The sequence below is a fragment of the Drosophila subpulchrella genome, chromosome X (genome assembly GCF_014743375.2).
Source record: "Drosophila subpulchrella strain 33 F10 #4 breed RU33 chromosome X, RU_Dsub_v1.1 Primary Assembly, whole genome shotgun sequence".
Classification (NCBI taxonomy): Eukaryota; Metazoa; Arthropoda; class Insecta; order Diptera; family Drosophilidae; genus Drosophila; species Drosophila subpulchrella.
The window spans coordinates 13,944,721-14,005,668 of NC_050613.1; the positions used below are offsets into that span (position 1 = coordinate 13,944,721).

Consider the following 60,948-nt stretch of genomic DNA (forward strand, 5'->3'; position numbering starts at 1 on the left):
AAAGCATCAAGAGACCATTTACTTGCCAAACCTTTACAAAATACATATCTGAAATATAAAGCTCAAAGTGATCCCAATTTTTCTCCGTGTTCTCAGTGGGTGGTGCTTCTGTGGGTCGTGCTGCATTTAGGTGGTGCTCAAAGTGATCCCAATTTTTCTCCGTGTTCTCAGTGGGTGGTGCTTCTGTGGGTCGTGCTGCATTTAGGTGGTGCTCCGGTAGGTGGCGCTGCGTTCCTCGAATACGCGACAATGCAGCGTCCCTTGCCATTCGCTTTTAGCCAAAAATAGCCGCATGCAATTGATTACAGCAAACGAATGAATGGCAGAGCAAACGGCAAGCCGGAAAACAGTGGGAAAGCTGGGGAAAGAGCGGAAAATGGTTGCCAATGGAAAAGGCGGGAAAGTGGTCCATCCAGTCCATGTATTCGATATTTGAATGAAGGATGCTGCGAATTAAAATCGAAATAATGCACCGCAGCTCTTTCAGCTGCGCTATAAAAGATGTCTGCCAACCAACAAGATTTTATATACACTCGGAATATTGTTTGACAGAATTTTATATGTTCATATATAATAACCCAGCCAAGGCTAGTAGAATCAAAAATTATTCCTGAATGGACCCCGATTGTTGTAATAATAATTACACAATTTTCTAAATATGTTGTGCCAATATTTGTACACATTACACACTCCTCGTCGACGATTTTGAAAAGAATTTTACATTTTTCTGAAAACTTTTCACTTTGACACATGCCAATTTAATTATACAAATTTTATTATTGTTTTATTTTCTAGTTGTATACATTTGCTGTTTTGAGCTCTTAAAAACATGCGATAATTAAAACAATTGACCCGTTCATTGGCCATTGGAATTCAGAGGGCCACTCGTAGAACTTGTGTCGCCCACCTCGATTTAATTAAATCTGTATAAAAACCAGAATAAGTGGATATAAACAAATAAAAATATTTAAAATCCAGGAAATGCCAGCCAGAATTAATCAAATTTGCCTTTTTTGCAACAAATTGTTAATAATTTGCACAGTCATAATTAAAACGCACATGTGGGTGTGCCTGTGTGCGAGTGTGTGGGTAATGGCATGTATGTGTGAATGAATACCTTTTAAAGCGATTGCAATTCAAAGCAATTCGATTTGGGGCTATAAAAAGCGCCCCAAGGCGAGGGAGACTGCATAACACTTTAATCGCCCAGCGGAAACGGAAGTCGTGCTGCGTGTGTGTGTGTCCAACGCACTTAACCCATGTCAGCCAAATGTAATTAAGATCGTATACTTCCCGAAGTCGCAACATAAATCATCAATATATATTTTATCACTATTTACACGCCATTAGAAAGTCGCCTCTTTACAAATACTCGTATTATTTCACATTTTACTGGCGCACAAGAATTAAAGAATTGAAGTTAAGTAAAATAAATTAACAAATAAAAAATAATGGTTGCATTTAACAGATTCTTATTTCGATAAAGAATATTTTAAATTTTTTATTTAAATAAATTAAAAATAACAGTTAAGTTTGCTTTTCCCCTTGAGTACAATTTTTTAATTTATTAAAAACCAATCCAGAAAATGTACACTTACATCGCATTTTGTATATTATTTTGTAATTTTCTTTCCTTGCTCATTTTAAAAAGTACATTAGATATCTTTTTTTTTGACTTAAAGTTCGTTATCTGCCTGGCAAATGAAATAGTATTTAGAGCTGGGTGGTCCATTATATAGGTACCCATTAAGTATATAAATAAAGTTCCAGTTGTTGTACTTCCTCGAAGGATATTTTTTTGCCCACCTTAAATATGGGGCGTCTTTTCCAGAGGCCAAGGATACGAACTCATTCCTATGTTTCTCATCGTTAATTCCAAGCCAGTATTTTTTATTCCTGACCAGCTTCGAGGTGATGTCAATATGTTCCTCATAATTTTTGATGGCAGCTAGATATCCACCTTTCCGATGGCAGCTAACTGCAGCCTCAGTCCACGTCTGCTCAATGCTCTGTTCGATGTAAAAAAACCTCGAATCAATTTGTTCAAAATGCGGTGGGGGTGTTTTTGGACTATTCGTTGGTGCTCGAAGGGCTTCTATTTTGTTTGAAACAAACTGAAATTGGTGCCACACTTCGAAACGAAGCGCATCGAGGTCCTTTTTCGTGACGATTGTCTGCAAAGATTCCCGGAGAGTCGACTTCTCCAGCTCCAGCTGGTTCTGAATCTCCAGAAGTTGGGCATCCAGCTTGATTTGTACGGCCAGCTGCTCGTTTTCTATACCATCCAACTTGCTCCTAAGTTCCGGGACATAGTTAAATATCGGATGAGGAATGGATCGGCAGTATTGGCCACACTGATTCTCGGGATCGATCACTCGGCATACGGGTGGGTTGCCATAGTCCTTCTGATTCACCAACGTACCCTGCGAATCCCGGATAATGTAGATAAAGCTCAAGAAAAATAATGCCAGTCTAAGCATTTTGAATTCGAACCACTCAAAGGAAACTGCAAAAGCGAACTGAAATTAATCTGCTTCATGAAGAATCTGCTTTATGCTGATATGAAAATAAAAATTACTCGGCTGTACATACATATGTTATCACAGAGGCCAATGAGTCCAAAATATAATTTTAAAAACAACAATGACGGCATCTCATTTTATAAAAAATAATTGTTTGCCTGTAAATTCCCAGTGACAATGACTCATGGAGATATCATATTTTTAATGTTTTTGAGTAATTAATCGGTTCTTTTATATATTATTTATAAAATACATATATTTTGTATTATTTATTATTTGTATGTTCACGAGAAAGATTATTCACTTAAAGCCTTAACATAAATTAAAAGTCGTGTGTGCAATACCTGAAATTAATATTCCCTTTGGCTTCGGCTTATGAGAAACAATTGGCTTGGCGGGGAAAGAATCGGGACGGGACGGGATCGATTTGGGTGGCTCCGTCTGGTTCCGTGGATGGGGCAGCCTAACGACCATCATTTGTTGCAAAATGATGTATAATTTAATACCCGCAAAGCCAACTCCCCGGTGGCTAACTCCCACTCCAGGGTGACCTCCAAAACAAGCCAGAGCCGGTCGAAGTCAACAGTGTACTTCACTTCACTTGGCTCCCATTTCATCTTCTCGCCGACTTCTACTTCCTCCGCATCCGCATCCCCATCCCCATCCCGGTCCCCATATATGTGTATCCCCATACCCATACCATCCCCATCTTCATCCACATCCACATCCGGGACCCGGCCACGGACCACTAACGCGTCCCCAATGGGCAGCCAACAAAAACCGAGCACATGTGTATATAAAAAATACAACCCCACAAATCGCGGAGTGGGAAAAGAAACTCTGAGTACTCGTGCATTTAGTGGTCACACTGGGAGAAACAAAAACCACCGGTGCCTAATAATATGATTTATCGTGGAACAACAAAAGATTATTTAAATTAAAAAGATTTTAAGAGTAATATTTTAAACATTTATATTTGTTTTCTATGTTTTCTACTTAGACAACAATGTTTAATTGCTTAATTAAATGAAGCAGACTTATGCCAATTTATATTTATAAATTAATAAACAAGTTAAAATACAACAACAAAATGTTCTATAAGTTATGAAATTTGCTAAGTAAACCTTAAAAGGTTTATGGTTATGTTAAATGTTAAGTACTATAATTAGAGATTAGAGATTTTAAAAATGTGTTATATTATTTTAGAATACTAGTACATTTATAAATTTTTTTTTTTGCGGATTGTTTATTTTTTTAAGTAAACTTTATAAGGTTTATGGTCAAGCGTCAAAAGTATTAATATTTAGAGATTTTAACAAGGTGTTTATTGTTCTAAAATACTACTAATTTTTTTATTTATTGTTTTTAACACTTGTTATACGCGATTACAGAGCGTACTGGTGTAGCTTGAATAAATGTAATGTTCTGATTCGCGGAACGCACTTAAAATCTTTTTTTGGCTTAGATTGTGAAATGAAACCGACAAGAACCGAAGTTTTTCTGCCAGTGCTGGCCGGCACTGCTTTTTGTGTTCGCCTGTCGCCGGAGGACCCAAAAGCTATAGCGGGCCTGTGGAAATGTGGAAATGCGGGGAGCCATGGAGCTATAGGTATCGGGGCTACAGGGGCCACGCCCGGCGGTTGTTTAACTCGAGTGCTGCACATAATTCATGTGTCCACTTGCAATTTTTCGTTTGCTGCGACATTGTTATGCTGGCCATGTTGTAAAAACGCCAAAAACAAAAGAGAGCCATTCGCCAAAAAAAAAAAAATGGAAAAAGGAAAACAGGGAAACCCCCGCCCACCAAAAAAAAAAAAGGAAAATGGGAAGAAAAAAGAAAGCATCCAACATACAGCATCCAAAGAGACGTGTGCGAGCGACTTTATATGCCATTATTAGTGTGTTAGAGACACAGTGGGTGGTTCAGTGGGTGGTTCAGTGGGCTGTTTAGTGGGTGGTGGTGCTGCAGAGTGGGTGGCTCGCTTCGGTGGGTGACTGGCTGACTGCGCGTGCGAGTCTCGCACACAAAATAGATTACTCAGTGTCGCGGCACTCTATCACGGCGCCAGATCGGCTGGAGGTGAAAGGGGGGTGAAAGCGGAGTGAAAGCGGGCCGAAAAGGGGGTGAATTTGATGTGACTGCCATAGGTGTCGCACGGACAATGCTGCCTTGATGTGAATGCTAAGTAAATCAATTATTTTCCAGTGGCCAGCAGATCGGTGCAAATCGAATAAGTTGAAATTCAGATGGCAGTTGATCTTATTTATTTGTGAATGAATATGACGGAATATAATCAATTGCCATTGATATAAGCAGACTTATCAAATATAAATAAGGTAGGGGCTTTAATCATATTATGCACATTTACCGCGAAACAATCTAAGTATATTTATAAAAATTGTTAGTGCTTTTAAGTAAATAATGGCATAGGAATGACATTTCTTATTCTGACCTGCCAACGTTCTGTTTCTTAGAGCAGAAAATAAGCATTACAATTTAAGCCAAAAATTGCCATTTCGTTGCAAACATCTGACTGAAATCAGAGGGTATAAATACTGTAAGAAAATAGTTTAAAATAATTAGGTAGGATTTTAAGCTTTTCCGTATAACATCGACTTAGCGTTCCCTCTTGTTTTGTATTATTATAAGCGAAATTGATATTTAAAATCTAACCCTTTCGAGAGGTAACCTGAATTAACCATATATATGGGGCAAATTATAAGTTTATCAACTATGCCAGCTATCAATTAGTTGTCCCGAGCAATTATTAAGTATTTAATTGGTTTATTGGGATTTATGTTTATTCAGTTTCAAGACAAATAACTAATTCAATGAAATGATATTTCAAATTGTCAGTTTTTATTATTTTAAGTGTAATAATTGTAGTTATTTGTAAGCTAAAGGGGGTACTCGAGTGGCGTAGAGAAATTAAACAACGATCTTAACGCGGTATGACCTCCCTCGATCTGATGTTTATTTTTTTTATAGTAGACAAAAATCTCGTAATTTGGCCAAATAAAGGCGTACAGCTAAAAGACCGACTGTTTTGAGCACCTTGCTACCTATGCTATAGATCGCCATCACATTAAGGAATATTTAATTTTAGACCAATTTTCGCATTTTTAATGGGGTTGGCATCATGTTTTTTTGTGAAAAAAGGTGAAAAATTTCCAGGTTTGAAAGCCAATGGATTGGAAATTAAGCAACGAGCTGAACAAATCCACAAATCGCAAGAATTTGTTGTAGTATTCATTTTATTAAATTTAATTGATCTAAAAGTTTATATGTGTCTTTAATAGAAAAGTGGGAGAGCAGTTTCATAATACATTTTTAATATAAATTGATTTAATTTTTGGAGAAAGTTACGTAGATCCGATTAATAAACATTGGTCTGAAAAACAAAACCAAATGTTGTGAGCTCGGTGGATTATATTATGTTATGCAATAGAAGGTAATAAGTAGAGGTAGGATTGGGGATACATCAAAAGCTCTAAGAAATATAGTTAAAAATACTTTTTCATTCCACAAATATAAAAAAAACAAATGTAAATTTAAATAACTTTGCTGAGCGATACTATCGATATATCAAAGCCATCGATGTTTTCAAAGTTCTAAGGCCATCAATAGTATCCATAGTGGTATCGATTGTACCTACGATGCTGCCACGGGAACGACCTGCAAGGGTATAGAAACTTCGGCAAGCCGAAGTAAGCTTCCTTTCTTGCTATTAATTGTCTACCCAACCAAAAATCCGATTCTTAAGATAATTAGATTAAAACTAAATTTAAACGGACTGATTAGCAAAAGCAACCCCAAAAACATCCTTGCGACGATCCCATTGGAGTCGAACACTTTTCGGATTTCTCCCACCGGTCAGCAATAATCCTTGGAGAGCCGCTGAAAACCATTCATCAAGTTGTCAAACCAGGCAGAAGATGAGTGGAGGCCAGTCAAGGGATTGCTTTAAAGAATCGTTACTGAAATGATAAGTGTGCCCGTATAAGCGAAAAGCTTATCAGCTTGCAGGAGTCTGGCAACCCTGATTCTGGCAAACCCCAATCGTGTGCGTTCATACCAAGTGTTTCTCAAAGTCGGTCAAGATATTGAATGCCAAATTTATTTTCTCAACAGGAAACTGGATTTCACTGAAAGTAAGCGCTTATAAACTTGAATTAACCCTAATTAACCTATTTGGGGTCTTGGATCAAGGTGTTAAGTGGTTTTCAGCAGCGGCAAGGAGCACCGAGACGACGTATTACAAAAATTTCATCCAGCAGAAACTTTGCACACTTGAACGACATGGCCGATATGCCCGACCTCGAGAGCCACGAGTCCATCGACGAACAAGAGGAAATCGAAGCAACCATGAACGTGGCGGTTCCAAAAAAACCCATAGCCACCGGGTCCGAGAAGCCCGGACCTGCAGCTCCCGAGACGGCGGCTACCTCCGGCAAGGGTGATAAGCCGGAGATCAAGGCGGAACCGCCTTCCAACTCCTATGTGAAGGGCCTCGAGAAGGACTCGAAAGACGGGGAGTCCCCCAAGAAACCCGACTCTGATCAGGAGGCCAATTTTACGCCTGAGCTGAAGGAACAAGCTCCGCCGGAAGCTGTTCGCCAATCCGGGGATCAGAACAAAACCCGTCAGCTGGGCGAAGACATGGGCCTGGAGGAACATGCTCCTCCGGAAGCTCTTCGTCAATCCGGGGATCAGAATAACACCCGTCAGCTGGGCGGAGACATGGGCCTGGAGGAACAAGCCCCACCGCAAGCTATTGGCCAATCCGGGGATCAGAATAACACTCGTCAGCTGGGCGGAGACTTGGGCCTGGAGGAACAAGCTCCTCCCGAAGCTCTTCGCCAAACCGAGGAGGAACAAAAACAATCTAAGGGAAATTCCTTGCCAAAGCGCAAATATCAGGGTACGGACAACGAAACCAAGAAACCAAAGCTAATGGATCCATAAGACAAGGACCAGGAGATAGTCATCGCCAAACTCCTGCTCGCCTTGCCAAAGATGTGGATCCTTTTCAACCTTAAACTATGCCTATAGGTCATCTCTACGCCACTCCAGTACCCCCTTTAGCATACAAATAACTACAATTATTACACTTAAAATAATAAAAACTGACAATTTGAAATATCATTTCATTGAATTAGTTATTTGTCTTGAAACTAAATAAACATACATCTCAATAAACCAATTAAATACCTAATAATTGCTCGGAACAACTAATTGATAGCTGGCATAGTTGATTAACTTATAATTTGCCCCATAAACAAGTATATGGTTAATTCAGGTTACCTCTCGAAACGGTTTTACTTTAAATATCAATTTCGCTTATAATAGTACAAAACGACGCGGAGCTCTTGCCTCCACCAAAATCATGTATTGTACTCAAGGCCCGACGAAAAGTTAATGCTGTGGGGTTGCACAATGAAATGATCGCTAAAAATGAAGACGACGAAGAGCTAGTTGGTGCAACGCAACTGAAAGATCCTACGCCAGTTCGTTTGGGATCAATCCCACCGTGGCCACAGGATGAGGCCGCGACTCAGGAGTGGCTTCAGGACTGTAATAAGACCATTTCCCAGCAACTGCTACTTCTAGTAATTAAGGAGAGTGCAAAGCCATCTTCCGCAGACCCAGTGTCTGTTGACCAGATGAACCATATGAAGCCCCGAAGTTCGGGAAAGTCTAAGCTACCTACTTCGCAACGGGGACTTGGAGGTGATTGTGGACCACTATACCTGGAAGTACGGGGATCCCGGAGTGTTAGCCAGACTCCATGAGTCGGGGCTGTTCAACGTGTATGCCATGTCCCCGGCTGAGGGGGATGAAATGCTGAGGCAAGTGTACCTGCTTTCGGCCAATTATCGAAGGTCCGATATCAAAAATGTTAAATAAATAATTGGTTTTAATAATTCTGCGTGGAAACAAATTCTAGCTTCATTGTTGATCAAATTCTTTTCTACTCTGGGATACAGCTCCTTTTCTACGATTTCATAATTTCGAACAAATTTTGTTTTAATCGGACGACTTTATAATAGCTATCATAGCAACCATCGGTATATTTATATACAAGTTTTCGGAACATACGGTTTCTTTAATATATGTATCATTTTAATTGCATGACCTGGTTTAAGCTACAAGGGTATATAAACTTCGGCTTGCCGAAGTTATCTTCCGTTTCTGTTTAATATCTATCATAACATCGAATAATGCAAGTCCTGTGGAATTACAAAGATTTCGCTTTGTTTAGAGGGCTGTAAATTATCAAAAGATCGGAACAATCTGCTTTAAAATTACGAAACAGGGCTTACAATAAAGATATGCAAAGCATGTTTGAATAATTTTCGTGTTTTAAAAAAGCAGAAGTTCTGACATTTCATTTCCAAGCTAAATTAAAAATAGAGTCCGTTTTACCCTTGTGGGACAGTTTTTCGACCTAATTTCGCCTTGAAATAAATGGTGATCCAATGAAGTGACGGCTCAGACCTTTTTAAGCCTTCAATTCCCAGCGAATGCCAGTTGATTCCGCCGGTCGGCCATCAAACATTCAAGTGACAGTAAAGTGCATTTTCACACATGTCACCCTTTGGCCAAAAAGCCCACTTTCCCCGCCGTTAACCCATGTTGACCACCCTTAGCCGCATAATTTATGGCCCGACATTTATGGCTTTATGGCCTGCGTTTGTCACAAGAGTGCCGCCGCCGAGCTCCATTCACCGTTTGCCAGTTTTTAAGCCAATTTTTCTCAACTCCGCTTATAGGGAATATCGTAAAAATAAAAACAGGGAGAAAAAGGGAAACACTGATTAGGCCTCCAGGATCATTAGTAACTGCTGCAGTGCGTCCTTCCTCCGCTTATCTTTCACTTTGCTGGCAATTATCTAGTCAATCAATTGATAAATGGAACTTTTACTCATTCCTGTCCCCAATGACTGACTGAACGAGTCCTGGGGAAAGCTTGGGGGAGTGAAAAGGAAAACGAAAGGACGGAAAAAAGTCCAAGGGAAATCTAGCGAAACTGTCAATGGAACTGCAAGTTACCCTATTTTATGTTTAAGTTAAAAAATGTTTAGTACTTTTTTTTTATGGAAAAATTAGAACATTTTCTTAATGGAAAGCGTCTAGAATATCAATTTTGTTTAGCATCTAAAATAATATTAATTTATGTAGGACTGTTTTACGAACTTTAGACTTTGCTTGGAGATTCAACCCCAGTTGAATATGCCCGCAAATACCCTGTAAAAAGGGTAAAAATGGGTCCCAGTTGGGGGAGTCGACTCGTCACTTGACAACGACATTAGGCGACACCCTTCAGTGCCTTTGAAGACGGTCTTCACCCTTTTTAAGTGCCAAATTATCCCTGATTCCTGGGCTGTTGCATCGTTCGCCTGATTAATTGCCGCGATATGCGGACCTATATATAATATATATTTTGCAGTCAGGGCGCTGCATAGATTTCGCAAATTAATGTTGACATGCACAATAAATTTCAATTCGAGCACTAGCATTAAATGTGATGTCACTCGATGGCTGTCAAACGTATGCGAAAATTGAAAATCCCCCCCATCGATTCCTGGCCGTCTGCCGGGCCCTTTCGCCTGTCACTTTGGCCACGGGGCTCATCGAACTGGAAAATTATTTGGTCATTATGTCAATTTAGTGAATGTAATGTGAACGGACACCACTGAAATCGCAAAACCCAAACCGGAACTCCGCCCCTGAAAAACAACAACCGAAACGCGGCAAAACATTGCCAAATGCTGTGGATATATAAATAAATGCGACCACTAGTGCATTATAAAATTAATTAAATTTTACAGCTTCGAACATTTTTCGAAAGAACAAAACTACACAATTTGATTGTCGTGCGTGTTTTTAGGTAACAAGTGAATCTTATGTTGCAAAAGGCACCCACACAACAAATTTTTAAGAATAAAAAGTTAGCAGTACAACATGTATTTTTGGTACGATGGAAATGTTTTATTTAGTAATATTTTTAAAAACAAGTAATTAATTTTTGTTATTTTACGCCTAATTCTTAATTAAGTTAACTTAACTTGTTCTGGTTGGCAAATTGAAAAGAATTTATTGTTTCCAATTTCTCTATTTTCAAAGGGTAAATAATAAATTTTGTTTCCGAAAGTATAGCTCATAATAACCTCGGTTCCCCTAATCCAGTAAGTACCATTTTTTCTTAGTTTCGCTTTTATGGCAGTAAGTTCCTCACTGTTTCTTAAGATTGCTAGATTTCCACCTTTCCTAAGACAGCTGTCTACAGCCTCTGTCAAAGTTTTCCCATCATGCTCAATGTAAAAGTACCTTGAGCCAATGCGCTCGAAGACCGGTGGGATTTTTGAGTAAATCTTGGTAAGGGTATCTGGATGCGCATCTTGGAGGGTTCGACTCTCTTGAAGTTGGCCTTCTACCAGAGTCAGTCTCTTCTCAAAGACCTCTAGCGGGATGGTGTGGCTGGAAAGCAAATTCTCCACCGCCAGAAGTTTCGATTCTAGCCTGTCCAATTTGTCCTGGGTCCCACGAATCCCATCGGTTATAGGTCTGGTGTGGCTGGAAAGCAAATTCTCCACCGCCAGAAGTTTCGATTCTAGCCTGTCCAATTTGTCCTGGGTCCCACGAATCCCATCGGTTATAGGTCTGAGTGCGGCCAAGCAAAAGTGGCTGCACTGAACTGGTGCATTCTGCAGTAAGCAGACAGATTCGCCCATATCCTTGGAGTCCGCTGGTGATACAAGGACGTACAGCACAACCAAGCCGCACAGGATAAAGGAGACCAACTTTCGCATTTCGAATAACTAAAACCGTTCGCAGAAATGTTTCAAAATGTACTGAAAATAATCCGACCATTGACAAAATAATGAAATCTAAAACATTGCTGTTACATTGCTATAGTTACTCAGCGAAGGGTACTGGAAGCACTCGGGGAGTGCTAGGGACATAGAGATATACAAGTTGCAAAGCGTCTGTCCCCAAGATTGCACACTTTGCTTATAACTTTTTAATGAATGGCCCGAATTGAACAATTTTGGCGTGTAGTTGGACATTGATGCCTGCGCAATGAGCTCAAGAACCGTCATCCCAAATGCCAAGTTTCTAGCTTTTATAGTTTCCGAGATCTCAGCGTTCATACGGACGGACAGACAGACGGACATGGCTGTGTCGATTCGGCTAGTGATCCTGATCAAGAATATATACACTTTATAGGGCCGGAAACGCTTCCTTTCACCTGTTACATACTTTACGACGAATCTTACTCTATGAGTAACAGGTATACAAAACCATTTCAATCACTTTCAGTACAGTTAATTTTTTACGTTAATTAAGTAATGTACAATTTAAGATTGTATAAATATCTTCGAATATAAGAATAACAAATAGAACTTAATATGCTAATAAAATGGAATTTAGATACATCAACTTTGCCTTATTCAAATTGTGGGTCTTTTTTTAAATTATGGATAAATATTATTTATACTTTGTAATTTTTCTAAGTGTACCTATGCCTCTTAGAAACAAAAAAATCTTCAATATTGCTGATAGGGAGCAAAAAACTGTAATTAAGTACGTATCATGACTCATATAATGATTTCATTAGGCTAATCTATTTTAAGGCTGCAAACAAGAGAATAAAAAAATAATGAAATCTCTTCTAGTTCAAGATGGAATTTGAAAACAATTTACATTCCAATAAACAATTTTAAGTATACCTATTCTGGATTTGGTTGATAAATTGACCAATGCAGATAGTTAAATTGTACTTTTCTATTAAAAATGGCTGTACATGTACTTGTTTTTGCTTTGTTTACTAATTAATATATAACATTATTATGTATTAACATTAACATATTTACGTTAACGTATTGAGTGTATTTTGTTATTGAAATAGTGATAGTAACTATCAAAAATAGTAATCCTACCGTAAAATCTTCCACACAAAAGTAAGCCACAATAACTAAAGAAATTTTCTTTAATGTGTTGTTCTGAATTCCCAACAGGGTTTATCGTCTCTTACACCTAGACTTGCAAGCCAAAATCTGAAAAGTTGGGACTTTACTTATAACATATTTTTTCTTAGGTCTTCAACGTACTTCCACACTGGCTGGAAGTCACTTTTTAAAAGTGGAATTTGGAAATTAGTTATTAGTAACCCTTACGTTTACGTGTTACGTAAGAGCAACCATTTGATGGGTAAAATTTACCATTTGACGGTTGGGGACCCAATAACTATTGTATATTAATTTTACCAATCGATTTTCTTCTGTGTAAGGTTACGTTTTTTCCTCTGAGTGCACCTAAGTACTCCATCTCTTTTGCAGACTCACAGTTGGAATTGTGCTTAAATTATGTATAATTAAATTTCAACATTATTCACATAGCAAGGGGAAAATCAACAGCTGCCAGCGCTAAAGGATTTTCCAACATGCATCCGATGGGTGTAAAATTAAAAAAGTATAAAGTAGCAGTGGGTGCTAGTGGCCGTCAAGTTCTACTGAAAAAACACTAAATCTTATATGTTTATTTTTTATTAAAATGTTATTGACTTGGCTAAAAAGAGTTTTTGATAATTATAGAAAACAAATCGTACATAAAATACCTAGTTCTTAACACTAAGTTTAGTGTTCGTATAGAGCTACTCAATACCGATTTCCCAACGTCACTTTAGGGTAATTATTTTTATCGATTTCGCATCGAGTGACGAACGCCGTGTTCCTCGATTCCGCCACCAACCGGGTGAACCGGGTATTGGGTATCGGGTACCGGGATTGGGAACTCGGGCCGGCAGAAGTCATAAAAGTAAATATGTCTGGGCATATGTTAAAATATGTTTACTGTTTCAATTTCGCTGTGTGCACAAGCACATAAAGCAAATATCAATTACAGTTCTCTTTGTTTCGTCTTTCGCTGCCTTTTATTTCCCCGGTTTTTTCAGTCGTGTTTTCAACGTTTTTTTGACTTGTTGTTTTTTGCCCGGTCCACCCTGGATGGTATTAAGCCAATTTATGGGCGTGGCATAGGCCTGGCATATCGATTATATCGCTCATCGGGATATCGAAAGAGTGGGCCTCAATTGGATCAGCGTCTCATTGAATTTTGCTTCAGAAACTCAAAACAAAAGAGATTCTCAAAACAATTTGTATTTTCAGGAAACTATAACAAAATTGTTTACATTAAAAGAACCACGACCATTACTTTAAGCACAATTAGTATTTATTTTAAATCATAGTATCAGCACATATATTTGTGTAGAAAATTAAATTAAAATCATGTTTGCCAAATGATGCACAAAATGAAAATGTAGAGCATTTTGTAATTCATAATTTGTGCTGCACATAAATCCGAATTTGTTTTTGCTCTCGCTGGCCATTATTTGTTAAATTAATTAAAATTCAATAATAAAAATGTTGAATGCAAACTCTTGGATTAAAGCTATCGGAGGGGCGGGCGCATTGGGGGCGTGGCGGATCGGAATGCAAATTGCAAAGTGGAAAATGGAAAATGTTTATTGGCATAAATAAATAATTGCTCACAAATGGTGCGCAATGGCAATTTGTTTACAAATATGATTAATAAACATTTATTAAGCGCTGTCTAAGCGAAGTCAAGCAATAATTGCATTAACATAAATGCGTGTATTTATATACATTTCTGCTGCCTCTGAATATTTGTTGATTAATTTTTTGCGAACACTTGATTTGTGGCTAATTATTCGGTAATTCGGAAATGGTATCGAATATCTTTTGTTATGAATGAGATTTGCATATTTATTGCAGTGCCTCTATAAAATTCACCCATAAATATAAAATATTAATAAAAATATAATGGGCGGAAAGTATTTGAAAATATTTGATTTAACTAACAAATCAAGCATTAATGTTCAATAGTTTGATAACACATCAAACATGTGGAGGGTATTTAATCAAATATTTAAATGGCCTAAAGATTTGAGCAAAATGTTATTGGAAATTTATTTTGGGCCGCCCCTTTGGGGCGTGGTCAACTGGTGGTGTGTGCGTGAATCTTGCTTTCGTTGTTTGTGTGCATTTGGCAAATAAACTGTAATTGTAAATAAACATAAATTTTAAAATTATTACCAATACGCTTCGCTTTATTTGCAACTTATTTATATGCGTGCTTTTGTTTTTCTGGGAATGGGAAAGAGACGAACAGATAGATACAACGCGGCATAATGGATACCGACACGCGATATAAATATTATTCGCTTTCAATATTTTTTATGCACTCTGCAAACAGAATTGACATATGAGTGCGAACTAAAGTGGGGCATAGTCGAATCCTTGGGCATTTGGCACTCACAAATGCCAGTACAATATATCTTTTGAATTAAGTATAGTTAAGTTTAATAATATTTAAGGCACTGGAAGTTGCTTTAATTTATTTTAATAATATTTACAAGGATCAGAAATATTTTTAAAATATTTCAAATATTCCAACTATTATAAATATAATTAAATAAAATGCATTATGCATGTAAATCGTAATCCTTATAAATGGTTTTATATTTTTTTTCATCGCTAGAATTATGTTAAAATTTATTTTTCATCTGAGTTAAAGCTTAGTCCTCGATGTCATTTCTTCAAGCTATGACCTATGTCTCCTTTAGCGCATTTATGATTCGCAATTATCCGATGAAATTTACGTTTCTTCTACGCCATCTACTTGTTTTTATTATTTGCTGTCAACGTGGTCCGGTGCCACGCCCATCGCCCCCATCGCCTCTCTGGTATTCAGTATTTTTGTTTCGTTTTTTTTGTCGATTTTTATTTATTTACTTTTTTCCTGCCTTTGCCACTTTTGCGGATATCATAAATTGGTTCGGCGCGCGACATTTCCCATGTGGAAAATTGAAATGTGTTTTTTTCCGAGTTGGCCTAGAAGCCGTGGCCACGCCCACCGCCACACCGCCCCGCCCCCCACGGATTGGTGGGCGGAGAATGACGGACGTACTCAAGATGGCAGCTGCGGGAAAATTCGTTTAAGTCCCCGGGGAGGCGACGCTTAAGAACTTGTTGATGCTTAAAGAGCCCTCAAATGGGTTCACTTTGCTGTAGCTAAAGACACCCCTGCAATTACTAGAATAAACACCTAGGTATGTACAAGTAAATAAATAAAATTAATTATTAAAAGGGAACTTATTGCAACCAAAATTCTGGCTTGACATCATTCATCCGTATTTAATTTCCCAATATATGAACTCATTATCAGCACAGTCTATGCCTAACATGCATAACTTTTTTACATATACATAATGCCATCATGAACTACAAAATGTTTGGATCAAATGGTAAATTTAATTCAAAACAATTATCGAATTCCAAACCTGTACAGAAAACATGACTCAATGAGCCGACCAAATGTTGGGCGAAAATGGGAGGCGAATGAAGGGCGCAGAGGACCCCCCTTTGCCACCCCCATTTTACCTGTTTGCAACCACCCCACACCCCCCCATAAGCCACCCCCTTAACCACCCCTCTGCCCACGCTTTGCGCGCATTTTCTCACACGCTCTAATTAGTTAAGCGAAGCGTGGGGGCATGGTCATGGGTGGCGGGCAAAAGGGGGCGTGGACTAAAAGGGGGGTGCGGTTGCAGCTTACCAGTGGTTGCATCTTTTGTTAGAGCGCCAACGCTTTTCCCGTTGCCACAGCAACAAAAGCCCCCAAAGGTTGCAAAGGGTTAACCCCTTGTTTCTCTTTAATTTGGATTTGTTGTTTTCTTTATAAACCCTATTGAAGTTCTAAATTTTATTAAAAACGCCCAACGACCTTGGCCTGATTAATCCGTATATCTAACTTTTGTATAGTTCATTTCAGGAAATATATAAAATCGAGGGATTTTTAGTCTCTGCTTAAAATATCTTACTTAATTTTGTTGTTTTAATATTACGTAAATTTAATTTTGGTGAAAAAAAAATATTTTTCTTAGTAATAAATGCATTTCTAAAAATATTTTTTTACAAACGCTATAGGGTTAAGAAAAGAGGGTGCTATCAAGGCAAAGTGATTTCCAGCGTTTTCAGTTCATTCTAGTGTTAATATTAGCTTTTATACTTATGAAGTCTTAACATATTGATGGAGCAATTAGTCTAAAGGTTAGTTAAGCAAATATTCTCGACCGCCGTTGAAAGAAAGATTTTCTGTATTATTAACTACGTTTACCGAAAATAACTATATTCACAGTAAAGGGTTAAGAGAAAAGGGTGCTTCAAAAAGTGGTTTTCATGGGATAGTCTGGTAGTAAAATTTTTATGCGATTTTCTTTTTATTTTCACAATAATCGCAACAGCAACAGCCAGCAAGAGGAGCACTCGATTGCAGGGACAATGGGAAGGGGATTAAGCCCGAGGGGGGGGGGGGGGGGGGGGGGGGGGGGGGGAAGGATTAAGTATCCGGCAATATGCAACTATATGCCCAAAACTATGGACGCAGAGGCGGCAGTCCATCTGGAAAACCTGGCAAATCCCACCCCCCCATTTAACCCGCCCCTGTAGCGGTAATTAAATTGCAGCTGGCTTTCATTGTTGGCGCCTTTCGAGAGGAGAGTCGAGTGCACAGATGCCTAAAAGCACGTCCTCCCCTTTTTTTCGGTCCCCAAGAACTTGAAACCCCTTTATCAGTCGTCAGACACTCATAGAAATAGTCCGGAAAATGGCCAAGTTTGCTCATTAAATTCTGGCAAACAGGGATGGCAAAATGGGGTATTCTTTGTATTAACTTAAATATATTGTAAAATACTAGATGTTACTTTTAGGCCAAAAAGTATTTATATTTATATTTATATTTTATGGTCTAGCTTAGTTCAATGAATAGCATTTGAAGTTACTCCATGATTAAACTACCATTTAACCATGTATTTTAGCCATCTTGTCAACATTTAAAAGCCCTTGTTGAGAAGGCCGAGTGCACTTAGCATTGCAGCTCGCCTAGATATTTATTTAAGCGAAGCTCGAGTTTCCCACCGTTTACATGGAAATTATTGTCCGTCCATTTGTCTGATTGTGGCAGATTTTAGATTTCACATTTTCCGGACAGAAGTCATTCAGTCGGTGGTCGGTCCAATTGCCCCTTTTCCCCACTTTTCACTCCTTGAATTAGTTGAGCACATCAGTCAGCTCGATTGCTTTTGCCTGGCACAGAGGTTCTGGGCCAGATTTTCAATGCATCATCAGCACTATAATTATCGGCATTAGTTGGCTATGGAACAGTGGGGCTTTATTCCAAAAGCGACGCCATTTAACCCCACCAACACAGATCTGAAATGGGAAATAAGGTGTTAAATAGTTTAAAAGACTTAAAAATATTTCGGAAAATTATTTTGTGCTGGTCTTAACTCCTGCATTTGTTTCTTAACCAATTTTGAAAGTATTTCCTTTTTATATAAATAAACACTATCCTATTTATATTATTGGTAAGGTTCAACTTATTATTTTAAGTATTATTAAATTTGGAATTATTAAATTTGGAAAAGCAAAAAATGTTTGTTTTAAAAAAACAATTGGGCTATCTTCATAAATACAAAAAGTATAAAAAAATATTTTAATAAAAATAAATTTAAGTGTTAATTAATACTTAGATTTTATTTTTAAATATGTAAAGAGATAATATTACTTTGTTAATTATTGAACTATATAAAGTTTAATATTATCAATATTCGTAAAAATTATCTTTTATTTTGCATATCTGTATTTAAGGCAATATAAAGTGGATGCGCCCCACTGTGCGGCTGGAACAATGGGCACGACAACAATACCATGTGCCTTGGCCAACATTTGACCAGATTCGGACAATACAATGATGTAGATTCCCGTCTCTGGACTTGGGACATTGGACCACGCAGCAAGGACTCAGGACTCAGGACTCTGAAGGTCTGAGCTCAAGAAGTGCTCCTGCGATGTGGAAAATTCATCTCGAAGGCAGTAGGTCCACCGCAGATACTTACAATGGCCACAAGCTGTCGACAGGCAGCTTATCCTGCAGGATACTCCTCGTCCTCCCAAATGCAGCTGCAGATACACAGATACACAGATACATATGTAGCCTGAGGCTGGGAATACAATTGGATACCTGTGGTACTTGCCAACCGAGTGAGTTGATAGGGTTGGGTGTTCCTCAACGAGTGTTAAGCATTTTAATTGCTGGCATTAATTTAGACATGCAGCATTTATTCACCAGCCAGCCAATTCTAATGCCAAACCCTAGCCCACACTCGTAATCAAAAGTGCCTTGCCATTATAAATATACCCATGGATTCGAATTGGTTTTAGACTTAGTGAATGACGAAATGCATACTTAGTTGTCTGCTCTGCAATTGCCATTTAATTAAAACAATTTGGCCATTCATTTTTGTTAATTTCGAATAATTTGTGGCCATGCTTAGCCAAGCTGAATCGTTTGCCATAATGCATTTGGCCATAGTTCAGGAGATTATAAGTTCAATTTAAGGTAAATTTTCCCCTGGGGAATTTCGGCCAAGTGCATCAGTTTAAGTGGAATTTATTATTTGATTATTATTTGTTATATTTTTTCTATCATTAAATAAGAAACATTTTTTTAAATATTTTTTCGAAGCAAGATGGTATTTTATGCATAAAAAAGGAACTTATCAAAAATACATCTTTGTATTATTCTTTTCAAGCAAGATGGATATTAACGGATTAGAGAGCAAACGATTGATATCAACAATCATATATATTAGCAGAAAAATATCCTTTTTTCTTATATAATTAAGCTTCCCTCTTTACATTTTAATTATTCTTTATAATGTCGTAACGTCTAATTTTCGCCCTGGTTTCATTAATTTGCCTTTGCGGAATTTTGCTGATTTGTTGCTGTCTATTACTGCAGTTGCTACTGCAGTTGCTGATGCTGCGGGCAGTAAAACTGCAGCAGTCATCACATTAAAATGCAATTATACAATTGCTTTTGTATTACCACCTGCCGCCAAACCCTCTGCAAATCGCCCATTTTTGTCGCACTCGTGCATAATTTATACCGATTTATGTGTGCCCGGTGGGTGTGTATGATTTGGCATTTCGTAATTTCAAAATGAGATGCATTAAGGCTTGAATTGCCATTCGTGTCAGAAATTTTGAAATTAATTATATTCATAAACATGGTGAAAGCCAGACATCCCGAATTCATCTCATTTGTGTAAACATTTTCCAGTTATATCAATGTTTTTAGGCAGGGAACACTGTAAAAGCCCGAATTTGCCCGTTGCTGCCGCTAGGTGGCGCCAGACACCTCCGCCGAAAAGTAGGCAATGTATTTTGGCCAACGAGCAAATGGTTAGAAGAAGACCAACGAGACTAAAGGGAAAAGCGTCGGAAGAGATTGCAGTAAGAAAGGGGAAAGGGGCGGGGAAATGCAGGGAAAGTGCACTGAAGTTGTCGGCACAAAGGCGGCGGGTCAAGGGGGCGTGGCCCAAAGGGGGCAGGGGGGCTGGATTCCCCCGGAGTTAGGACCAACTTTAGCACTTGGTCCGCCTCCTTATACTTGGCTTTCTCCCCTTTTTTTTTTGGGCATTTTAAGCGTGCAAATGTTAAGTTGGTATTTCCCCCGAACCCCCCGTGCCTTTTTATAGAGAAAAACTTGAAGTTGGCGGCGTCGTCGCCGCCCTTTTGTGCCAACTTGACAAACTAAAAATGAAAAAAGTTTCCCCGAGCGGCGCCTTTTTCAATATCCTTTTCCCCACAAAAAGAAAAGGAAGGCGGGGAGGGGCGTGGCGGGGCGCGGTGGATCGGGGTCGAAGGTGAAGTAACATGTAAGACGGCAGAAGCCATGACGACGACTCGACGTATTGATTTTGATTTGGCCCGCCACTCGAGACCTTCCTGAAATCCAAAATCCGAGGGCATCGAGATGGGGATGCCCAGCTGGATGACTTTGTGCCGCGGATCCCGAGGATTTGCCGCATTAATTGGCAATTAGAGGGGTACTTCCTTACCAACCGATCCGAGCAGTCGGAAACGTATCAATTACGGTCGCAATTAGAGTTACGCCATTTACTTCCTCACATTTCTTGCTCAGTTCGTTGACAGTTGAATTTCGAAATTATGAATATTTATTCAATCTGTCTTTAATACGTTTATATACCATTTTTAAAAGGAATAGTTGAACAAAAACTTAGAATTCGAACGAGAAGTATAAAACAAAAATGAAAGTCAAATTGGTCATCTTCTAAATTTTCGGTAACTATTTTTAATTGATTTTATTTTAGTTGATTAACATTATCATAATTTAAGTGCAAATACTGAATTTAAATTTAAAATTTAAAAATACTATAAGTCTCCATTGTCTTCATCTCACACTTTCTACAGCTTTCTTTAACCTCTTTGACCTTTTGACCTAATATAATGCTGCTTTCTTTATCTAGCTAACCAATCATCCAGCTTAAATCATTCAGCCAGCCGAAGATCTTTGCCTATTTTGACAGAGTTGATCTTGTCTGTCCTCCAAGCCAAGCCAATTAATCGGTGAAAACCGGTTCGCGTTCCCCTCAAATCTTTGTAGATCTGTAGATAAATTTCTGAGAACCTGACAGCGTCAAAAGTTCAATTCCCCTGAAGACGGCGGCTTCTCTCCGCTATTTATGCGTAATTTGCCAATTTGCACAAATTTCGGGTATTGAAAAAATAAACACAGTCGACGGGAGAAAGCGGAGAAATGAAGAAGCCACCATGCACTGAGAAAATCTTTAAGACCTGGAAACATATGAAATATACACCTATAAAAATAAAAAATTATGAAACATTTTTATTATTCTTTGATATGATATGATATGATTAAATCCTAAATATTTTTATAAGCATTTCGTTAATATCCAATAAAGGAAACTTAAAGAAGTATTTTATATTAGCTCATACTTCTTCTAAGTAGTTTATTTTCTGTACTAAATAATTTAAGTATGAAATATTTGTAAAAAATAGTATTTAATAACCATTAAGAAAACTTAAACATGTATACATATTTCTATTAATTAAAACATGTGAAGATCAATATTTGTGTTTTTATAAAGGTTAAAATATTTCTTATAAATTTTGATTTTTTTATTAAAATGTTTAAGGTAACCTTTTATTTGTTTGCCTTTTGTGCACGCGTCACAGCCCTTTGAGTCGGTTTTTGGGTCCGGCTCACGATTTTTTTCCATTGCTCATGGGCGGGGCAGATATCCTTGAACTTGCCACAGTCGGCGGCAGGATATCATGTGCCCATATTTCGTCTGGCCCCTGGTGGCCCTTTTTTTATTTATTTATATAGAATTGGCGGCAAGTCGTTGACTTGGCCTAATCCAAACCTTTTTGCCCACGCTTATCAATTGTTCTCGAGGAACTCACAAGAGGGAAAAAGGATTTTTAAAGTCACACCATTTTGTTTTACGTGCCGCGCGAAAAGTTTCAGGGTCAAAAGTCTGTACGGAATACCCGCACAAATATATACCTTTTGTTCTTGCCCAATTTGCCATAAAATATGGCAAAATGAAATTTAAAACCTCTTCAAGATATTCAATTATTTGCCATCTCTCCTTTGTTCTCGGCTGTTCACCTGAAGAGTTGAACAAAAATGTCGCTGATATTTAATTGGAAGAAAAGCACTGGAATTTAATAGCACTTCAGCGTAGTATTTATAAAAATTCGATGAAAAAGGGATATACAAGTATTCACAAAATATTTGTATGTTATATAATACTAATTGAAAAATCTGTAGAAAATATGCAAAAAATAAAATACTTTTTTTTTGCCATTAACCTAAAATTAGAAATAAATAAAAATAAAAAGACCCTGTGGATTCACTTGGTACTCACTTAATATTTTCTTTATTTAATGTGGTATTAAAGTTATGGCTTACAGTTGGAACCCACATGAATTTGCCTAGTTTGTTGCACTTAAAAAAATATGAAAAAAAAAACATATTACTATGGTATATTGGTGGATTTAGTTGGCGATTTGGAAGCGCCGCCAGATGCGCTGCAATCGGGAGTCGGAGGCGGACTGAGCAGCTTGGGTTTTTGGCTGTCCATCGTGGTGATAGGGTTCTATGAAGTTGACCGCGGACTCCGAGTTTCGCTGCTGATTGGCCGACTGTTTTTTGTTGACCTTCCGCTTCTGATGTCGCTTCTTTTTCTGAGGACGTTTGTGAACTCGGCGGTGGCTCTTCTTGACCAGGTTTCTTTTTCTACCCAATTGTACGCCTTTTAGTCGGAACTTCTTGGGCCACTGGGATACCTTCTGCTTGTGGGTATCCAGTTCCTGGGGCTCCTGCTCCTCCTGGACCTCTGGCAGACCGAGGCGATCCTCGAGAGCTCGGCCAGTCATGGTCATGGTCACTGGTATCTCCTGCCCCTCATCATCGTCATCATCGTCGTGTGGATCCGTGGGATGCATGATTTCCTGCAGAGCTCGAGCCGTACTGTTCGTAGTGGGCGTGGTTGTGGTCGTGGTAAAGGTCGTTGTGGTGGGCGAACCAGTGGTCGTCGTCGTCGTTGTCGTGGTCGAGGGCGAAGGCTGTGAGAGCACAATCACATTGTCACTGGGCGGCTGCTGGAAGAGGTCCCGCATCATCATGAACTTCTTCATCAGATCCCGACCGGATCCCACATCTTGTGGCGCAGGAATGCCGGAGGCACTGCGTCCTTGGACCCTCGGAAGGCGGTAGGCTGAATTGCAGAAATTACATACGATTACATACGATGAAAAGGATAACTAAGATGGCCATACATATATGTTTCCTTATAACCAAATATTAAAAGAACATTTTATATGTATACTTGTTCAAATCATGCCAGTTGTTTTATTTTATAAGAATATGTTTTACAATTACATACATTTCTTACAAAAATTTTTGGCAAGCTAAAACTTTATAATATAAACAAAGTTGTTGCTTAAAAATAAATTAGGCCTTTTAAATTTTATTTACATACTTATTAATTTGAATTAATTATGTGATAAACCTAATACGAAAAAAAAAATTATTTTATTTTATAAATAAATTCTTGAAGACTTATTATTATGGTTTAAGCAGATAATAAAAAATATTTAAAAAAATCTTTTTAAAAAAAGTCTAAAAACCGTATCTTAACTTAAAACCCAAATCTCAGTTTTTAGTAATGAAGGATAAATATCTTGTTTACGAGTGTATCTGAACTCACCGGTTCTACGCGACTCGCAGTGGGCCAAAATGGCCAGAAAGACGACAAGAAGTGCGGATGTGTTCCGGTGGATCTGCATGGCGTCGGGGTTCCTTAGGCAGTGTTCGGACTGGGATCGAAGACCTCCGTTCTTATAGCACCTATGTGGCAAGCGGTGCAATTAAAAATTTCACCCGCCTCAGAACAAAACAGAAAAGAGAGTGACACATCTTGCGTGATGCCCCTGATGACATGCAATTATTGGGCGGCTCAGAACGGGAAGTCGACTGTCGGCTCTTGATGGGGAAAGTATCTCTGGCTACGCCCAGACAAACCGACATCTCTCCGACCACCGGGCAGTAAATCAAATCTAATAAACTCGACAATAAACATGCGTTCGCATAAATCTGCACTGGCCAAAGGGGAAAAACTCGAGGGCAAAGATATTCCGGGCTGTATAAATAAATAAACGTACTCATGTCCGCCCGCCTCAAAACAGCACAGTACTGTGCAAAATAATAATATAATAATTTGTATTTTATTTGTAAAATGTTTGCTTTTAAAATATAAAATAAGAGGTAATATTTAAGGTATTAGTTTAATGTGTCTTTTTCGAACAAGAAAAAATATTTTAGAATTTATAGTAATTATGCCAATTTTAAAATTATCAACATTATTATTAAAAAAATGTATTATGTTAGGCAATTTATTTTTTGTTAGCCGACTACTATTTTTCCGACCTCGGTGGTACTGAATTTATTTGCCTGCACATATTTATATTACACGACCAGTATCTGTGGCATAATGTGGCTTTCTCGAAGGATAGTGTCGAGTGCGTGAGCCGCACCACCAGGCAAATAACTTTGGCATAATTCACTTAAATCTTTTTGTTTTAATCTTGAAAAGTGTTTCCCACAAAACTCTCGCCAGCACGCACACGCAGAGGTTTCTGACAGGCGAAAGATACAGACTGCAGAGCACAAGATACAAGTTACAAGACACAAGATACAGAATACAAAGCTACTTGACTACGTGTGTCGGTGCTATTTTGATATTTCCTTTGCCCTGAGCTTTACCACCCGACTGGCAAAATGTTTTTCCGTAATCATCCAGAGTGTTGTGTCAATATCTCGACGTTCCCTCCAACTTTGTATTTACTATAATCGTTATTATTTCTTTTGTAACACTTGGGGTCAAGTGGAACTTCGAGCTGGAAAATCTATGAAAGGTTCAGGGAGCTCGGAAATAAAATTGCCATGGCGAATACTTTTCACATTTCTCTTTGGACCCATTTTAGTTGGCAGCCAAAGAGACCCTTCTTTTCATGGTTTCTATTTAAATTAAAGCCACTTTTTGGCCTTAACTTTTAAAGTTGCTTCTCCTTTTTATATCGGGTTTACATATGCAATACCTATAACTTAATAAATAATATATGTGAGTGGAAAAACAACAATGAAACACTTACAACAATCAATTAACATCTCTTGAATATAAATTGCGAAGTATAAAATATGCGTTCACTAAATGAAGATGCTATTTTAATGGGGAAATTAAAAAGCCACGATTCAATCATAACTTGCATGTTTTTTCTCCATTTGTGCATGGCTGAAATTCCATTTATATTGCCTGGCCAATCAATAATTTAAATTAGTGCCTGTGTTTTTGTGTGTTTTACATACATACTCCGAACTGAAAGAATTCCATCTTCAGTTATTATTTTGCTTGCATTTCTGATTAAATATCTCCAAGTGTCTGTGGCCCTCTGAAGTGGAAGCCAGCCGATGTTTGACATAAAATTCAATTATAGAATTTTCTATTAACTTAAAAGCTTCTTATATTTATTTAATTTGTTATTGTGTCTCCGTTAGGTTTTTGCCAGTGCGAACTGTGGGAGGTGAGTCCACATCTATCTGTTATTATTATTGAGCTCCCGACAGTTGAGAGCCCAGAATGCTGCCATCAATTAGACACAAACACACAGAAATCGGGCGGAGTGGGTGGGGAAAACTCCTACTATTTGCCATTTTGCCATTTGGCATTTTCTTCATTTCCTCCGCAAACATTTGCCAGATAATTTGACAGAACTTCCATGCACACCATCCCCTGGCCCCAGAGAAGTCCATATTTTTGACTGATTGAATTGTCTTGGCAGCAAATTAAAATTGATCTAGTTAGCGCATCTATTTCATAGAGATCCTTCCTCTGAGCTATGGAAACTTTTTTCCCCAACCTCATGTAAAATGTTTATGGGTAATAAGCGAGGCTCTGCTCGCAAATTGAAAAGTTTTCTTTCCGGCCAATGGAAAAACTTATCAACTTAATATTATTGGGCCGGCGAAGAGATGAGGAGTTTCGCGAAAAGAGTGCTGCATTCATACAGATGGGTCCAAAATAATAGTTGTTTTATAAATTAAACAAATTTTAAAGGTGCAGTTTCAATGAGAATTGCAAATAATAATGTTGAGATCAACATGTTGACAAATACAGATTGTAAATTATTTTACTGTTTAAAAAAAGTGGAGAAGTATGTAGAAAACAATAAATACATAGATAAGATGAAAATATTCAAATGAATGTAGAAAATGTTAGATAAAACATTAGTCATATTAATCTTACATTTATTTTACATCATTAAAAAAGAATATCAAATTTAAATTGTTCAATTAAATATTTCCATGTTTGGATCACATATTAAATAAATGTAAGAAATGTTATTTACCTATTATTTGAGTATTGTTGTTAAAGTGGGAAAAAATACTAAAACCTTTATTTTTACTGAATAAACATATGATTAGATTCTAAAGTTAGATACACAGCTGTTATAAAGATGAGATACAGCCATTTCTGTTTGGCTCTTCGCTTAAAATCTGCTGACAACTTGGGCTAGTTGCTGTTATTGGGCTGTCAGTGCAATTGATTTCAATTAAAGTTGGTCACTCCGCAAAGATTAGAGCAAATGCAGAAGTGGTAATTTGATTTAAAACTTATTTATAACACAAAAATAGTTGATTTTTTAATGCGTTTTATTGAGTTTATGTTACAAAAAAAAAAGTGGTGGTTAAGTCTAGGTGTCAGTAAGTTCCGCTTGAGTTCCTTTCCGGCAATGGTTACCTCTTGAGGTACTGCACCCGACGAATGTTTTGGGCCAGGGACTGCAGAGGTCGCCTCCTGACCAAAGGACGTGGTCTCAGCCGCTGGCCCAAGATCCCATAGCCGGGTGAACCGGCCACCGAGTGACCCTGACCCTGACCCTGAGCCGCCTCGTCGGCCTGCTCCACATCCTCCAGCTCCATCACATCCAGTTGGGGAGCCAGGCCAAAGGCGGACATGTCGTCCTCCTCCAGCTGATCGTCCTGCTCCCTGATGGCCGGCGGAGGAGGAGCTGGACTCCTGGCCAGCTGCCGGTACATGCGGAGATTCATCGGAATATACCGCACCTCGTTGCCAATGGTGATGGGCACCAGGGGCACTCCCGCCAGCGGACTGTAGCCGCCATTGAGGCCACCCAATCCGGCATAGCCACCGCCCAAGTCGCCGCCGTAGAAGGCCGCCTCGTTCCAGCCAAAGAGATCCGGATAGGATACTGCCGGCGATAGGGCGTCATCCTGTCGCTTCCGGAAATATTGCATCGGCAGTCCGGCCGGATAGCCAATTGGAGCCCGGATGAATTCCGTGTTTCGAGTGGCCGTCGTCGACGCGGCTGCCGGAGTGGCCGTGGCATTGGTATTAATGTTATTGGTATTATTGTTGGTGATTCCACCGGAGTTCATTCCGGAAAACACAAACACCGTGGCGCCGTTCTTAAAAAAGTGTCTGCCCTGGTTCCGGAGATTTTGATCATCGGCCTGCCGCTGGACAATCTGCGTGGGACTCAGGCCACTGGTCACCAGGAGCACCTGCTGCAGCTCATCCTGCTGGCCATCCTGACCCACATCCAGGTTCACATAGAGGCCACGCGGCTCGGGAATCTCTTGGTTCTTCTCCTGCGGTTCCGGGAAATTGAAGCCCCCAAGCAGCTCCTTCAAGTCGAGTGGGATGACCTGTCGCGGTGCCATCCTGGCCAGGTTGATGGTGGCCAAAAGGATGACCAGACGGAGCAGATAGCTCTTCGGAGGATTGGGCATTTTGCTTTGACCTGGAATGCTCTGGCTAAACTGTGAGTGCTCCACGGCAATTTGCAGACTTTTATAGCTACAGAATATTTTTGGGCCAGCCCACCAGTGGTCCTAATGAGCCACCATTTATCCGCGAGCTTATCACAGATTTTTCGCGATTAAATCCATTAATCTCACTTCGTTTCGACTTGTTCTCGACTCGCGGACCATATCTTTTCTTGGCCTTCCTCGCGTTTTTTACTTGGCTTATTAGTTTGCCAAAGAGCTGATGTTAATTACACGAGCCCCGCGATAAGGCAAATTAATGGGGCAAGTGGAGTCTTTCTCTAGCAGGCAGATTATTCCATACATCTCTGGATTATTTGTGGGAATTTATATTTATCTATATATTTAAAATATTTATTTCATCTTATATATTTATATACCTATATATTTTTATTTGAGTATTAAAAAAGAGCAGCCAAAGTTTTCTATAAATACTCGCATTATTAAATATAAAGCAGCAACATTATTGTTGTGGCATTCAGATTCATTAATGAACATTTTTTAATAAAAAACATTATGATAAAAAAGGTTACAAAAGTGGTTCCACATAAAAAGAAATATGTTCGTATAATTTTTTTCATGTGTTACAATATTTAAATTACACAACTTAAAATATCTTTACTTTGATTATGAAATTGTAGCTATAGGTTACAAGCCTTGTATGCAATTAATTTTTAACTTTAAGTATCTTTACTTTTATTATGAAATTGTAACTATAGGTTACAAGGTATGTATGCAATTCATTTTTGGTATGTTTCAATCTTTAATTATATTTAAAATATTATATTTAGTTATAATAAAATAAAACTGCATTTATAGTCTGGTTGGACTTCAATTGTGCTCGTTGGTTCTCTAACCATATTAAATGCTCTTCGTTTTCCTCACTTTGGCAGCCTGATTCAAAAATAGATGGCCATAAATATAGGCAATATGCATTTTGGAGTAAATAATTCAGAAGTTATTTATGTCCACTTTCATTTAGCCTGATGCAAGACAAATAAATATTCAGTTGCACTTATTTTTCGGGCATTTTCATGCTCGCATGAACTTGGCACTTAGTCCCGTCTCTTTCGCGCCGTCGCTGGCCATCTCTTTCTAGCACTTTTCCTGTCTGTCCCTTTCCAACATTTGTGTGTTTGTGGCCGTGCGTTTGTGTTTGGCCCAATGTGTCAAAGTCAACTTGGTAAAAAGTTTGCTTTTTATTATTTTGTTGGCACTTTTTGAAGCGCTTTTCGGCTGCATCTTCTTTTATTTTTCGTCTTATTTTTCTGTTTCTTGCTTCTTCTTGGCCAGATGCTCTAGTTATTTTATGTGCAGGGCGAAAAAAAGAATCAAATACATGTATATAAAGTGAACACTGTAAACAGCGAACTATAAAAAAAAAAAAAAATTTAAAACAAAAAAATCTTTTACTTTTAAAATATTTTTAATATTTCTCATAATTTATTTGTAATACCTAGTGTTTCCTTTTAAGAGAGATCACTGTATATATTCGGTGGGCAGCTGTGGGCTAAGAATGCAAGGCCATAAGGCGATTTTAGCGATTTTACTTTTGCACAAAGGCTTTTTTCCGGCAATAAAAATTTAAGTCGATTTTATGTTGCAGGTTTTTTGGGATGCTTAAGCGGGCTTAAGGGGTTTTTTTTTTGACCCAGAACTCCTTGCAAAGTTGCAGTTGCTTTTTGTTTTTCTTCAAATTTTTTATTTGCCAAAATTACACACAAAGTTTCATTTCTCTGGCGATTTTGTTGTCTAAGGTCTGCGAGTCACACGAAAGAGATAGCGAAAGTCAGCTGGAAAGAGATGGAGATAACGGCAGAGCGAAAGAGACGGGGGAACTAAACTGCTCAGAGTTAATGGCATCGTCAAAAAATTGGAAAGGTTTATTTAAATTTCAACTTGTTTCGAAAACGTTTAAAAAGTTTTGCGCTACTAACTGACTGCTGATAACACAAAAGTCCCCTCCCCCCCTTCCTAACTCCCCTCCCCTTCACCCCTCACCCTTTTCCCAACCCCTTAACCCACTTATTTTCCGACTTCTTCGGCAGCAAAGAAAACTCCTCCGCCCCATTTTCCTGTCCCGAGGCCAAGTTAAAACAACTGACAAAAAGTTGTTGCCTCCGAATGGCAACGAATCAAAGGGGAAATTGGGAAATGGAAAAGCTGCGGGGGAAAATCAAAAGGGAGGCCGTGACAAAATTAGCACAAAATATTTTATTTCTCAGCCAGACAAGATGGCAATGAAATGGAAAGATCCAACCGAGATGGTTAATAAATGGGAAGGGAAAGTAAATAGAAAGGGAAGGGAACTAGGGCGGTCTTTTGAGTGTCCTTCACAAATATAATAAAGGGATGTTACTCTTTGAGTAATAAAACACATTAAAATAATCACTTAGCATTAAATATAAAATGGGTTATATGCTCTAAAAAATGTTTTTATAAATATTATGTCAATCATATTGAAGATAATAGCACGGTGTCCAAGGAGGAAATATTTATTTTGGTGAGAAGTTCCATAAGATGAAGAACGTTGATAAGTCACCAGATAATCTCCCATTTTGAACATTTATAACACCTCGAAGGAAATTTGAAAGTATACTGGATGTGATCTGTCTTCTTAAAAGCGCAAAATCCCAAAGAGTATGTAATAAAACAGCATACGACAACACTGATTAAAATATATTTATGGAGATGTCAACCATTTCCAGATTTCGATCCCAGTGCTTACTTAAATTACTTAGAATTTCTCTCAAAATAATTAGTGCAAAAATTGTATTAAAGAAAATGATGTTGTTAGTTCGAAGTAATTTTTTGGTAGCTGGAAATAGTTTTTATGTATTTGCAATATTTTACATATTTTTGAAAAATGTATTTGAGTTAATAATGGTGAATGGAATTTTAGAAAGTCAGACTGCCTTTTTGGTGGTTGTCTCTGTCTATTTACCCACTTCCACTTTCATTCCCTGTTTTAGGTTTACCCCTATTTTCCTCCCTCTTTTCCGCCCTGATTTTCCGCTTTTCCCACTTTTTCTGGCTCGCCAATGAATCTGTCAGTTTTTCAAATATCCCCAATGCCATTGTGCAAAGTTTCGAGTGGCAGCCACTAATATTGACAGCGCTCAAATGTAGAACAAGGGGGTGGTGGGTGGTGCTCCAAGGGGGGTGGGTGGTTGGTTTTCCAGTGGGCGGTGGGCTGTGGGCGGTGGGCGGTGGCTTGTGGGTGGTGGTGCTGTGGAAACGTGCCTGAGCACGTCTTCTACTTAACTTTGTTAAACACAAATCCTTTGGGCAAAGAGTTGCTCCGTCCTTTTCTTTTGGGCCACGCACACGCATTAGGGGGCGGTGGGTGGTGGTTAGTGCCCAGGGGGCGTGGTCCGTGGACAGACAGCAGACATAATCGCATAAAGATAAAACAGCTTAACGGTCGCAATGAACAAAAGCAACTGATGGTTTTTTTTTCTTGGCCTGGAGATGGGGGCAAGACCGTTCAATTGACCTCCCGCTGATTTCCATGGGCGGCATTCGATGGATGGAGGGGGGTGGCACTAAAATCGCTCAGACTATACAAACAATGATGGCCAACGGCGCTCGTCGCACAAAAATCTGTCAATTATTTAAATCGCCTGGCAAAAATTTTGGCCAGGTTTCCACTGCAGCAGGGAAAGCCCTCGGGGTGGTCCCGAAAATGGATATTATACTGTTGTGTTTATAATGGAATTGGCGCTGTGGAAAAAGATTTCCAACCAACTTAATATGCAACAAATGTCGTTAAATTCATGTAGCTTATACAAAAATATTAAGAATACAAAATGATCACATTTATTTATAATATAAGTAACCTGAATTTCAATACCCTAATTTATAAATTTAACATATTCTTAGAGACCCTCAGAACTCCGCCATACCATTTTTCTAAGTGTACAAGCAACTCAATACACACATTTTAGCTGTGCCAAAAATATCCTGTGTCTGCTGGCAATTAAAATTAAAATAAGCCCTGTTCCAGGCTTTTTGGCGGACAGACAACCCTGGCTTAGGGTTGTCAGGCTGTGTTTGGGTCAAAGTCGTCTTAGTGGGGAATCGAAATCGAAACTCAAAGCGCCGAAACGCGAAATGTGAACTGAGCGCAAATTATAATAATAAATCCGGCAAATTAAACTCGGAACTCGTTAAGGCCGGGGTGTCCGCGGGATGTCGGGATGTTGGGATATCCGAATGGGGGAGGGGCCTTTTGTATCTTGCTGATGGCGGCTTCTATCTTTTGACGTCGTCATTAGCAGCATTTACACGTCGCTCAGGGATAATAAGTAACCGGGCCAAGTGCGAAAATAAAGAAAGCGGAAGAGCAGACGCAGACGCAGACGCCTGCGAAGACTGACACAAATTAAACTGAAATTAGTTGCAACTCACTTTGGGCCCAAACGGATGGTGGATGGGGGTCAACCCTGGCTGCTGCCTTTTCCCCATTGTCGGGCACCGAAAAATAAGAATGAAGCGGAAGGACCCGATGACTGGGCTAATGAGAAATGTCTGACGGGGAAGACGAGCCAAAAAGTGCAACACCATGCACTCAGACATGCTGAAGGCAACCCTGGCTGCAGCGAGCATGTATCTGTATAGGGTTTTCTACGCATAGCTATTATAACCGTATTTATTTTTAGTAAGGCTTGGACAGAAGGTCAAGCCGTGTCTTATGTACGTGTTTTATTCCGATGTATAAAGGAACTAAAAAAAAACGTACCTAAAATTAAGCCGCTTTCACAACTGTTACAATTCAATGTACAAACCTTGGTAAACTGTACTTATTTATAACATTTAAACTTTAGCAGCTATTGTATTGTTTCTATTATTTCAGCTTAAATTAAATTTTGGTATTAGCAAGTTATGTAATGTGATTACTTGGGAAATACAATCTTTGTTTTAATGTTGCAGCCAACATTTTTATCATTGCATTGAAGTTTTGTCATTGTTCAATTTTGCTCCTCCCAAAATTTTCTAATGCCTTTTTGATTTTTAAAAAACAATGTGGTAAATTAATGACGTACATTACACTGGTAAACTGTATTTATTTATATCATTCAAAGATTACTGACGATTGTATTATTTCTATTATTTAAATGTAAATTTCATTTTCGTGTTAGCAAATTATGTAATGTGATTATTTTGAAAATACAATCTTTGTTTTAATGTTGCAGCCAACAATGGTATCATTCCAATGAAATTTTGTCATTGTTTTATTTTGCACCCCTCAAAATTTGGTAATGTATTTTTGATTTTTTAAAGCGTTGATGTTCGGCATGCAGTAAAAACAATGACAAATGTGGTAAATTATGGCAGGTAAAAACAAATATAAATATTTTTGGAAGCGCTGTTTTAATATTGATGACAAGTGTTTGTTTAAGCTGCTTTGATAATAAAATATGTACTTTGACAATCAATTTATATTTACCATTGCTCTTAGAACATTAAGAGCACTCTAACTGTGACTTAAAGAGATTGTCTAGCTGCCTAAAAGAGTGCTCCACATCACACTTTCTTTTACGCAACAAATTACGGAGTTTCGTCGTAAAGAAAGTCTCTTTCGCAAGTGGCTGACAACTCCTTGAGTGACCAACAGGGGGCGCCACACGCGCCCGATCAATGTTAATTGACCGAAAATTGTTTTTGCCGCTGACCACGAGACGACGCGGTTCTTAAATGCCTCCTGCAGTCGCCGTTTATGACTTGGCATTGTCCTCGGCAACCGCAAAATCCCATCCCCCTGAAATGCCGCCCCTGGCATTCTGGGGCTGTTGTTGCTGCTGCTGATGTTGCTGCTGCTGCTGCTGATGTTGCTGCTGCAGCAGCGGCAGTTGCTGCAGTTGCAGCTGCGGTTCGTTCGCTCAACTGCCACAGTCAGCGATAAAACCACAAAACAGCAACAGCCATAAGGACCCATGGGTGGCGATGGCGGGGGGTGGGCAAAGAGGCGGACCATTGGAAGGGGGGGGCGGTGAGGACAGGGGCGTGCAAGAACAATGAGGTGATAAACTTGCAGGCTCAACGCATGACAACGATACCCACCAGCAACAGCAACAACGGCGGCGACAACGTCACATTTTGATGGCTCCTTGGAGAGATGGCAACCCTCTGCTTGAAGGCGGCTGCACTCGAAGAAATTTTTGAATAGGGGGATAAAAAAAACTGAAGTTCAAAGGGTTAAAGGCGGGAAAAACCGGCCTGAGGATAAAATATTCTTGAAAAGTTCTTAAAAACTTTACTGGCTTAATTACATATAGTTATTTATTTGATCATTAAGAGCTCTTTCCTTGCTTGCTTATTAATTTACAGACTGGATTTATTTTAAAAATTCATGGCAATCTAAACATAATTAAATATTCTAAGCTAAATACCTATTTTTACTAGATATTCATGAAAATCTAGCCGGTTTCATAAGGCTATTACTAATTGAATTTCATACAAAAAAGACATGGTAACCTTGGTTTATGAATAATGGCAATGATTTAATATACTAAGCTGTACAACCTTTTTCATGGCTTTACTTTTTTTTCAATTACTTTTTTTAACATTTTCGTACTTGTAATCATTTTTTCTCCCAGTGTAAGTACGCAAGCCGGCAAGTGCAGCCATCCTTTCTCCGCTCGCTGTGTGCATGCAAACAACAAAGGAAAATCAGCAACAGCAGTTGGTTGGGGGCGATGTCATAGTCCGCTCCCTAACCGTTACCCCCCGTGCCCCCCGTTACCCCCAACCAGCCCTCCTGCTACTTGCAACCATTCTTTAACCCCCCCTCACAAAACCCCCTCGTTTTGTGTACTGGATTTTTTTGCTGTTGCTCTTTAACGTGTTTCAAAAGAAAGTTGGTTGACTTTTGAATGACTTTCTTGGCGCGCTTGGCTCGCAGCACTCTTGCCTCCATCAGCCTCACCCCCCCCCCCCCCCATTCCACGCCCCCACTTGCATCGGCACACCCCCTACGCCCCTGTGTTGTTGTTTGTTTTATGTGTTAAGTGCGCTGGGCCCAAGCGCGCAAATTTCTTCGTGTAACTGATGCTGACGTTGACATCGCAGCCCCAAGCGACCCCTTCATTTCTTGCCCCCGCCCCAAAAAACCCCCATCACATTTATATATGTATCCCCTATATATATCCGAATGCAGCGGAGTGTGTGTGTGCACAGTCGAGTCGAAAATCTAGTTACAATTAAAGTGACAAGCCGGCAACGCAGAAAACAAAGACCGCCACCGAATTCAAACAAATTGCATTCACTTTGATCGTGCTTCTGCGGGGGTGATTCCAAATAGGGATCTTTTGGGGGCTGCATTTTGGTTAAACACGGGAATTACACTGGGCTCAAATACAGCACGAAACAAAGGCTGAGGCAACCCCTAATAAATGGAGAACGAATCTATAAGAATTTTATGGTATTTATACTAAGATAAGGCATTTGATTTTCACGTATAGGTATGGGTTATGTACAATTGCCTTTGAACCTAAGAATAAATAAAATAAATGAATAATTTTTAAAGGTACCCCAAATTGAGAGTAAGCAAGTACCAAAAAAAAATCTAAGCCTCTAATCATTTTAAAGTAATTATATTAGTACACGGAGAAAATTATTCGACGTTTTAGGTGTCAATATAAATTTTAAAAAGTAAAATAAAGCATTTTAGATAGTAAATTAATGATCAGCAATGATTTATGAACATTAGATTGTAAAAAGCAATCAAGAAATGTACTGTTTAAATGATGGCATTCCGAAAACTATAGAAATTTAGTTATGCTTGGAAAATCAGACTTTACGATTTCTTAAATATTTAAGTTAAATTATCTCTAGAAAATGTAATGTAATTATAATTTGCATTGCCTTTTGTCCCGTGTCTTGGGTGTCTTGTACTATTTATTTTAATTCTGGTGAATTATCTTCTCTCCCTTTCTCTCTCCGTTAAGCTGCTACAGCCGTCTCTTTCTAACCCCCCGCTAGCCATCTCTTTCTCGCCGTGGACTGCACTTGTTTTAATTACTGCCCCGTGTTGATTCCCCAGAAAGACCAAAAAGACCAACTCAAAGTGAATTTTCCATTTGGGGCTTTCGTTTGTTTGTTTGTTTTATTTGTTTGTTGCTTTATTCGGGGGAGTTTGGGGCTCAGAGGTTATAGGTCGGGCGTCGGAGGTGGCTTTAACCCGTTTTTCCTTAACCCCTTCAGTTATTGCCGTCGCGAAGGCGACGTCGCTGTTGCTGCTGACGATTGATGTTGCTGTTGGGACGGCGACGTTGCTGCTGCCGGCGTTGCTGTTGTCGCTGGCCGTTGTTGTTGTTGTTGAGGCGTCGCCTGTTGTTGTTGTTGTTGGGGCGGCGACGTCTCTGCTGCTGGCGGTTCCTGTTGTTGTTGTTGATGTTGTTGCGGTTGCCATTGCGGCGACGTCGCAGGCTGTTGTTGCCGTTGCCGTTGCCATTGCGGCGACGTTGCTGCAACTTTTGTTGCTGCTGTCGCCGGCGCCGTTGCTGCTGCAACCTTTGCTGCTGCTGCTGCTGCTGCGGGCGACGTCGTCGTCGACGGCGGTTGTTCTGCGACTGACCCCTGGGATGATTGGGCTGCTCCTGGTCCTGCTGCTGCTCGAGGTCCTGGCTCTGATCCTCGGCCACAGCCTGCTGCTGCTCCGCCGGCTGCAACTCCTGCGATTGCTGCTCACCCTCGACGGGATTCTTCTCGGTGTGGTCCTCCAGCGGATCCTGCTTCAGCGGCTTGACCTCGCCCACCCGCACATTCCTGACCTTGTCGCAGGGCACATCGCTGTAGATCACCACGCTGCCGTAGTTGCACACAATCTGCCCCTCGTCCGCCTGGCGACCCTCGATGGAGCCAATGGCGCCCCGCTTATCCTCGATCTCGTAGATGTTGCCCGATTTTGTGATAAAACCAGTGACCTGCATGGGCTTGCTGCCATTCAGTTTGGGCGCCTCTGGGGCCATCGGCATTTGCTTCTTGGGGGGAGCATTCACGATCATGGGCTTCGTGGGCTTGACCTCCATTTTGGGCGGGGCACTCGTGGAGCTCGTCAGCGGCGCCACCGTTTGTCCTTTGACATGTCAGGGAAGAAATACACAGGAAAAAAAAAACCAAAAAAATTACTTTCAGTTTGACGCAGAACGCTGGCTAACAAATTTACCGCTCACCAGCGAGAGGTCGCTGGAAAGGGCCGTGGCCCAAAACAGGACCAGGATCATCCCGAATCCCTTGCCGCACATCATTATCTTAGCTCTTGTTCGCCTCTCGATCGACTGAATCGCCATTCCAGCCGCGATCCCGGGTTATATCAACTCTCTGGCTAACGGCACCTCGGCCAGAATCATTCCTCGCCCTCTTTCGCTTCGGGATTTTTGCATAATTAAGTCTGCGGGTTCAAAGCGTGTCAGCCGGAGAATGGGCCAGGGGCGACCCAATTGGCCAGGGAGTACACTGCCCAAAACCATGCAGAGCTACTTTGTTCAAATATTTTTAGAGTGCTAAGAAATATAGTAGAATTTTAAAATCGTTAATTTTTAACAAACTTGAATGCATATTGTTTTTTTAAATATATTTTATTGTGCCTTATAAAAGAGAACTACAGGACACCATAGGGTTTTAAGATATAAATATAAAAGTGTCTGAAAGTATGTCGTAAAAACAGAATCCATTGGAATTTGTTAGGATACTGTTGCATACTTTTAGAGACCTTTATATGTTTTCTGTATTTAATATTATTTTATATAAGGAACTTCATTTTGTAAACAGGATTTTAGCCAAGACAAATTATAGTACAGATAAATACATCATTATTTCCATCGGACTTTTTAAATATATTATTGCTTTACCTACTTTAAGACACCTTTTTAAATAGTTTTATTTTTAATATTGTGTCTCAATAAAAACAAAAAAAACTTCTTAAACATGCTTGTAACCATGACAAATTAGAAAAAAGATAAAATATATTTTTCTTTCAGTGAACTAGTGGCAGTCCCGCACTTTCCGACATCCCCTCTTCATCGAGCAGAGTTCAATGGCTCAAACTAATTAGCATTCATATTTCTTCTTCGATTTTCGCTGCTGTCCAAAAATTCACGTCTCTTTGCGCTTGGTTTTCTCATATGTTGATTATGCAAATTGCTTTCTTGGCCAGCAGCTCGCATTTTCAAATTGACCTCAAGCCACAACAGGCCCAAAGAAAAGGAGGTCCGCATATGCAGAAAAATAGAACAAGAAATTTGAAACGTGTTTCGAAGATCTATGCCAGTCCAATTGAATTTTAATTAAATTTTTTTTCGGTCAGAAAATGTTTGTTACTCAAACGACTTGCTCTTGTGAAAATGGCTGTAACTGTGTAAAACTTGTTGGGTACCAAAAACGGGTTTCAGCCTTATATTTGGTTTTGATTCTGGTTAAGCTAAGCAGAAATATTTAAGAACTAATAATAAATCATATACTTGCTTGTCAAGGTTGGTTATATAAAATAAATTGGAAGCATGATAGAACCGCTTTATGAGCAATTCGCACCAAAAAATCGACATTTGCGATAAATAATTGAAACTTAAAAGAAACTTTCTCCTAGCACAAATTGTGAATCAGAAACTTGTCCACGTTTCGAATGATTTTGTTGACGTATGTAGTGCTAATGTACAAACAAATAAAGTCAAAATCGATTACAAATCAAATGTGTTTGCACTTTCTACCATTTTTGCTTGACATGTTGGCTTTGAAAACGAAAAAATGAAAGCCCAAACAAATTGGTTAGTTTCATTCGATTTTGTGTTGCTGGTTTTTTATTATCAGGTTTGCGATCCATATTCAAAAATATAGGCCATCTTATGCGTACAAATATTAATAGGTATATATAAATAAACTCTTAAGTGAACACTAAGCAATTTAAAATTTATTTATGGTTATAAAAGCTTTAATACATTGGGTTTCTTTTTCGATTGCGACTGCTTGAGAACCATTACCCACTATCCTTTTATTATATTTTAAATGGTCAGGCTCAACTTAGACTTTTGGTTATTGTAAATATAAACTTAAGGAACTCCATTTAAAAATATGCTGACCTTCGACCGTTGTAGATGGATAAATGGAATATTTATCTTCATTCTTTTTTGAAATTACGTCTTTATATCCGAGTAAAAATTACATGCAATTTGCATAACATAGATCCCAAAAAGCTTGTATATTAAAACAGAATAACTTTTTTATTGGTTGAATTTGTAAAATAAAATACACTATAAAACAAAAAAAAAAATAAAGAAAAAAGCTAGAACATTCTTAGTTCGTATGTTTTTGGTTGTAATTTCGCAGGGCATCGGCCAATTCGGATAGTGCTGATTTCTGGGCCTGCTCCTGCTTGCGCTCCTGCTGCTTCCTTAACTGCTTGCACAGCTTCTTCAACTGCTTGCGTTCTTTCTTCGCCGATTTCTTCTCACCACTGTTGTCTTCTTCGGAAGAGGACGAACCACCGCGCTTCTTCCGGCGGCTCAACTCGGCACATTGCTGCAGCAGTTTGGTGGCTTCATCGTCATCGGGTTTTGGAGTGGTGGTGGTGGTGGTTGTGGTGGTGCTGGGAGTGGTACTGGGGGTGGTACTCGGAGTGGTGCTAGTAGTGGTGGTACTGGGAATTGTGGACTCCGACTTGGTTTTTTCCGTGGTCGTAGTGGTAGTCGTAGTGCTGGTGGTCGATTCCTCGGGTTTCGGAGTGGTGGTGCTGGTGGTTGAGGTGGTGCTGCTGCTGGGAGTGGTGCTGTCCTGCGGCCTGGCCAAAATCGAGGAGCAACTGGCCACCAACAGTAGGCCGATCAACAATGTGGATGCTCGCATTTTCGTCTGTTTGGATTTCCCTCGGCACGATAACTAAATGGAGATCACCGCTGGGTGTTTGCTTATATAGACAGCACTTAGCGGCTCTCAAGACCCCAGACAGTCTTCCCACACCCGCCCCATCCCTCCTACCTTTAGAGGAGGGCGTACACGATCCGACTGGTTTTTGGGCTTGTCTCTAGAAAATCGTCTATAAATTGTCATTATACATTGACATTTTTTTTTAGCAATTCTTTAGTTTTCGGGGACTTTTTTCGCGGCACCCTACATCACAAATTATCGGGTCCATTAATATATTATAAAATTTGTATAGTGACTTGCACTTACAAATAATCGATATATAGTGACTTACAAATTTTTTTATAATAATCAACCAAGAAGATCTTTATTTTCTTAAGTTTCAGTTTTTTTAATAAGATAAATTTTTAGTATATTTTTCTATGTACATATTTAGTACATTTTATAATCATTTTAAACTTTTTTTTTAGTATGTTTGATATTTATTTACGAATCGATCACTTGTATGCAATATATTAAAATAAAAGTATATTATTATACAATTTTTAAATGCTGTCACTAAAAGTATTTGCTTTTGAGGTTTATTTAAAACAAATATAGTGCTGATTCTTAAACTCAAGCCCTTGATTAATGTCACCAACGTCTACTTTTGTTAGGGGAACACACTAAAAGTATTTATGCCGAGATGGTGTCCAAAAATAATGTCAATTTATCAATTTGTTTTTTTCTCGTGTTGTTTGCGGTAGTCATTATCGTTTTCTGAGAATTGCCTGGTTTCATAAACAAATTAATCTCGCCTTATCAAGTATTTATATGTACTACATGGGTTTCAGATACGTTTCGTTTTTATTTGTTTATAAATTTTCCCTACCCCAACTGGGAGTATTGGTTAAAGCATCGATTGGAAACAAATTACATTTGATTACTTTAACAAAAATAATACAATAATAGTGATTTGATTTGTATATTCAGGACATATTATTTGTAAATATAATACTTTTTCCTGCAAAATGGAACTAATAAAGAGATTTGACTGTATTTTCAGAGTATAGCTCGCTGCGATGTTGTTTCCTTGGTTTTCGTCTCGATTTTCCTTTGTTTATACTTTTGCATATGTGAGTTTACCATTTTTCGCATTGCGGCTCGCTCATAATGCCGCTAATTGTTTATCAATTACACTTGTTAATTGTTTAATACGACTGTAAAGTGACGCCTGTGGGGCGGAGGGGCGAGGGGAGGGAACGGGGGTCAGAGGTCGGGGGCTGTCATACAAATTGCAACATGTATCCTGATGCACCTGATGCCCCAACGTCACCGAATACTTGCTCATTTTTTCTCACCATTTCATTTTTTGTCTGTTTGCAATTTGTACCAGTAATTGAATAAAAAACGTGCTGCAAAAAACAAGTAATTAAAAAAAGGACCCAGCGAAGGAGCGAAAGAAGGCGCCAAGTGGGTGGTGCTGGTGGGTCGGTAGGTCGGTGGGTTGGTGGGTTGGTGGGCGGCCTTGGGCGGCCTTCGGTGGGTGGGATCAGCAGCCACCGCGTAATCCATATGCAGCAATTTAAATGCAACAGAGAGAATATGTTAATTGCGTGTGAAACCGCTGCGCGGAGTCTCATCTCGTCGCCACTTGCTATATTTGCTTTTATTTATTACTTATTATAATTATAATTCATTTGCACGCGTATTTATTTTATTCAGCTCCTTTGGCCTTATTTTCGGTTATTTGCTTGTCATTGGTGGCATTTCATTTTATTGAGTCTGCTTAAGCACAGCAAATATTGTTAATATAATCATAATATTTTTCAGTTTTTAGATCATGGAAATTATAAAACTATTTAATGGGTATTTACGAATTTAAAATATAAAATAGTTTCTCTCTTCATTTTACAGGCTATCAGATACTATTACCTCAGACTGATTAGCCCAAAACCCCAATTAATAATTCGATGCCTGTAATTTTGCTCATATAGAATCTCCTAATTCGCTGCCTCTCATTAGGCAGTCTTGCCTTCTTGGATATCTGATCCGCCTACCAAAAATTCCACGAACTCAAAAGTTCCTTAACCATTCAAGCACTAGACAATTACCAAGTTTAACTTTGACTGGAGAGTCAGTCATTCCGAGAACAACTTGGCGGAGCTGCTCCTCCTTGGACTGCCAGTCCCCCTTGAACTTGTTAGGGCCCCATTGCCAGAGTCTCGGGCCCAGGGACCATGGCTTCCTGGCGGTCTGGCCCAACTATTTGCAGATGGATCCCCTTCACCGGCCAGAAATTATCATCATAAGCGCCGCAGTAATGAGCAAGACGACCCAAACGAAGCCAAGTTGCAAAAGTCTCCAAGTCAAGTGCATTTGCAACACAAACGTTTCACTTCGTCGGGACGCCCCGTTGATTTCATGCAAATCTTGCGGATATTTCGTCTTTTCGCCATATCCCAAATGCCCATGGCCATCGACCAGCCGAATATCACGCATACGCACATTGCGCATACGCCCTGTGCAACTGCTCTTGAGCGCTGCAAATCGCTGAATGCGACGAGTCCCAAAAAATCCGAATGCCTCTTGGTGGGTCACGTCCCAAAGCAGGGGATCTAAAATATATTTAGAACACCCCGAGACGAAGGGAGACCCGAATGGGTTGTTCGAAATACGAAGGACGATTTTCAGGAGAGGCGCAGGCGCCGGCAGAGGCAGCGACGTCGGCAGCGGAAAACGAGGAAAACTTAACAGCAGCCGTTAACAGAGTGGGAACAGTTTTTCCACACTGACTTTTATCCGTTTTCGCCCACGGGGCGCAAAGAAAATCAAAAGGTGCACCACCCTGTGTCTTTACTTTTATTTCGGCGATGCGTGTGGCATGTTCAACGGCCCTTGATGATGCAACAAGAAAAAAGGAAAAGAAAAACCAAACAAAAAAGGCTGCCAAATGAGGAAAACACTGCATCTTCAGGTGCAGTTTTTATTTTTTGCTCACATCCACCGACCCCCGCAAAATGCCAAATGCATTTCAATTGCTTGCAGTGCTTGTTGCACTTCATTAAACTCACTGTCGAAATTCGACAGCCAACGAAAGGAGTGGTGTTTTCGGGGGGGTGGTGTTTTTTGGGGGGTGTCAGGGGGTGTGGAGTGCGGACACGTGACCTTCACACAGCCACATGTACACCGGGGGGTGTGGGGTCATCACGTAGTCCCCAGTTGAACACACAACGAGAAATACACTTTTCATGTCTCAGATTTTTTCCTTTTTGTTACCCCCAAGCAACATGATGGCAATGCCTAGCATGATAAAAACTATCTTTCGGTAGCCAACATATAAAAACTTAGTAAAAATGAATAATGACGATTACGAAACAATTTTTTAATATAAGCCTAGTACTCACATCGACGAAAACCGCGAGCTAACCATAGGAGTGAGCGAGAGGCAAATACGCGGCTAACGCTTTTCGTCGGGTCTGTTTTTAAGCGCGGTACTCAGATGAGCTAAGGAAATACCACAAAAAATACCAGATTTTGCGAGTGAATTTTCGATGAACGCGGCCCAAAGAATAAGAAATTTAATCTTTGGCGGTGTTCGTGCAGAAGCGGTGGGGAATTTAAAAATTTTAAATGGAAGAAAAACCCCAAAAACGGTTAAAGGAGGACAGTGCAGATGAAAAAGGACGCCTAATCTAAGCTGTTACCCATTATTGTGGGACTTGACCGACAGGAAGCAATACCACGACAGGGCAAATCCGCAGAATAGTTGAAGTGCTGGAGGAGATCCACTAGGGAATCCCAGTGGGAAGGTACATGCCGAGTGGGCCTTCGCTCTCTACATGGAAATCCTGCCGGGCGTGTCCTCGCAAAGAAAGTAAGATCTGGTCAAAATAATTTGGTTGCGTTGTACTAATAGAAGAATCTTTTGAGCAGAACCACCAGTAATATGATCTCCGAAGACCATAACCACCAGCTACTTGGCAGCTTAAGCGGAGCTGGAAGACCCTCTAGCTTCTATAGGGAGGAGGAAAATAGGGCGCCTGCTAAAGAACAGTTGGAGAAGCCATGGCCAGCCACTGCCAGGATGCTGGGCGACTTCCTGCAGCTTCAGCGGATCAACCTCGTTCCCAACCCGGCTCCCACTTCCTCAAGGTCCAATATGCCTATTGAGTCTCGGAGCTGGACTGCGGTGGCGCGGGAAAGATGGCGAAGCATCCGTAGGACGAGAAGGAAGCTTTAAACTACTAATTTATTTAAATAAAAACATTCGTTGAACATTCCATTTATTTTGTGTACCAGCAGACTCCTCCTTTTTTAATTTCTCCAATTGATTGATTTGTTTTTCATTTGGCAACAAACCAAGCCGCTTGACAGTAAGACCATGCTACATGCACTGCGGGTGAACTTTGAAGACTTCGGTCACACTACAAAGAATAAGATTTTTCGACTAGTGAAACTCTTAGCCGATCTGAGTACTAGGCTATAGGTTGAAAAATATGATGTTCCTTGTTATACAAGCTAAATAATAAATAAATCATATTTACCAATTGTTTGTCAGTTAAACTTGATTTGTATAATAAAATATAGATTTTTTTCATTTTAAGTCAAGTTTACATTTCATTTAAAACCGAACATATTCATTTGAAATTAATAGTAAGTAAAATAAAATATTTCTAAAGTAACTTATTTTTAAAATAAATTATATAAATAATTGCAACGGTTCTCAGCGATAAAAATTCAAAACATATTTTTAAATGTGACATATAAAACCTCGCTGGACTTGTACTTAAAATTCCAATCAATTGTGATTCAAATAATGAATTTTTAAATTTTAACCACAACACAAATATGCCTAAGATTTCATTTTTAAATTAGCCTGAAAGTTATGCTTATCGATAGTTTAGTATGTCAGCTTTACAAACCTGCCTTTTTTAGCTGCTGCCATTAAATTGTCTTATAAACAACTACACAATGTGAAAAAAAGATTATTTTATATATTAACCCTGCGAGACTGAATACTTACATAAGACGCCCCAAGTATAAATGCAATTTTCAGAAGGCCTTCCTGATCTTGGAGTTTCGGACTCATATTATTTCAAAAGATATTTATTCTTTTTGTTAGTTTTTAATAGAATGTGGGTGCAGAGCTTGTTCCGATTAGCATATGTCTCTTCTTATCGGGTCCCCTCATATTTATGCGAAAGTCGCTTTCCCTCTGAGGCCGTTTGCATGTCCGTTGGCCTGTCACTTAAATGGAAAATGCCGCTCACCTGCTCGAACCAGAAGAATTTTCCAAGCCAACGCCAGCTGCATTTTCCGGGTCTTTTCCCCTTTTTTCGTTTTGCTGCATACTTTTAGGCATTTGACAAGAACTCCGATTAACTGAGACCATTTTCCGGGCTGCCTTTGCCTTTTCCTTGATGAGCCGCAATCCGGGCCACTTAAGAGGGATGGAAAAGCGATGGAAAAGCGGGGCGAAATCGGTCGGAAAAGCGGTCGGAATGGGGGCTTAGTTTGAGAAGGAATCGAATGCTATAATTTCCATTAAACTGATTTCCCACGAGCAGCTGCAAGTCAAGCCAGCAAATGTTGCAATGCTGATGACCGCCCCTGGATATTTGGGGAGGGGGAGGGGGGGCAGAATAGGGGGCGACCATGGCTGGAGGCAGCACACCCCTTTCCCCCTAAAAAGGGGAAAGCCGACAGTTAATGGCCACATGCATAAAAACCTGCAAAGCCAACGGACACCCAAAGAGCACACAGCTCAAAGAGAATGCTGTGGTCGGCGGAGGTGGTGGGGGGCCTTGGAAAATTCATGACGGGGGCGGCGGGAAAATCGGACAGGTCGGAAAATCCATCCACTGCATCTCTCCGAGGACCTCTGGCCAAAAGTCACGAGTCTTGAGCTCTGAAATGCAAACTAAATTGAATTAAATTCCAAAATACCAATCTTTTGCGGGCACTTCAACAACAGAAACATGTCGGCATCAATAATAATAAATCAGCTTAGTGCCAACTAAAATATTGTTAGTGTATACTTTCGATTTGGCACAAATGTTATTAAGAAAAAATATTTTTACCAATCCAAATTATAAACGAATTTAAAATTGAATGATTTTTTGGTATTTGCGAGGCAAATATTAAACGACATTGAAGGAAATAAAATGACGTTCATATACTGATTCCTGAAAGCATATTTGAAAATAAATTACACATTTATTTGTTTATAAGCATATTGTATTATTATTACTAAAAATCAAGACTTAAAGCGCCTTCTAAACGTTTTCAAATTTAAACTCCATTATTTGCGAATCTTTAAGATCTAATATTAAAGATCAAATGGCCTTTGCCCCGATTTTGTATCACTTTGTTGGACATCAAATTTATGGCTGGTCGAAGGGACGCGGAAGATAAAAAAGCTATAAATAAAATACCAAAATCGCTTGTCGAATGGCCTAAAAAATACCCGAAATAAAACTTGCATTGAATCAATCATCAAGATGGCAAATGGCTACAATCCGCTTAGGTTCTCAGTTTTTTCCGCCACCATCAGCGATCGCTGCCACGCCCCTGCGCCAGTCCGCCCCCCGAACCACATAAGTCCCCCGATTCCGAGACGTAAACAAAACAACCCAAAACTTCCCCACTCGAATGTCTTGTGCTATGTGTTTATAACCGTCGGACAAAAGGGGCCAAGTCCACTCGGATATTCTTATCAACGCCGGTCAGTCGTCGCCGGTTTGTCCAGTTTGTTCAGTTTGTCGACTGGCTGCTAAGGGACTCCAACGGCAAGTCCAAGGGCTCCTGGTTTTCCGTCCTTCTGATCCTGAATCGCTGGTTGCTGGTCCTGTTCCCACCGCTCACTTAAGCCGCTTTGGGCATGCATGGTAAGAGGAAAATCGGACTAAGCCACAGCTGCTGCCTTAAATTGTTGGGGCCACCTTGGTGCACTGAGAGAATCTAGTCCTTAGGCCTTAGGCATTTCACTGATATATAAATTAGCTAGGCGTTTTATATTCGCTGGCCTAAAATTCACCTATTTTTTCGTATATGCATTATAACTATGAAGGAATACATTGAAAGATTTTGCAACAAAAATAAATGAACTTTTTGACATTTTCAAACTATTTTTTTAAAATAATATTTGCCGAAAAAAAAGAACATTTATTTTATTTTTATCAAATTTTGAAAATTTAAAATGTTTATTAAAATCAAATCATTTTGAATTACTTTTTTATTTTTTCTGAGTGAAAGAATGTTCTTTTTAAGCTCACCAAATCTTGAAAATTCAAAGTATACATATTTTGAAATATAAATTAACTAGACATTGTATTTATTTAGGTGGTCTAAAGATCACAGATTTTAGCCATATAAAAATATCGAAAAGTACATTTAACAATTTCAGCAGCATATAAAAAGGCCTTTTTGATAAAGCTAAAAATAAAATATTTTTTGCTAAGCCGAAAAAGGATATTTATAAATTGATTAAAGAACGGAATTTACAAATTATTCGAAAAACTCATCTCTCAGTGTGTGTGACTAGTACAGAGAAAGAAATAGAGGGTGAGGGAAAACCAAGGCTGGGAAAAAACAGCGACGACTGTCACCTGCGACTTATGCAAATCACCAAACGACCAAACAGCTGAAAATAATTTTCCACATTTCCGTTACAAATAAAAACCAATTCACTTTGCTAATATGGCCACACAGGCAAAGACTCATCCGGAATAGAAAGGCCGGTTTTCCGAGGGTCGGGAATGTGGAAAGCGGAAAAGCGGTGGGCAAAACTAACTGCTTTTCGGATACGCAGGCCCTGCAAAAGTTTATGCACGCAATGCAATAATTTTGTTGCACAGTGTATGCCCTAAATACAGCGGAGTTGCTGGATTTTCAAATAATGCTTATGCTTGAAAAGAAGAATAAACAAATATTTATCGAGAATTTAACAGAACTAAGATTAGAATGGATGAACTTCTTTTTTGAACACATTTCAAATGGAACTAAATAAATATTTTTATTAAAGCAGTAACTACAATATTTGACCATACAAAGAATTAACTTAGTCATTATATATTAAAGTATAAATTATTCTTCGATTTAAAGTGCACTTGGAAATGAGGCTCTTGAAAAATCTTATAAAATATCTTATGCGTTTCCAAAAATATTTATAAGTAAAGTGAAAGTTCAGGTGTATTTATATATATTTTTTGGGGAAGAGTATCTCTCAGATCGATTTGCGTCATGCGGTCTTGTGCATTTCCATAAGCTGCCGCTTACCAACTCGCTAGATGTTTCTTTTTCGCATTTGTTGGATGTCAGTTAGTCAGTTTGTCAGTCAGTCAAGTAGTCAAGTAGTCAAGTGGCAGGAGCAGTGGCATTTGCAAGTCGTTAAATGCCTTTGCAGCTCGTCATTGTCGTTGGCATTGTGGCTGCACTTGTCCCCCTTTGGGGCGCCCCTGAGGCTCCCCTGTTACCCAAGCCTCCCTCCCCGCCTGGCCAACCCCTTTTGGCCATGTTTCGTGTCGCTGGCATTGTCAATGCTTTCGACTTCCTTCCGCTGTGGCCAACAAATTCGAGCCGCGCATGCAGGCCGCGCAAACATAATCATCATTATTGCTGCAATCAGCATATTTGGCAGGCTTAAAGTCAGTCGCTGTCCTGCGGGAAAAACACGGAAGCATTGCACATTTCTCCCCCCCCTTTTTCCCGCAGTGTACCCCCTTTTGCTCTGCGTTTAGTTGTGTGGTTATGCTTAATATCCGTCATTAAAATGGTTGTTGTTTTTACCGCACCGCAGCGGATGAACTGCGAAAAAATGGGGCAACATTTAAGGATGTTCCGAAATAATAATAATGTAGAAAAAAATTGTATTTTGGAGGCAATAAGATCCCAGAAAAGTACAGCACCAAATAAATAAGCCAAATTTATGGATTGAATTTATATTTGCTTATTTACGTACACCTTGAGCGAGGCAGAATAGTTTTCAGTGTGTGCAGCCCGGGGCAGAAAGCGAGTGCGTGGGCTGGCCTTAGGCCCATCACCTGAACTCACCTGAACCCACCTGAAAAACACACCCGGCAATACACGTGCATTATGCAAATATCAAATATATTGCCCAGTGCATGCGATAAGAATCCATTGCGCAAAAATTAATTAGTCAATTTGCATGAAATTTATGTACAAAGCGCGAACAAACGAAACCAAAACGAGCCGAAAGGCGGTATATATTTCAAGGAGTCGGGGGAGTGGATTTGGGGCTAAACATATATCTGACTCGACGCGGATGAGGCCTTCGATTTGCGACACACTGCGGAGCAAAAAAGTAGGATTTCAAAATCGAAAGGAATATTTTCGAGATTACAATTTTGGCTATTTCTTCTTAAAGAATATAAGTAAATTGATATATTCAAAGAACTATTTTATAAATTTAAATGAAAACAAAAGAACAAATATTGCAATGATTAATTTTATTATAAATACTTTCTTCAAAAGGAACTAAAAGTTACACTAAATAAATGTGAACGGGCTTTTATGTTTAAACACAGCCTAAATCCCTTTGAACACATCATTTTTGCTACCCCTTTTTTAAGCCAAAAGTTTTTACTTTGGTTGAAAAACTTGCCAGACTCAATTTTTTTTAAAATTTTTAAATAATCTGATAATGGCTTATCATGAAAAACGATTAAAAGAAATATATTGACTAAAATCTGAATGCAATTATCCGCACTGAAAAATTATTATTTTTGATGCTATAATGTAAATCATGCCTCTTAGAACTCTTAGTGTAATTTCCCATGCATTTCATTCAAACAAAACTTGGAGTAACCCCCTAAGTGTTCCAAAAAACATTCATATTCATCAATGTTTTTCATATGAAATGAATTATTTATTTTACTGCGTAAACATCGAACAGTTATTTTTTGTGTGTCTTTGGGTCTTCATTGTTTTGATATCAGGTTAATTAGGGGATCCAATATACGGCCGAAAGCAGGTATATTTTCTTCAGCATTTCTTTCGCCTCAGCCGTGGTCATGGGAAGCTCCTGGATCAACCCCTCTCAAAGAGTCTAGATGACACTCTGGTCATTTCCTTGTCCAGAAGTAGAGTTGGTAGGACCATCACCTACATTCGAGGAAGATGCCTCGGACATCACGCATTCCATTTCTTTTGATGGTGGAGATTCTGACTTCTCCTGACTAGCCATAGAACTCCCAGGACCCTCCACTTCCGACGGCTCCACCACACCATTGAAATCCACAACCTGGATATTGGCCGACGGTTCTAAGACCGGGGCACTGAAATGGTTTTAATAAAATTAAATAATGAAATTTGGATTATTTGCCAAATTTACTCAAGATGGCTTACCAGGGCGAAAGGCCTTCAGAGGAGGTGTCATTACGAAATGGTTCATCTATCTCTGGATCTTCTACGGGCATACGGGCCCTAAATTGAAGAAAACCCATGTTATAAGTACGTAAAGCTGTCTAGCTGGTCAGCCTTGAATAAAAAAATCTGTTCCGTCCTACCTGTCACGAGACTTGGACTTCTTGCGGCGCTTCTTCTTGCGCTTGCGGCTTGTAGAGGGACCATCCTCCTGCTCTGCGTCCTCCGAAGAGGACTTCCTTCGGCGCTTCTTCTTGCGCTTATGGCTCGTGGAGGGTTCTTCTTCCTCCTCTGAGTCCATCGCATTAACAAACTCCATCATCTCTTCACTAAACAAAAGATTCTTATAGATTTCGTTTTCCTCTTCCGATGAGTCTTCGAATTCCTTTTTCGGCCCTTGTGCCATTGTAGGAGATGAAAATATTAAGTCAGGACAAGTCAGCGTCAACTCCCTTTTATTAATATCAAATGTCGAACTGGATTGTCAGACGACAACTTTTTCAACAAATATATCGGGTTGCTGCGTTCGATAAATCCTATCTACTGAAAACCAGAGTTGTCAACCTATTACCTTTAAAAGTCATGGAAACTCTGTAATATTTTAATACCACTAGGAAGCAATATTTATTTTAAAATCAGCTTAGTAAGTATATTTAAATTCTTCTTACCTTGTAAATAATTTAACTCATTTACTGATAATACAAAAAATGTTTTTACTTCTGAAAAAGTGGTCAACTTTTCAACATACGATTTCATAGAAAACTGAGACTAAAAAAATTAAAAAATTTATTTTTAATTTAAAAATACATTTTTTTTAGAGTGTAAGCTATTAGAAAAGTCAAAAATTTAAATCAAAGAAGTAAAATTTTTTTAATGAATTTTAATTAGTGCGTAGGGGTGTTTTCCTTGGAAGGCTTTGTGAAACTGTTAACTCTTGCATTATTTAAAATTCCTGCAGGATTGGCCAACGAATCCCCCTGGAAGCCCTGAAGATCAGGACCTGGAGACGCTGATCCACTGGGACGTGAACTGCGATGGCTGCGGTAGCTCCAGGCTGATCCACTACCGCTACAAGTGCCTGCGCTGCCCGGACTACGATCTGTGCGCCGTCTGCCACGAGAACGGGGTCACCACTGGACAGCACGAGCAGGGTCACCCGTTCCAGTGCCTGCTGGACCGCGCCGCCCGCGAGCTGCACTTTGCCGGCGAGCAGACGCCGGATCTGTGCGCCGATAGCTACACATGCCCACTGTGCGGCGGAATGGGCCTGTCCGCCGGAGACCTGATGAGGCACTGCCAGATGGAGCACCGCCTGGTCCGGCTCTCCGTCATTTGTCCGCTCTGCGTGGCAGTTCCGTCCTCGCATCCCAACAGGGTCAACAACATTACCACCCACTTGATCCTGTGGCATCCAGCCAGCCCCTTGCGGGTTCCCAGCTCCCCTTCCTCATCCTTCGCAGAACCCCTCTCTGACTTCCTCTGGCCCCAGCAGGGTCTGGAGTTTACGGCCACGGCGGCATCTACTGGATCTGGAATGGCCACCCATCACACCTTGCCATCCGCCCAAGTGCCACAGGTGCGCTTCCTCCTGCCCAGAGGCACGCCCCCCTTGGCACCTTCCGAGGACTTCAGCGACCCGGAGATCGTCGAGATGTGAGTCCTGGGGATCAGGAAGTCACAGGAGCGACATGGCAACTAAGAAACACACCTATGCAAATGATAATTTACAAAATAATATGCATAAATAAAGCCGTCTGTTTATCTTTTACCGATATGCTTTATATTATTTCAGATAATATTTCAAACTATGCATATAAACCATTTTAAATTTAAAATCACTTGTTCATATTTTCGTAAGGATATAAGTACTCAACAAGGTCATTTGATTATTTTAATGAAAGTAGACATTCTAGGGATCACCTAACAATGAATAACTAAGATGTTTTTAAAAACGATCTGTTGCAAAACGAATAACCATTTTCCATTCCAGTTTTCTTCGCAGTTGCAAGCCCAACTAATTAGAAAGGCCTTTCGCTAGAGAACAGACTGTCTCATCCATAATATCAAGGCACTCGAGTCTGAAGTTCCAAGTGCTTCTGTCGCTTTTGCTGTAATCCGCTTAGAGGTGGAAACCTTTTGTCATTATAAAAGGATTTCAGGCCTCACAGAATTTCCATTTGTTGCGACTCGCCGTAGAGCCGGTGCTCGGGTAACTTTTGCCTGCCCTTACAGAAATTAAGATTCAAAAACCGATATTTTGCCTCTCCAATTATAAAGGTAAGCACAGGACAAAGCATTTCCAGATAAATTGCCAATCGAACTAGATAAAATGAGCCGAGTGTAAATAGTGGAAAGGCGCAGATAGGCCACGTCTCTGGGTCCCATCTACACTGTGAGAAATCTGATTACTATGTTGTTGATGGTTCTGAGAAGGTTCTGACTATCTGTTGTTAAAAACGTGCACCCTGGCAGTAATTTAAATAATTTATAATCTATCTATATTATTTTTACTGCTTGATTTGAAAATACATTTTTCATAATAGAAAGATTTCAAAATTATAAAAGGACTTATGGTTTTTTAAACTTACTAAATTCTTAGTGTATATTGCATTTACAATATATTTAGCTTGTATCAACTTCAAAAACATATATTTATTTAACAGCTTCTAAACTATTCTTTGTACCTTATAAAATATATATAACAATGATATATTAAAATGGTTTATTTTGGATATTGCAAGGACCATTTTTCGCTCTGTGTAGAAGGGATTGCCTGGCAGCGTCCAGCCGAAAACAAAGCAGAGGAACCAGGGCACGGAGCTCCAGGTTTTGGCTCCTTTCTCTTTTGATCCTGGCGCTGCATGCGTGGCTGATGGTTGACAATAGATAGACATGGACATCGACACAGCCGGCATGTCCTGAGTGCTGTATAAACCACCCCCGCCCACCCTGGACTCCATAAGCCCCACTATATCCTCCGGATGTAGCCCGCCCCCCAGTCCCTTCGGGGTGGTCGTTATGGCTAATGAGTATTTTGAGGCCGAATCGGGGAATCGTGTTCACTGCAAGTTATCGGCCGGCAGGAAAGGGTTAAGGCTTTCGCTCCAAAGTGGAAGCGGAACTCTTGAGCAACCCGCGTGAATCACGAGGGGAGATGATAAAGTTGTAGCTTCTTTGATACAGTTACTAGAAGAGTTTCGATCATGTAGCGAGATAAGAAATAAATTTTCAGCTTAAGAAAGCATATTAAAAACGTCTGCAAGTTTTAAAACATGCTATATACGAAAATATTCCTAGAAATGTTATATTGTGAATTATAATACTAAAAAGATTTTATAGTTTTATAAGTACGGAATGAGACCTTTAAAAAGGCTTCTAGTAACTTCTTTTAGCATCGTCGTGTTTCTTCCCTTCCTGCGGATCCTTTTTATGATCACTTGACCTTAATATATATTTTATCGCTCCATTTGTATCCTTATTTTGTAGCTGCACTTTGACTGAGCTTTTGGGGCCTTCCCTTTGGGCTGGCCTCACGCTGTCATCTCAAGTGGCGGGCTTAGGGCGCCTGAACCCCCTTTAAAACCTCTTTAAGCCCCCTTGGAGGCCCATTCGAGCTACGCCGCTGCCCTGCCCCTCCCCTTTTCCACGCAGCACGCATACAAATGACAATAAAAGCGAACGACTTTGGTTTTTGGATTTTGCGACTTGCCCGAACCTCTCTCTGCGTTTTTCTGTGTGTGTGCTGAGAGGGGGGTAGGGGGGGTGTTTTTTCGAGCCCCCTAATCACCCCTCACCCCCCTTCGATTGTGCCCCTCGAGGAGCAGCCACAGTTTTGCGACTGAAAGTTGAACCGCAATCGACATCGCTGGCCGCCACACGCTTGCACAATTTTTAATCATTGCTCCGGCATTCAGAGCTGGTCCTTCGAGTGCCCCCTTCTCCGCCCATTTTTTCACCGACCCTGGCCGGCCCCCCCTTACGCCGCCCCTCGCCGATCCTGAAGCATTGTTGTGAGAAGGACGAGGACACATAAACATGCATGGCAGCAGGCGGCGGGCATGCACTGGAAAAAAACCCCGCCAACACTATTCTTTTTTTTAGTATTTAACTATTATTATGTTACTTATTAAGGTATATTTTAAATTTTAAAAAAGCCTTGGGAACTCTTTATATTTTACTTGTGTGATTGAAATTCACCGATTGAAAAAATTTAACTAAAAAAAAATTAAAATTATTGGTCTTACTTTTTTGTTTTTACAATAATGTAGATTTTTTGATTACTTTACTTATATTAAAGTATGCAAATGTTTAAGCAGTTCTCTAATACCACATATGAACTCTAAAAACCACTTGAGAATTATATACACAAATGTTAAAAAACTGTTTTCGAATTGTGATTGCACAAATAGAGTTCAAGTTCGATTTCTCCAGTGTGACCAGGGGCAGGAACGGGGTCCTGGGTCCCGAAACGTGGGATCCCAAGGAGCGAGGATGGGCGGATTGCGCAGAGCCTGGGCTTATTGTCCGGACTTGGGGTCCTTTATCTTGTTTCTAACTCATTGGATCGCAAAAACGGTCTCGTGTTCACCTTAATTGGGGTAAACATAAGTTCTGATTGCCCCGTCAGGGTTGCAGCAACACAAAAAAAGAGTTGCCAGCGACATTTTTCTTCCCTTCCTCCATTCTTGGCCTATTCTCGAAAGGAATGTGGTCGCTGTCTGGCCGGGAAAGTCGAGCCAAGTCAAAAGCCAAAGTCAAAGACGACCGTTGAACGTTGAACGTCGAACATATCCAATTAGAAGGTCACAATGGGCGGGCGGCAAAATGAAAAAAGAAAAGGGGTTCGAGGCGTGGGTGGCAACCCTACCGGCCATTGCTGAAAGCAGATCACAGCCCCAGATAGAAATTGTTGAACGTGTAATTTTTATTTATTGCATACAATTCTGTTAGAACAAATGACAGCGAAATTGGGTAGGGTCTTTTCCCCAAGACCGTACACCCATGGGCAAAATGTTAGTATTGTTAAGAAAAAAAAAAATTGTTTATAATAACTTCTGGTAAATGAGATTATTTTGGCAGGCTACAAGGTATACATCAAACTTATTGTTATACTAATTTTAACCGAAAATAATACTAATAAACTGTGTCCCACTCATTTCCATTTAGTAAATAGTATTATCCCGACGAAGTTATTAAAAACTTTTGTGAGAACACTTTACAACCATTTTTGTTTGCCTTGCTGAGAGCAGCAAATACTGCTATTGTTTTGCACACAGCTGTGTGTATTTAAAATAAATGTTCAACTTTGGCCGCACACACAAAAAGGTTGCCGCCATGCAAAAAATGTTTGGGGAACTTTTGAATTGAAAAAGCGTTTAGACATTGTTCGCCTTTCTGTGTGTGGGCAACTAAATGATGGGGAAACTATAAAAATTTCCATAACAATAATAAAAGCAACGAAAAAGGCAGCGCGCCGCACGGACCTGAAAAGACATTTATTCATTTCAGTTTTGGAAATTAGCATAAAAGTAAAGGCTCACATAGGGGATGATGTCTGTGTTCGGGATGGAAAATTCTTGGAAGTCGGCGGGGCTGGGGAAAAAAGGGATACACCAGAGCGATGGGCCGCAATCAAAGCTTGTGAGCGTTTGATAAGCGTGAAAAACGTGAAAATTTCAATAAAACCAAATGAGCCGCAAAATCATACAGCCAAAAATATAAAAAACAAGCGAGAACAACAATAAAGAGCCGGGAAAATCGAGCTTGATATCCCAGATTTCGGCAAGGTGGGTAATGAAGCAGCCAAATGTATGCCACAGTTTTCGTTTGCTAATGCGTAAACTTTGTCATCGCGAAAAGTCTGTTGGGGATAAAAACATTTGGAGACGGAGACAACGAGAAAGGTAATTTTTGCTTTATTTTTTATTGCCCAGCTCGGATAAAAAATGGAAATTTCCTGAGCATGTTGGAAACAAGCAAGTTAAATCATGTTGCTAATTGTATTATTCTTAAATATCTTTTTCCGCTGTTCTTCCTAACATATTGCCACTTAAACTTGACATTTTAGAGGTGCTTTCAGTGAATGGGCGGGTTAACTTATGGCCCCTTTGATCGCCACTTCAAACGGATTTGCAGCAACTATTGCCGAACTTGTTAGCCAGCCAATTTGGCCCGAAAGTATGCGATGAAATCTGTTATTTGCCAAATGAGGGGACTTAAGTCCTGAACTATAGCTTAACAAACAAACATGCCAACCCTGCCAAAAAAAAAGGAAGCACTCACAAAACCCTTGTGTATCTGTCATACCTTCGAGAAAAGTTTTTTTTTATTTTTTTGGGGGGAGCTTGGGCACTCAGAGGCAATAACTAAACAAAGGCAAAATGACCAACACATTTTGCGCCTCAATAAAACTGTCAACATTATAAAGCGGCACTTAAGAAATGAACAAAAGACTGGCCCAAAAGGTGGGCGCGGCAGTGGGGATAAAACAATAATCATAAAATTAAAGCCAAGCCAAAAAGGCAGGCGAAATTAAATAAATAAATAAATAAAAAAAAGAGGAAGGCCAGGGCGCAACACAAAAAAAAACTACAGAAAATTATCAGGTGAAGGGTTGGCTGACATGTTTAGCATGAGACACACACACGCCAACACACTGGGAAAAAAAAAACTAGCCCGTCCACCCATCATCACACAAAAGCGTTGACATTGTTGCTGAAAACTGCCACTAAATGTCAGCAAATGAGGGTCAACACACACATGGGCCACACCTCCGAGCCAACAAAATATTGTATTAAAACGCAGAAAAAACATACAGGGTGATGCATTGGACGGCAGGTGATGGAGGTCGAGGATACCCTGGACGTTGTAGAATTTCTTTTTATTTATTTTATATTTTGATTTTAAAAATTACTCATATTTGCCTATAATAAATATGGCTTAACATAGCAATATCACTCAATGGGTTAGAAAGACTTTAATATCGCTCCACTTTACTGACCTTCATTGGCCAACATCACACATAGCATTTCCAGGATAATCCTGATTCCTTAAAGAACACCCTATATGCATAAAGGGCATAATGAGGAGAGAAAACATATAAAAAAGTGACAAACTTGTTCGCCCATTTCGTAACTTTTTTTTATTTTTTTTTTAATGAATTGACCGTAAAATGAACTTGTTGATGAGCCTTACGAGCTGTCCAAAGAGCCACGCCCCCATCCAAGCCGCCTCCTTGGCGTGGTCATTTGCAATAAAAAAGGATTATGAGCCGAAGGACAGTCCCCAAAAAAAGAACCGCACACACAAACACGATGTAGGAGGAAATACACAAGCATGGAGCATATAAATATTTATAAATGTGTGCGTGGGGTGAGGGGTCAAGTGTCAGTGCCATTTAACAACTTGCCACACACACATTCACTGTAAAAAAAAAGGTGCGTCCCTCCCATTAGCCTCGCCATTTGGCCTTGAACCGAAACCCCATGACCCAAGACCCCAGAGAAACAGCCACAAAAATATGGCCAGCAAACCAATTTATAAAGAAAAAGAAAAATAAAAATAGAAAACTATGAAGTTTAAAAGAAATAAGTAGGGGTTTTTCGTTAAGAAATGTAATATTGAAGATTAAAATAATTAGTACCTCTGATTATTTTAAAGGCAGATTAGAAACTTCACCTACTTAAAACATACATATATAATATTTTGATAAATTTAACTAAGTTTATTTTACCATAAATATGTTAGTTATACAAAAATTTGAGATAAAATGGAATGCTTGGGGTCCCTAAATCTGATATTTAATATTTTTAACAATAAAAGAACAACAATTTCAGAAAACTTTGATTGTAGTACATACATAATAAACACGATTCTAAAAATTGGAACCTATGCAAACTTAAATTGGATTAAGTCATAGTTGTGATTTTATGAGAACAGTTTATTTTTAACCTTTTCTTTGAATTGAATATTTAGAATCCAATGTCTAGAAATAAATATGGTTTGCTGAAGAGCATTTGGGTTGCAAAGGTTTCCCGTTCCCCGGAGCTTTGGGCGTTCCAACCTCCCCATCGGTAGACCGTGCGTGTTAAAACATTCTGTGGGTCTGAAATCCCGACTCGTACATCACCGCAACATTGTAAACTACCGCTGAGTATTTTTCTATTATTGAGGAATGCCGCCATGCGCGATCAGCAGGATTTTGTGTTTAATTTTATGAAAATGCCTGCCAACGTCAGCGGCGTTTTCCTCATTTTCCCGCCGGATGTTTAGTGCAAACTTTAGTTTTTCCACACTTTCCCCTTTTAGACCTTTGCCGTTGGGGCTTCAACTTCAACTTTTTGTCGGCTTCTGTCGTGTTTCTTTCTGTTTTTCCCGCAGGTTTTCCCCCGTTTTCTGCTCCTGTGAAAATTTGTTACGCTTAATGGCCAGGCAAAAAGGGCTGGGTGCCACTATATAAATACAGTGAGTTTTATAGTTTTTCACCGATTTTTCTCAAGCATGAGCCTGAGTTGCTTGTAAATGCAATAAACAATACTAGCTGAAGTTGTGGAGTTTAAATGAAATTTAGCCTAACTTTTTGCTTACCTTAAATAGCTATGTTTACATTAGTAAGCCAATGTAAATTAAATTCAATTAAAATATAAAGCTTTATCAAACACCGAAATAAAAGAAAAAATATATCCACCTTTAAATAAACAAAAAATATAAGATACAAAAAGGACGAGTTACTATCAATACTTGAACAATTTTCTTGATGTAGTTTCATCCTGAATTCCTGAACTGAAATTTTGAGCTCTAAGCCCATTCGGAAATTAGACAAGTTTACAAAAATAATTGGAATTTCAGGCATATTTAGAGACATTGGCTGGAAGCTTGCAACCACGAAAAGGGCATCACACTTTTTATTGGAGTCTCTGAAAGCATTCCAAATTCTTGGGTTTCCCTCGGCTCGGTGCTCGATCCAGCCAGGTGGGGTTTAGACCCCACCCTGCGATTTTCCATTCCACAAAATTTTCACTCTTCTGGATTTCGCTTTTCCTACTACTTTTCCCCTTTTCCTAGCACATTTTCCTGCACCTTTTTGAGGGGGGAGAAAAAGGGGGATTTGTTACGTGAGTCACGCAAGTGGAGGCCGATCCAAAAAATCCAAAAATGAGTGGCAAAAATGCATACAGTGCCTGTCATTATTTTTGTGCAGTTTGCAATCGCAACGGAGTTTGCTCCGTAAAAGGTTAAAGGGCGTGATTGAAATTTCCGTTTGCTTAGGCGGCCAAACGGGGCGTATGAGTACTTTTGCTCTTCGCATTTCAGCAGGCGGCATGGGCGCAGTGTATTAATTACATGGCCGCCGAGAAGGGAAATGGAACGGGGATACTTGCAAACTCATTAATGTCATCGAGATCTTGAGGAATCAAAGTTTTCGGCTTTTGGGGTTTTGTAATTATAAACACGAAGCTGTCACCATCAATGTCCAGCATTCATTTGTTTGCCATTGGCTAGATGATGACACCCAGATGTCCCAGGAGCTCCTCCCAAAGTCCCTGAGCCCCGACCCGCGAGCCCATCCCGTGACCCCTGACCCTACTGGTTGATTAATGAATGTGGCGACAGCAAGCGATGACATCGATTCCAGGCGCTCTCCGCCGGATCCGCCAGCGGTTTTACGTAATGCGAGGGCAGCCGGAAAAGGAAAAGGAAAAGCGATGCCAGACGGCATTAAAAGTCAACAAACACAATGACATCTGCCGCAACGCCTTTGGATGCACTGCAAGAAAATGTCTCTTAATTCGAAATTAATGAGGAGTATGCCAGCTGCTAGTTGGGATTTGTATGTTCTTGTATTTTTGATGATTTTCTAGCTTAATTACTTTTACTTGGTTACATTTAAAAAGGATTCTAATTAAGATTATGATCTCATGGTTGGATCTCTCGTACATAAAGAGTAGGTTCTTAAAAATTCTCCAAACTAATATTTGGTTACTAGTTTATTTGTTTTTACATTTTTTGTTAAAACTTTAATTTTTGACATATTCTTATTTAAATTTAAAAATCTTTATTAAAATACATTTTTATTAAAAATAAAAATATTATTATTTTATTACCATTAACTATAAATATTTACATTATTTTCGACTAGTGTGGCCCTGCTCTTGTGCAACTTAATGCACTACTAGTTTATTTGTTTTAAATCTTTAATTTTTGACATATTCTATTTTAAATTTATAAATCTTTATTTAAATAAATTTTTATTAAAATCAAAATATTATTTTATTACCATTAAACATTAATATTTACATTATTTTCGACCAGTGTGGCCTTGCTCTTGTGCAACTTAATGCCCGGCCACTTGACTCCGCTCCTGCTCCCCCTCTCGGCTCCCGTTCGAGCCCCCTTGGGCCCACTCCGCCCCTGTCTGGACGTGGACATTCATTTCGTCTGGCAATTATTTGCAACACTTGCAGCAAAACAAAGACCAGGATGGAATAGGATGGAGTGGAGCAGTGGAGCCCAGTGGATGTGGATGTGGATGTGGATGTGGATGCGGAATGGAGTGCACTGGAGTCGAGTGGAGCGACCACATTGCGCAACAAATCTTTTTGTGGCCGGGCACGTGACGAGGGCCGGATCACGTGGCGTATGCGTAATGCTATTTTGGGCCAAGGCAGCACGAAGATACAGGCCCCCGAAAACCGATCGAAATGATAAATTGTTTCAAGTTTGCACCCCCTTCGTCACCATGCAACTGATTGCCATTCAATTTCCAATTTTTAGTTGCCTCTTCTATTTTTTTTTTTTCGTTCCGGAAATTTGCGACACATTTTCGGTGGGCCACAAACTTTGGCCAAGTTCTTTGCGGTCAAAATGAAAGGG

The 60,948-nt window shown here is 39.6% G+C and overlaps 9 protein-coding genes across 9 annotated transcripts; 2 read left to right on the forward strand and 7 right to left on the reverse strand.

Annotated features, from left to right (window-relative positions):
* Window positions 1-1,676: 1,676 nt before the first annotated feature.
* On the reverse strand, window positions 1,677-3,139 carry LOC119555850. Its single transcript, XM_037867481.1, has 3 exons — window positions 3,029-3,139; window positions 1,807-2,423; window positions 1,677-1,719 (listed from the first exon to the last, which is right to left on the reverse strand). The coding sequence occupies exons 1-3, from the start codon at window positions 3,137-3,139 to the stop codon at window positions 1,677-1,679; spliced, it is 771 nt and encodes a 256-aa protein (XP_037723409.1).
* A 3,443-nt stretch (window positions 3,140-6,582) lies between these two features.
* Window positions 6,583-7,643, forward strand: LOC119557583 (nuclear transcription factor Y subunit beta-like). The gene is made up of 2 exons (XM_037870384.1): window positions 6,583-6,674; window positions 6,733-7,643. The coding sequence occupies exon 2, from the start codon at window positions 6,823-6,825 to the stop codon at window positions 7,486-7,488; it is 666 nt and encodes a 221-aa protein (XP_037726312.1). The 5' UTR covers window positions 6,583-6,674; window positions 6,733-6,822; the 3' UTR covers window positions 7,489-7,643.
* A 2,097-nt stretch (window positions 7,644-9,740) lies between these two features.
* LOC119555854 lies at window positions 9,741-11,336 on the reverse strand. The gene is made up of 2 exons (XM_037867495.1): window positions 10,855-11,336; window positions 9,741-9,771 (listed from the first exon to the last, which is right to left on the reverse strand). The coding sequence occupies exons 1-2, from the start codon at window positions 11,334-11,336 to the stop codon at window positions 9,741-9,743; spliced, it is 513 nt and encodes a 170-aa protein (XP_037723423.1).
* Window positions 11,337-22,499: 11,163 nt separating this feature from the next.
* Window positions 22,500-23,792, reverse strand: LOC119558167 (activating signal cointegrator 1 complex subunit 2 homolog). The gene is made up of 2 exons (XM_037871430.1): window positions 23,714-23,792; window positions 22,500-23,221 (listed from the first exon to the last, which is right to left on the reverse strand). Exons 1-2 carry the CDS (start codon window positions 23,790-23,792, stop codon window positions 22,500-22,502), a joined length of 801 nt encoding a protein of 266 aa, XP_037727358.1.
* A 3,007-nt stretch (window positions 23,793-26,799) lies between these two features.
* Window positions 26,800-27,819, reverse strand: LOC119558061. Its single transcript, XM_037871212.1, has one exon. It carries the CDS (start codon window positions 27,814-27,816, stop codon window positions 26,800-26,802), a length of 1,017 nt encoding a protein of 338 aa, XP_037727140.1. The 5' UTR covers window positions 27,817-27,819.
* Window positions 27,820-36,053: 8,234 nt separating this feature from the next.
* LOC119555855 (probable serine/threonine-protein kinase dyrk1) lies at window positions 36,054-37,103 on the reverse strand. The gene is made up of 2 exons (XM_037867496.1): window positions 37,022-37,103; window positions 36,054-36,931 (listed from the first exon to the last, which is right to left on the reverse strand). Exons 1-2 carry the CDS (start codon window positions 37,101-37,103, stop codon window positions 36,054-36,056), a joined length of 960 nt encoding a protein of 319 aa, XP_037723424.1.
* A 1,947-nt stretch (window positions 37,104-39,050) lies between these two features.
* LOC119556685 (myotubularin-related protein DDB_G0290005) lies at window positions 39,051-39,725 on the reverse strand. Its single transcript, XM_037869058.1, has one exon. The coding sequence runs from the start codon at window positions 39,691-39,693 to the stop codon at window positions 39,145-39,147; it is 549 nt and encodes a 182-aa protein (XP_037724986.1). The 5' UTR covers window positions 39,694-39,725; the 3' UTR covers window positions 39,051-39,144.
* Window positions 39,726-46,485: 6,760 nt separating this feature from the next.
* On the forward strand, window positions 46,486-51,784 carry LOC119557255 (E3 ubiquitin-protein ligase KCMF1). Its single transcript, XM_037869939.1, has 2 exons — window positions 46,486-46,580; window positions 51,035-51,784. Exons 1-2 carry the CDS (start codon window positions 46,578-46,580, stop codon window positions 51,731-51,733), a joined length of 702 nt encoding a protein of 233 aa, XP_037725867.1. The 5' UTR covers window positions 46,486-46,577; the 3' UTR covers window positions 51,734-51,784.
* LOC119557256 (CAX-interacting protein 4-like) lies at window positions 49,627-50,522 on the reverse strand. The gene is made up of 3 exons (XM_037869940.1): window positions 50,220-50,522; window positions 50,059-50,136; window positions 49,627-49,988 (listed from the first exon to the last, which is right to left on the reverse strand). Exons 1-3 carry the CDS (start codon window positions 50,480-50,482, stop codon window positions 49,760-49,762), a joined length of 570 nt encoding a protein of 189 aa, XP_037725868.1. The 5' UTR covers window positions 50,483-50,522; the 3' UTR covers window positions 49,627-49,759.
* Window positions 51,785-60,948: the final 9,164 nt, after the last annotated feature.

Coding starts and splice junctions, on each gene's coding strand:
- LOC119556685 (XM_037869058.1), bottom strand. CDS start 39,693: ATGCGAGCATCCACATTGTTGATCGGCCTACTGTTGGTGGCCAGTTGC.
- LOC119558167 (XM_037871430.1), bottom strand. CDS start 23,792: ATGCAGATCCACCGGAACACATCCGCACTTCTTGTCGTCTTTCTGGCC. Junction 23,222..23,713: donor CTGCGAGTCGCGTAGAACCG/GTGAGTTCAGAT, acceptor TCTGCAATTCAG/CCTACCGCCTTCCGAGGGTC.
- LOC119555855 (XM_037867496.1), bottom strand. CDS start 37,103: ATGATGTGCGGCAAGGGATTCGGGATGATCCTGGTCCTGTTTTGGGCC. Junction 36,932..37,021: donor CGACCTCTCGCTGGTGAGCG/GTAAATTTGTTA, acceptor GACATGTCAAAG/GACAAACGGTGGCGCCGCTG.
- LOC119555850 (XM_037867481.1), bottom strand. CDS start 3,139: ATGAAATGGGAGCCAAGTGAAGTGAAGTACACTGTTGACTTCGACCGG. Junction 2,424..3,028: donor CCGGGGAGTTGGCTTTGCGG/GTATTAAATTAT, acceptor CGGGATTCGCAG/GGTACGTTGGTGAATCAGAA. Junction 1,720..1,806: donor AAAGACGCCCCATATTTAAG/GTGGGCAAAAAA, acceptor TGGACCACCCAG/CTCTAAATACTATTTCATTT.
- LOC119558061 (XM_037871212.1), bottom strand. CDS start 27,816: ATGCCCAATCCTCCGAAGAGCTATCTGCTCCGTCTGGTCATCCTTTTG.
- LOC119555854 (XM_037867495.1), bottom strand. CDS start 11,336: ATGCGAAAGTTGGTCTCCTTTATCCTGTGCGGCTTGGTTGTGCTGTAC. Junction 9,772..10,854: donor TTCGAGCGCATTGGCTCAAG/GTACTTTTACAT, acceptor CCCTTTTTACAG/GGTATTTGCGGGCATATTCA.
- LOC119557583 (XM_037870384.1), top strand. CDS start 6,823: ATGGCCGATATGCCCGACCTCGAGAGCCACGAGTCCATCGACGAACAA.
- LOC119557256 (XM_037869940.1), bottom strand. CDS start 50,482: ATGGCACAAGGGCCGAAAAAGGAATTCGAAGACTCATCGGAAGAGGAA. Junction 50,137..50,219: donor AAGTCCAAGTCTCGTGACAG/GTAGGACGGAAC, acceptor TCTTCAATTTAG/GGCCCGTATGCCCGTAGAAG. Junction 49,989..50,058: donor TCTGAAGGCCTTTCGCCCTG/GTAAGCCATCTT, acceptor AAACCATTTCAG/TGCCCCGGTCTTAGAACCGT.